Source organism: Malus sylvestris, chromosome 13 (genome assembly GCF_916048215.2).
Source record: "Malus sylvestris chromosome 13, drMalSylv7.2, whole genome shotgun sequence".
Taxonomy (NCBI): Eukaryota; Viridiplantae; Streptophyta; class Magnoliopsida; order Rosales; family Rosaceae; genus Malus; species Malus sylvestris.
In genome coordinates this window covers 15,314,653-15,375,652 of record NC_062272.1, presented here as the reverse complement: position 1 = coordinate 15,375,652, position 61,000 = coordinate 15,314,653, and the positions used below count along the sequence as shown (strand labels likewise).

At 37.6% G+C, this 61,000-nt stretch overlaps 5 protein-coding genes across 11 annotated transcripts; 2 read left to right on the top strand and 3 right to left on the bottom strand.

Annotated features, from left to right (window-relative positions):
• Positions 1-11,985: 11,985 nt before the first annotated feature.
• On the top strand, positions 11,986-17,659 carry LOC126597139 (sugar transport protein 13-like). The gene is made up of 5 exons (XM_050263907.1): positions 11,986-12,221; positions 12,673-12,995; positions 15,052-15,176; positions 16,387-16,678; positions 16,772-17,659. The coding sequence occupies exons 1-5, from the start codon at positions 12,089-12,091 to the stop codon at positions 17,483-17,485; spliced, it is 1,587 nt and encodes a 528-aa protein (XP_050119864.1). The 5' UTR covers positions 11,986-12,088; the 3' UTR covers positions 17,486-17,659.
• A 12,008-nt stretch (positions 17,660-29,667) lies between these two features.
• On the top strand, positions 29,668-31,629 carry LOC126597144 (mavicyanin-like). The gene is made up of 2 exons (XM_050263915.1): positions 29,668-30,328; positions 31,069-31,629. The coding sequence occupies exons 1-2, from the start codon at positions 30,157-30,159 to the stop codon at positions 31,431-31,433; spliced, it is 537 nt and encodes a 178-aa protein (XP_050119872.1). The 5' UTR covers positions 29,668-30,156; the 3' UTR covers positions 31,434-31,629.
• A 602-nt stretch (positions 31,630-32,231) lies between these two features.
• On the bottom strand, positions 32,232-40,252 carry LOC126597137 (chloride channel protein CLC-d-like). Of its 2 annotated transcripts, XM_050263903.1 has the most exons (23): positions 39,786-40,250; positions 39,622-39,694; positions 39,277-39,498; positions 39,146-39,192; positions 38,963-39,061; positions 38,587-38,661; positions 37,998-38,086; positions 37,596-37,736; positions 37,407-37,477; positions 37,234-37,313; positions 36,972-37,121; positions 36,324-36,383; positions 36,148-36,222; positions 35,581-35,732; positions 35,333-35,468; positions 35,134-35,262; positions 34,433-34,510; positions 34,287-34,342; positions 34,100-34,183; positions 33,861-34,017; positions 33,670-33,771; positions 33,546-33,592; positions 32,232-32,699 (listed from the first exon to the last, which is right to left on the bottom strand). In XM_050263903.1, exons 1-23 carry the CDS (start codon positions 39,963-39,965, stop codon positions 32,621-32,623), a joined length of 2,382 nt encoding a protein of 793 aa, XP_050119860.1. In that variant the 5' UTR covers positions 39,966-40,250; the 3' UTR covers positions 32,232-32,620. The 2 variants fall into 2 exon arrangements, with proteins under 2 accessions (XP_050119860.1, XP_050119861.1); XM_050263904.1 differs by lacking the exons at positions 36,148-36,222; positions 36,324-36,383 and having other exon boundaries at positions 39,786-40,252.
• Positions 40,253-41,332: 1,080 nt separating this feature from the next.
• On the bottom strand, positions 41,333-50,611 carry LOC126597138 (long chain acyl-CoA synthetase 6, peroxisomal-like). 2 transcript variants are annotated; one of them, XM_050263905.1, is made up of 23 exons: positions 50,103-50,611; positions 48,521-48,581; positions 48,340-48,417; positions 48,117-48,188; positions 47,926-48,007; positions 47,666-47,771; positions 47,510-47,586; positions 46,851-46,895; positions 46,638-46,724; positions 46,118-46,207; positions 45,752-45,831; positions 45,582-45,675; positions 44,952-45,040; positions 44,772-44,860; positions 44,199-44,328; positions 43,949-44,067; positions 43,315-43,438; positions 43,141-43,227; positions 42,508-42,611; positions 42,332-42,417; positions 42,021-42,107; positions 41,829-41,915; positions 41,333-41,739 (listed from the first exon to the last, which is right to left on the bottom strand). In XM_050263905.1, exons 1-23 carry the CDS (start codon positions 50,221-50,223, stop codon positions 41,644-41,646), a joined length of 2,091 nt encoding a protein of 696 aa, XP_050119862.1. In that variant the 5' UTR covers positions 50,224-50,611; the 3' UTR covers positions 41,333-41,643. The 2 variants fall into 2 exon arrangements, with proteins under 2 accessions (XP_050119862.1, XP_050119863.1); XM_050263906.1 differs by lacking the exon at positions 50,103-50,611 and adding an exon at positions 48,680-50,054.
• Positions 50,612-53,217: 2,606 nt separating this feature from the next.
• Positions 53,218-59,355, bottom strand: LOC126597141 (cyclin-T1-3-like). Of its 5 annotated transcripts, none has more exons than XM_050263910.1 (7): positions 59,142-59,355; positions 57,950-58,545; positions 57,670-57,751; positions 57,231-57,365; positions 56,700-56,875; positions 53,616-53,761; positions 53,218-53,529 (listed from the first exon to the last, which is right to left on the bottom strand). In XM_050263910.1, exons 2-7 carry the CDS (start codon positions 58,534-58,536, stop codon positions 53,498-53,500), a joined length of 1,158 nt encoding a protein of 385 aa, XP_050119867.1. In that variant the 5' UTR covers positions 58,537-58,545; positions 59,142-59,355; the 3' UTR covers positions 53,218-53,497. The 5 variants fall into 5 exon arrangements, with proteins under 5 accessions (XP_050119867.1, XP_050119869.1, XP_050119868.1 ...); XM_050263912.1 differs by having other exon boundaries at positions 57,950-58,541; XM_050263911.1 differs by having other exon boundaries at positions 59,147-59,355.
• Positions 59,356-61,000: the final 1,645 nt, after the last annotated feature.

Here is a 61,000-nt window from a genome sequence, read left to right as displayed (position 1 = left end):
CATACTTCTCAGGCTCAATAATATTGACATTACATCTAGCATAGACGTTATTGAGTGATCTCAATTTCACATGAGTGCTACTTGGAATTCTTGTTTCTCCAAATTCAGTCTGAGAATCAACAAACACTTGTGGATGAACTTTACCCCCTTCTAGCTGAAATTCAAATTCACAGTCTCTTGGATAATTTCAGTCATTTTGTTCTTTTCATTCAAGTTCAAGTTCACTGGAAAAGACAGTGAGGCATTATTCTCAGTTTTCCAATTCCAAATGTCATCTTCATCAATTATGACACTTCTAGATAGGAAGGTCTTCTTGGCAGCAAAATTATAAATCTTTTACCCTTTCTCAACCTTTCATATCCTATAAAAATTCCCTTCACCGAAGCTTTATCCAATTTTTGTCTTAAATGTCCAGGAATATGACTGTAACATATATAACCAAACATTTTAAGATGCTTTATTCCTAGATTATTCCCACTAAATGCTTAATGGTGTCTTGTCTTGTAAGGCTTTTGTTGGACATTTGTTTAGAAGAATATTGCAATGTTAATTGGTTCTCTCCAAAAAGTATAAGGCAACTTCTTGTCATGTAACATGTTTTTGGCCATTTCAATAATGGCCCAATCCTTCCTCTTTGCAGCACCATTTTGTTGAGGAAACTGGTAACATCCTACATTAACCAACGAAGAGAGGGTGATGTGCCTTATATATACATGCCCACCTCTATATAGCACGAGGCCTTTTGGGAACTTACTGGCTTCGTATTCCATCAGAACTTTGAAGTTAAGCGAGTTTAGGCGAAAGCATTCCTAGGATGGGTGACCCACTAGGAAGTTCTTGTGTCGAGTTCCCAAGAACAAAATCGTGAAGGAATGGTAAGCCCAAAGCAGACAATATCGTGCTACGGCAGAGCCGGTCTGGGATGTGACAGAATGGTATTAGAGCCACTCTGCTGTTCGGTGCAAATGTGTCGGCGTAGACACCGGGTTCCCCTTAAGTGGGGTGGATTGTAACATCCCACATCGACCAACGGAAAAGGGGTAATGTGCCTTATATGTGCATACTCTCATCCCTATATTATGAGGCATTTTGGGGACTCACTAGCTTCGGATTCCATCAGAACTCTGAAGTTAAGTGAGTTTGAGCGAGAGCAATCCTAGGATGGGTGACCTACTAGGAAGTTCTCGTCTGAGTTCCCAGAAACAAAACTGTGAGAGCGTGGCCGAGGCCCAAAGCAGACAATATCATGCTACGGCGGAGTCGAGACTGGATGTGACAGAATGGTATCAGAGCCACTATGCCATATGGTGCGAGTGTGCCGACGAGGACGTCGGGCCCCTAAGGGTGGTGGATTGTAACATCCCACATTGACCAACGGAGAGGGGGTGATCTGCCTTATATGTACATGCCCACCTCCATATAGCACGAGGCATTTTGGGAACTCAATGGTTTCGGATTCCAACAGAACTCCGAAGTTAAGCAAGTTGGGCGAAAGCATTCCTAGGATGGGTGACCCACTGGGAAGTTCTCGTGCCGAGTCCCAAAAAAGAAAGCCGTGAGGGAATGGTAAGTCCAAAACGGACAATATCGTGCTACGGTAGAGCCAGTCTAGGATGTGACAAAACTAGGCCACTAAGAGTTGTCTTTCAAGGCCCAAATCTTCACATAAGCTTTGAAACTCTTGAGAAGTATATTTTTCACCTCTGTCACTTCTTGATTTCATAACCACTTTGAAGCTCAACGATAATTTTGAATCTCTTAACACATTAAACACCTCTGACTTGTGCTTCAAGAAATATAACCAATACATTCTTGTGCAGTTATCAATGAATGCTAGAAATATCTGTTTCCACCAAGTGTAGTAACTTGAATAGGATCACACACATCTGAGTGTATCAACTCTAGTGGTTGACTTGCTCTCCAAGTCACTTCTCTACAAAATGTTTCTATGTGTTATTTTCCTACTACACATCCTTTACAAACTGCATTTGATTTCTTCAGTTTATGCAAACCATACACCATTTCTTTTTAGCCAACAATTGCAAACTTTGAAAATTCAAATGGCCAAATATTTTGTAGCATTCCCAAGCATCTTCTTCAAATGTTGCCTTTAATGCTGATAGATTAATATCCTTTATAATAAGAGGGAAGCATCTATTTCTTGTCGTTTGAATTGTAACAATATGACTTTCAATTTTTCTATCTTAAAATACTTCAATCTTATTATCTCCAAATAGTAGAAAATACCCATGTTGTAGCATTTTACCAACACTCAACAGGTTTTCATCCAAACCTGGAACTAGCATATGACTTCCTTAATATGTCTAGTGTCATTTTCGGTTTCAATCACGTTTGCAATAACTTGTACTATCTGTCCATTTGTCATTTTGATCTTGTATTCACATTTCTATTTACATTGATCAATTTTGACTGATGTGAAGCATGTGATTACTACACCACTATCAATGTACTAAACATGTTCACTTTTAACAACTGCCGTAGAATTGCAAGCAGAGAACATTGTAGCATCTTCCTTAACTTCTTTGGCATAATGAATTTGCTACATCATTTTACTCCTGCACTCATTGGCAATGTGACAAAAATTGTCACATTTGTGGCATTTTGGCTTTTCTTTGAACCAACATTTACCAAAATGAAGACTTCCACAAGTTATGTAGCCTTCTTTACTGTCAAATGATTTCTTTTCCTTATTCCTCCAAGGCTTCTTGCGTTTGTAACCACTAGCCTGTAAACTACCATTTGATTGAATACTAAGGCTATGAAATGCCTTCTCATTTGCCTCTCCATCTTCAGCATGTCTTAAAAGCTTTTGCTTAACACCCTTGAGAGTTGCTACAACCTTAGTTGGATTAATCTCACTAATTTTCTTTGTACCCTCAATAACAGACATTATATTATAGTTGGAGTAAGGCTAATCAACAGTTTCTCTATAATCCTCTTGTTTGACAGTTTTTCACCACATATTTTCATTTGGTTAATCAATCCAAACAATCTAGTCAAATAATCAACAATTGTTCGCCATTTTTTATTCTAGCATATTCAAAATCACGACGAATACCTTGAAGTTTCACAGCCATGACTTGAAAATTGGCTTTGTACTCTTGCTTCAATACATCCCAAGCATCTTTAGCCATCTCTTGGTTTGTAATTCTCAAAAAAATCTCATTACTCACTGCACCTTGAATCAAACCCAGAGCTCTAACATCTCGAGCAATGATATCCTGAACAATATCATGTTGCTTTTCATCTGTTTACTTTTCATCTTAGGGAAGTTCATAGTCTTCCTCCAAAACTTCCATAGATTGTGGGATCTGAAAGTAATTTTCATTTTAATGCACCAGAATTCATAGTTGATAGCATTGAAAAATGGAGCTTGAAGCTCAACTCCAAGTTTAGCCATCTTGATCTTTGATTCATCTGCTCTATTGAAAACTTAGAGAACAAACCACAGATTCACGCCCCTTGATTCAATTTGAACCAAGCTCAAAGGCCATGTTAGTGTGTGTAGAACTTTGGATGATTCTTAGCTACTGGAAATCCAAGAGATTGTGGTCACCAAGTTGCAGAGGGTAGGTTAAAGAAGAAAGGGTGAGAGCAAAATCGAAGATGGCTCTATGAATCTACGTTGGATTCTTTCATTTAGTTTTTTTTAACCTCATGCAAAGAGTGTGTGAGCAAATATAGATGTTGCTAGCTCAACCCTCAGCTAGAGGCTAGTCACATGAGGTGCACATGGACAACTTAAACACATGGTCCAAATTGGACAATTGGCATGATATACACACCATCTAAATGTTTTAATCGTGACCATCCATTACAAACAAGAACAAATTCAAACTTAAGAACATTTCTAAAAGTGTAAACCAGAAACAAATTTTTTCCACACTTTAATTCTTCAATTACCTCAACATAATCAAGTTACAATCCATAGTTGGCCAGAATAAAAAGAAGAAGGGCGCAATCGATAAAGTTATAATTCCAAATTAAGAACACAAGTAGCAGTTGTAACACCACAAAACTGCCTAATATTTGTTCTACCTAAAGCTCCTAATAAGTCTATCCACTTTTTGTTCAACTTGCAAAGCTTTTAGCTTTAGGGCAATAGTTTGGGATTTTATGTAGACCCAAAATATCCCAGTCACCGGTCCCCTGCTTTGGCTGGGGGCTAGCAGCAGCCTCTTTTACCTCATTCTAGCACCCTTCTTCCTAACCTAACCTCTCCACTCCCTCGCTTCCCACCCCATATCCCCTCCTCTTAACCTAACATTTCCATTCGTAACCAGTTTTTGCCTTTCTCCCCTTTCTCTTTGCGACTTACCCTATGCTTTCTCTCATTCTCTTTGTTCCTTGATACTTACCTGCACCCTCTCTCCCCCACTATTTTGTGGGCAATCAATTTTCTTGGATCTAATGCAAGACCCCAACCAATTTTCCGAGATCTACTGCAATGTTTAGGCTAGTTTCAAGGATTTTGTTGGGGTTTTTTGGTTGTCAGTGGGTTGAATCTTCTTGATTTGGTTTGCTTTCTCGGATTATGGGGCTCTACTCGACTGTTTTGAGGCAACACCGCCTTCATTGGTTGCGAATTCGTTACCATTGGTGTTGGGTCATTCAAGGGAGTCAAGCCTATCGGAGGATTTTGTTTTCACGATTTTTCTTTGTTTGTGTCCTGGGTACAGTTTTTTGACTTGGTGGTTTTGGCTTCTTGGGTTTTCCTTTTAGGCATCGACTTTCCTGGGCACCTATAGTGATTGGTGTACCTGTTGTCATTGTTTCCTTCGGTGGTTTAGACTTTCTGAGGGCTTTGCGCTTGGAACCATCGTTCAGTCCTCTTTGGGTTCGTCATGGTGGTGAGGTACGATGGTGCAATGATGTGGGTGGTTTTGGCTTGGCAACCCTTCTACCATCCATGTTGTTGCCGCTACTATTGCCATAATTATGACCCACGCCAGTGTTAACATGTCTTCTGCAGGTTTTGGGTTGTGGTGGTGATTCGACGACGATGGTGATTCTGGCTGGTCCCCTCTCTGTGTGTTATCATGGCTACTCACATACTTGTTGCCAATTTTGCACGGGCTCTACTTTCATCGCCTCTTGCCAATTCTGGACCTGCATCTCCACTAATGACATGTCATCAACTTTTTTGTTTTTCTAGTGTAGTTTTATGTTTTGTTTGTATTGCTTCGACAAGATGTTTGTGTTGCTATTGCGATTATGTAGCCTCCTGTTTGCGATGGTTTTTGTGAGGGTTTGGTGCTTGGTATGTCATTCTGGGGGCATATCGGTTTTGGGTCTCTTCGTTTTAGTGGTGTGGTTTGTGTGGTAGCCGTTTAGGGGTTTAAAATCAATTGTGTTTCAAGCTAATTACCTCTAGATCAAGAAATTGGTCACTGGAGCATATGAACCCATTGGCACCCTTGTAATTGGTTGTTCGTGGTAATGAAACTCTATCGCTTCTACCCAAAAAACAAAAAAATCAAAAACACAAAAACAAAAAGCTTTGCGAAACAATTGTACAAAGCCTTCTTAACTTTGACAATTTTTCTCTCGAATAATGTAATGTTTTATGTTTGTTTTTATCCTTATCCAAAACGAAAACTACAAAATTTTTGACTCCCAATCCTTATCCAAAACAAAAATATGCCACACGGCCGCACATTCTGGTTTCAAAAAGTCTTACATTAAAAAAAAGTAGACTATTGCGACGAAGCCACGAGCTAGTTCTCTTTTAGAAAAAGACAATTTGGAACTCAAATGCTTGATATTTGCATGGTTTTTAGTATCTAATTAATTAAAGACGGTCCATTTTGGTGTCTCAAAAGTATACATAAGCTCTCACGCATTTTCCCATCTCACTACACCTCTTATTTCTTGAAGTCATTGTTACGTCATTTTCTGTCGACATTTCTTTTGCAACTTTGATGAGTGATTTTTGTTTTAGAGAAAAAAAAATTACCATGACAATTAGAAGTTCTATATAAAATTAAGGATTTCAAGAGCTCAAAAAACAAAAAAACAAAAAAAACCATAATTTATTAACTTGTCATGTTAATTTTAGTTGTGAAATCTTACCTTATTATTGTGACAACCCGTCCTTTAAAAGAGTGATTTTAAGAAAATGCCCTTAAAGGTGAGGATGTTGACTTTCGTTAGTCGTCTTTCGTGATGTGTACAAGCTGCTCTTTTTGCGAATTCTCGAAGTACTAAACAATATGAACGTGTGGGCAAAATAGTCATTTTGCTATGAATCTGGAAGGCTTCAGATTTGTGGGAGCCTTATCTTGGTGAAAGGAAGCCACATAAGAGGATGGGGAGAAAAGAAAAGAAAAAAAGAGAGGGTGGAGAAGGGTTTGCCCAATCAGAAAAAGGGAAAGGATAGAGAATAAGGGAAGATGGACGAAGGAAAAGAGATAACATGAGGGAAAAAAGAGAGAGGTTAGGCAAATGGGGAGATAAGAGAATGAGAAATGACGAATCAAGAAGGAAAACAGGGAAGGAAAGGAGGGAGTGGAGAGGCACACAACCAAGACCCTTTTCCCTTGACCCATTTCCAAAATGTGATCCAACCTTTAACCCGGACCTCCCCGAGCCTTTTTCCGATGATCTCTATTTTTTTCTGACGAATCAGGACTCTCCAACACCTACAAACATCACCACGCCATGCCTCCTTCATTGATCACCAAAGATTAGGCTCATTTCGTGGTGTACGGCGGCGACGGCACCATGAGGTTCTTAGTGGCAATCCGCCAATTTTGAATGAAATTGCCTCGATCTCCACCACCATTAGACCCTCCTTGAGCCCAGGAACAAACCCCTAACAACCTTGAAGGTGGCAGAGCACCGGAGAAGTCGAATCAAAGCTACCCATCTTCATTTATGTGAAATTTGGTAATTTTTGGAAATATTGATTTTTTGGGCAAGTCGAGGAGGTTGGTCGCCGCATGCGGCAGCACGTGGGCCGAGAGCTCACCTAACCATCCTAGGCTAATTTGATGCCCTTATTCCATAATTGACATTTGTTTAGTGAAATCCTGATGTTTTAATATAGTTTTGTAGTGGACCACCTAGTTGGCCGCCATTTGGTTATTATATGAATGGACGATCCGACCGTTGGATCAGCACCAAATTTAATACATGATAGTACGTAATATTTGTGGACATTAGGAACTTACGGATTGGGAATCTGACGTACGGATCTTGCCGAATTGAATTTCTAAAGTTTGTAAAATCCAACTTTGACCCTCACTTGAATTTGCAATTGGCGGAGATCCAACCGTTGGATCGTAAAGAAGTTTTAGTATGTTGTTCTAGAAGCATAGTGTGGACTTTGGGAAGTTACGAATTGGAAATCCAAGGGTGAATGTTTCAGATTGACTTGTGTAGGGTTGTAGACCCTCCTTAGCGTATTTCGACTCACTAATTTTGAATCCGCCTCCATTTTCTGAAATTTGAACGTTGTAGGATAGTTTCTTTATTAGCCATACTTTGTACAAAGACATGTAATTTCATTAGCACGTTATGTTTACCTAAAGGGTTTCGTTTCTAGGCGAAATGGATCGCAAGGACTCTCGATGCTACGAGACGGGTTCGACTCGGCGACATGATCTGTGAGTGGGTCTTTTCTTTATATATATATATATATATATATATATTAGTTTCCATATATACAATCATTAATAAATTCTTTATGTGATTGCCATGATTAAATCAATGTTTATAAGAAATACCTTATTGTTGGGAAATGATGAAATAATCCTACAAGATGCACAGGTAAGCTTACTATAAGGAGATGCCTTGATTATATTTATGATCATGAATAGTACGATATTGATTAGAATTGTTGAATGGTTGTGGCATGACTATATTGATGTTATATGCTCATCGTTTGCTGCACTGTTGTTAGTACTCGCCTGGCCAAGGCCAGTCTTTGATGTATATGTGCACATTGCACCGTACATTCACTTTGGATCCATAGTAGGTGCCAGTCTTGTTGTACAGGTTGTCATAGGCAACTCCAACTAGTATATGTTGCGCATAGCACCAGTCTTCACATGATTGTGGTACTAGAGCGTATATCATTATTACACCCAGTCCTGTTCATGTCAGAATACCTCTGCATGAACTCGTGTGTCAGCATGTGTCAATGAGCATCCGATATGATATGTTGCTTATGTCAGATTTTGTGATTATGGATGTCATGCCCTTATTTATGAGATATTGTGCCGTAATAAATTCTTGGGATTTTGCAAACTACGGTAAGTATTTTCTTACTATACGTAGTATGTATATCTTGGAAATTATACTTGTTTTACAACGAAGGGTTATTATGTTTTCGAAAAGGTTTTTACAAAGATTTGTTTCTAGGCCCACTCACCCTTGTTTTTTGCCCCTCCAGGTTTTATTGCTGAACTTACATGTCGACGAGGATTCTTGGCAAATCTTGGTGTAGACAATTACCTTCGATGGTATAATTCTCACCATATCTTACTATACTGTACTTATGCTCTGACATCATGTGTGAAATAGGTCATTCCCGCTCACAGCGCACTCTTATATTTAGGCGCTTTCAAGTTTAAATTTATTCACATTTTCCACTACACTACACTTTATGGCTTCGTCACCTTCCAGATGTCGGCCAGCATAGCTCGATACAGAGTCCAAGTGGACATTCCGGGTCGGGATATGTCAATTATTAACTCAATTGATTTTTCTTTCTAAACTATTGAGTTTAAAGTATTTTTCTTTAAAATATAATGTTATCAAGAACAAGCATTATTCATATGAAAAGTCTGAGAAAAAAATTAGCGCATGGGTTAAGGTTGCAAAGGTTTTTATTTGACTTTAATATATTAGCTAATTAAACTTTAAGTTTTTATTTGTTTTTTGTTTTTTTTTCTTACAAATGATAGTATTAGTGGGTTAAATTGTTAGTTATTAATGAAAAAAAAATTGTTAGTTGTTAGATGAGAAGGAAAATTGTGTAGATCAAACTTGCACCAAGGTACATAAACATGATTGATTTCCGCTGAGTATTATTTGATTGACTTTAACCAAATTTGTAAACCTAGAGAAAGTATTAGCTATCTTCTCTTCCTATTGGGAGAAATCTACAATGTCTAACTGGATTAAAGGTGTTGGGATAAGTTTTCCCGCGCGCAATGGGTAAATAATTAACAAACAAAAATAAGATGGAAAATATTTGATATTTAGTTTGCAGAAATGATCATTTCCAATAATGACAGCATATTGATCATATATTAACAACAATAACAATGACAAAACAGCACAACAATAATATAATGATAATATAATAAATACCGATAATTTATGAATGTCAATATATACTTATTGTCGCTAATTGCCCAAACCAAAATATTGACTTCTGTCCAAAAATAAAGGTGACTGATCGGAGTCACCAGCAGGTTAAATTTTTCCTTTTTTTTTCTTGGTCAGAGACTTTCTTCCGTTGTATACTCTATTTTTCCCAAACTACACTATCACATGTTTTAGGTGACATGTGAATGTCATCACAGAAGTATAGGAAACAACAGCTGCACATAACCTAATTGTTTTATCTATTTTTTTTTTCGGCCATATTATTATTTAATTTTCCATGTGAGAGAGATAAATAGAAAAATATTCCAAACACGCCAGTGAGATTTGGATGCTGGGGCTTACCAATTTCTTTTTGTAGTCCTTTTTTATGTACTTTATTTTAAGAAATTGAGGAAGTGGATAATACAAGTCTTCTATTAGGCATTAAAGAAGAAAAGTGCTGCACATTTGTTCTATATATATGAGTTGTGCATGGTTGCACATGTTAGTCATGGGATATCTATGCAGCGTCATCGCAAGAACAGCGTGATTTGCTTTCTTCCTACCGTTCTATTCAGGTTGCTGGAACTATTAATAGAAAATTATATGAAATTTAAAGATGATGACTAGATTACCTATTAAAGTTATTTTTTATTTGGTTCTAATGGAGTTAAATCATGGTTCTTTTGGGGTCCTATGTACAGTACTAAAGCTTTCAGTGGGAATACACTATGGATTAATGAGCAAAAGAGTCGTATTTTGGATGATTAGTTGCTTGCTAGTCTAGGTTATTGGTTTGTTTAAGTGCGCTATTGTTGCTTAAGTTCAATCTTTCTTCTTCAAATGATTTTGGTGCAATTCTCATCATTGCTTTATAATTTGTGTACTTAGCGTACTTCTGTGTTAAAAAGCTTTGATTAAGGTATACTTTGAAGATAAGATAGTGATTTTTGTTCTCACAAAATTTGTTATGTATATCAATAATGCGCCAAAGAGGCATGTTGCATGATGACACGAACTCTCTCAAACAATAACACATGTGTACGATCATTAATATCTGAATTTTGAAACCTAAGTCTAGCATACCCAACGTGAATACAAAATTAATGACTAATCTTGTGATATTTTATTAAGTTGATTTGTAATCTGGGTATGAGGAATAACACGTATGTAGTGCAAAGTCTGTGATAGAATAAGGTTCAACAATGGGAAAAAGAAACCCATCAATCTGTTGGACCACAGATCGTCCGGTATATTTGATGAAAATAAACTGTCCATTACGTAAAGGTTCATGTGCCACTTCCAACTTGTGTTCTAACTTCAATAGCACAATGACAAGAGATATATATTCCCTTAGTTTTTGAACGCATGTGGTATCGACAACATATTGGTGTGGACCAACTGATCATGGTTCCATGAACGATATATTTGAGCTGAGCATAAAGGCTTGCACATGTGGATTAATGATGGAATTCCGACCTCTTGATTTTTTATTTATGGTAATGTTCCTTCATATATAACCTATATTAATGACAATTTTCTTGAATTAATTAACTAATTTTGTGATAGTTGACCAAAAGAATCATTTGAAAGCAGAAAAGAAGTAACATTAGAACTTTGCTTCGAGAGCCAACTTCTTTTCAAACTTCAATTCAATCCTTTTATTTGTCAAGAATACAAAATTTGAAACGTATATATAGGAAAGAAAAATTTTAGCAAAAAAAAAAGATTTTTATACTATTTTTTCTTTAATTTATTAGGGAAAAATAAATTCGAGTAGATAAATTAAAGGTAGATTACAGTTAGTAACTTTGTTGTTTAGGACAAAAATAAACGCAACCCTAAAAATTACAAATAGTAATATCATTATCTGCTTGTCGGATTATCAAATTAACAACTTTTTTTTAAGGGGCATTGAGTGATCCAATTTCTTTTTTCTTACAGACGTAGAAGCCAAATTGATGCCAGTAGTGCTCCCTCCCTCTGGTCCCTCCCTCTGTCCGTCTTCATATTTAAATGGTTGAAATGGATCTTCCTAAAAGTTCTTTTTTTTTTCCCATGCACTATCTACTAACAAAAAAAAAAACTTAAAAATCATTGCAACCAAACGACAATCTACAAAAAAAAATATCCCAAAAAAATTAACTTGAACGAAAAATGATATTCCAACACAGTCTCTTTTATACGATGCCTATGCAAAATACCAAGTCTCACCACATAAAGCAACTATTTATTTGCCAAACTATGGGACTTTCATAAACCAAGCCGATAAAAGGTGGGCGATACGTAGAATCTTTCTCTAATCAACCAAACTAGTTATTACAAAATATTGTCTGTGTTGATCACGGACTAGCCATCAAGCAAAGCCAGCCGTCAGTGAGAAAACAGCAAACGCCACCCGTCCATATCAAAACTGGAAAACACGTGGACAAAACTCAACGGTGGTTGGGATGTGATATCTACACACTCCATTTTACTTCTCACACACCTTTTTAATTTTCGGCCATCGAATCGGATGAATTGAAAAAGAACAACGGACAAAAATTATCAAGGAATGTGTGAGAAGTAAAATGGAGTGTGTGGATAGCACACCCCCATTCGTATCTCATGCTACTTCCATGCCCTCTCCCTCTTTATAAACACCCTTTCGCTACTGCAAAACTCATTTCTCATTACCACCAAGCGTCTTTCTTCTTCTTGATGGTTTGAGAAATTGTGAGGTACTAGAATCAAGTATTCTTCAATATTGGTCATGGCCGGCGGAGGGTTCTCAGCGGGTCCTGGAGGGCGTGAGTTCGAGGCAAAGATCACGCCCATCGTCATCATCTCGTGTATAATGGCTGCTACTGGTGGACTCATGTTTGGTTACGATGTTGGCGTTTCAGGTAATCGTCTCTCATAGACGTACAATATTTGAGCTTCGTACTGTTAGAGCTTTAGATATGTTGTTGGTTCAGCTACTCCGGTAGATGAACTTTGTGGACATTGTTTGGTTAGGGTTCTGGAAAACCTCTCAGATGCTTCAATGAAAGATTCTATATTTTGAAGCTTTCATCCGTTAAATCTTGATCATTTGACCATGATCTAACTGTTAAAACGCAAGAGTAAAAGATACTTTAGAGCCTGCTAGAAAACCCTTCAATCAATTTCAATGTTGATATTCTACTTCATTTATTTATAGATTCCAAATACTAAATTAAATTTATTTAATTATCCATGTTAATTTGTACTTTCTTTTAGTAAGTAAATGTCCTACCCTAGTTCCCGAAATTTTATTGTATTGAAGCCAAAACAGAAATTAAAATTAAATGTTGATCTTAATTTAAATTGATGCAGGTGGTGTAACATCTATGTCCCCATTCTTGAAAAAGTTCTTCCCGGTTGTATACAGAAGGACACAGGAACAGGGGATCAACAGCAATTACTGCAAATACGACAACCAGGGGCTGCAGTTATTCACGTCGTCGCTGTACCTGGCCGGCTTAACCGCCACATTCGCCGCTTCCTACACCACCAGGAAGTTCGGGCGGAAGCCGTCTATGCTGATTGCTGGGATTTTCTTCATTGTCGGCACAATTCTCAATGCTGCAGCTCAAGACCTCGCCATGCTCATCATTGGCAGGATCTCACTTGGTTGTGGAGTTGGGTTCGCCAATCAGGTCAGTTCAATTCTAATTTCTTCGTTTTTATTTCATGTTCTTTTACATAATTACTTATTAGTTGTTGCAAACCCAAGCTAAGCCAGTTTAATTAGGGTAGTGTGCATGCATTATATACCGTAAATTAGACTATTATAGAAGAGTGTGCGTTAAAAATATAAGATTATATGCTGTTTTTTCGTTCAAGCGATTATTTACACTAAATTTATCTAATCTACTTAGAGGGGAAAAAAAGAGCAACATAATCATATATCTTATTTAGTTAATTCCAAATCTGCACAATCCACGATTATGCGTCTAAATGTTTCCCAATATGCCAAAAATATAATTTTAATTTTTGAAGGATTTATAATTTCTGAGCGAGATGGAGCGTGGTGTTAAGCTAAAAACGGGTTCTTTATCCTTGTCTCTTGCAATACCGACACCAAAGCGTATGTGGGTCCATCACAATTACTATCATAATCTAATTTACTTTATTTTGAAGTATGATCATAACAATTTTTGTAGGTGTACTGACTAGTGACTTGGACACCTCATCTTTTTATAATTAAGAATCACAACCGACGACTTGTTCAATTCATTTTTTTTTTTATCAAAATATATTTCATCAAAATATTATTTTTTTGCCTTATAAGAAATGTCATCCACCAACGTCCTGTGGGGCACTTTTGGTCCTTAAGGGTGCGTTTGGTACGCAGACGGGACGGGACGGGACGGGACGGGACGGGACGGAACGGGACGGGACGGGATGGAACGAAGGTGTAATTTATGAAAAAGACATGGGGTATATTTGTCTTAAAATGGTAAAACATTGTGTTCCACAGACGTGGAACAAACCCGTTCCAGGGGGGAAGGTGGAACGCAAAAACACCTAAAATCTGTCCCGTGGAACAGCCCGTTCCACCCATTTTTGGCACACCAAACGCGGGACGGAACGTCTCGTCCCGTTCCGTCCCGTCCCGTCCCACGTACCAAACGCACCCTAAACGCTTTAGATTGGAAGAGAGGTTATGCCCATGATCAAATTAGATCCATGAGTTCTTGTTCTACTTTTTCTTTTTTTCTTTTTTAAATAAAGTGAAAATATTTTGGGTACAAATAATAATATTTTTTGGATACATAAATTATTAAAAGTGCATTTATTTTGTGCGTCTCTTGAAGCTTCTTTTATTTGTTTTAAGTCATTTTCTTGTGGACTCACACATTTTTTTTTTCCAACTCTTTTGTGCTTTAAATATACTATAGTGTTTTGAGTCTTGACGTTTCTACTGTCTACGTAATATGTGGTGTGGTGAGACCTCTTAGTGGAGTTATCCAAAGTGGCCTCCTTCACCCCCAATTTCTTTGCATCTTCTTCTAGTTCGCTTTTTGTATCGTTTGCTTTCCAAAAAGTTGGTTGGTGAAATAACGTGAAGCCGTGGAACTCCATTGTTTTTATAACTTGTCCATGATTATTATGTGATGTGCACGTCCGTATTGTTTATCTTATCCTTTTTGTTGTCAATAGGACCTTAATTTCAACCAGTTGAGTAAAGGTTGGTCCAAAAGGATTTCAAAAAGGTACCCTTTTAAGGCACAAGACATGTAATCATAAAGTTCATGTTTAAACTTGATTTAAGATTTTACTAGAATTATAGTAACATTTATTTTCACTTATAAGTTTGAGGCTTTAAATTTAAATTTAAATTTATAAGATAATGAGTTTGATTAAAAATTAATACTAATCTGTTTCGTGACTTTATCCAAATCCTCAGCCACAATGTTGTTGTATATATATCTTAAAACTTGATTTAAGATTCTAATACTTTTTGATGATTATATACTACATATCATTTCTTTCCTACTCTGTGCAAAAAGACTCATTCATCCCTCTAGTTTGTTTCAACTCTTATGTCAAGACGACTAAATAACTTTAACATTGATTGACAAAATAGAGAAAAACTATGTTCGCACATGGTCGAATTGCAAATAAGTTTTTCTCTAAATAAACTATTGAAAATATACATCTGTTTTTCTTGTTCGACAATCTCTAAATTAACCTTGATGTTACTTGCAGGCTGTACCATTGTTTCTTTCGGAGATTGCACCGACAAGAATCCGCGGAGGGCTAAACATACTGTTCCAGCTTAATGTCACCCTTGGCATTCTATTTGCAAACCTCGTTAATTATGGCACCAACAAGTAAGTCAGCTGCTCCCAATTTGTTCGTGTTTTTTAATCCAACCAAAACATTATACGTGCCCTTAAGTTACAATGCATGCATGATGTTTATGGTTCTGTCGCATTTTAGGGTTAGTATGAATTCTGTTCTGTGGCATATTTCCAAATCAAGTTGGACTGTTTGACAATTTCGTATTCAGTATTGAGTACTCAATGTCAACAATTTGGGCCACCATTTGTGACTGGTATATTTGTGGACTGGTAAAACAATGCATTTGAATAATAGACGTGTAGGATATTCTTATAAGATCTTGATCTCCTTTTTTTATTCATATTCACATAGCTCAGTTTCAAACTTATAATTAATGTCTCTTGAGTCGACATAGGAACATCCATAAGGTAGAAATCAAAAACTAATTAAGTTCTATAGGGTAAAGATTTTCACATATTTATTTTTTCTTTATACACTCATGTTTAAAATTAAATTTGAATTAAATATGTTAGAAGAGAATCACGAAACTAAAATAAAGAGGAGAGTGCCAAACAAGAAAATGAGGATAGAAATTATTTCATAATAAATGAATGTTTATTTCACAACACATGAATTCCACCAATCTCTTCCTCTTTTTTTTTTTTTTTTTTTTTTGGGGTTACAAATTCATATCAATCTCATAGGATGCACATTGATGTTAAAAGAATCTAATAATGTTGGCTAGAAGTGTCTAGCTGATGGTCTGCTTTGTCTAAACAATTTTCAAGGAAAAAAAAAGTCAAATAATGTTTTGTGAGTATCTTCAAAGGAGATATCAAAATGTCCAAATCAGTAATAACGGTAACAACATACAGTATTAATGTTTTCCAACCGAGAAGCCAAATCTGATGTGGCATGACATGGAATGACATATCTCCCCCTTGCTGCCAAGTTTGACAGCACCTTCAGATTTTTAATTAATTATTAATTGCTTTTTATTAATTTTTTATTGGTTTAAAGCATTATCCTTTTGTTTCTTTTCATTCCCAATGCAACGAAAATACATATGAATTTTTATTTTATGTTTAAAATTTGGCATATCGGTTGGAGTGCAAAACTTAAAAAATGTCAAAGTGCCACTGAAACCTTCAAATTTAAATTTTAGTTTAAAATTTGACATCTCCTTTGGAGATGGCCTTAGCCTCTTAACACTTTTCTGGCTGTTTTGCTGACCGTTGATGAATAATTCCTTTATAACAGGATCACAGGAGGATGGGGTTGGAGGGTGTCATTGGGGCTGGCTGGTTTTCCGGCCGGTCTCCTAACCTTGGGAGCTCTCTTCGTGGTCGAAACTCCTAACAGTCTCGTAGAGCGTGGTCTCTTAGAACAAGGAAAATCTGTACTTAAGAGGATCCGCGGCACTGAAAATGTTGAACCTGAGTTCTTAGAACTTGTCGAGGCTAGTCGCATAGCTAAAGAAGTGAAGCACCCCTTTAGAAATCTCTTAAAGCGCAAGAATCGTCCCCAACTAATCATTGCAGTAGCGCTGCAGGTTAATAATTAACAGCATGCCTTTCCGTATTACACCAAAATAGAAATACTAGTAGTACTCATATGCTGATTATTTATTTGTATTTTTCTGCAGATCTTTCAACAATTTACTGGGATCAATGCCATAATGTTTTACGCGCCAGTCCTGTTCAACACATTAGGGTTTGGAAATGATGCTGCCCTCTACTCAGCAGTTATCACAGGAGCCGTCAATGTTCTCTCCACCGTTGTATCCATCTACTCAGTTGACAAAGTAGGCCGCCGATTGCTCTTACTGCAAGCCGGTGTTCAAATGTTCATCTCTCAAGTGGCTATAGCCATAATACTAGGGATCAAGGTTAAGGACCACTCCGATGACCTCCACAAAGGCTTCGCAATCTTCGTGGTGGTTCTGATTTGCACTTATGTTGCTGCATTCGCTTGGTCTTGGGGGCCTTTAGGTTGGTTGATACCTAGTGAGACGTTCCCACTAGAGACCCGCTCAGCCGGGCAAAGTCTGACTGTCTGCACCAACTTGCTTTTCACTTTCGTTATAGCGCAGGGCTTCCTCTCGATGCTTTGCCACTTCAAGTACGGAATCTTCCTCTTCTTCTCCGGGTGGGTTTTGGTCATGTCGTTCTTCGTGTTGTTCCTGCTCCCGGAGACGAAGAACATCCCCATTGAAGAGATGACAGAGAGGGTGTGGAAGCAGCATTGGTTGTGGAAGAGGTTTATGGATGACGATGACTACCACATTGAAGGAAATCATGGAGATGGCTTAAAGAAAAATGGGCATGCTAATGGATTTGATGGTGTTTCTCAGTTGTAAACCTGGGGAAGTTTAAGGGTTTTTATCCCCGCTAAATAGTAAATACATATAGATATCTAAGGGCATTTAATAGATTTTTCCAATGCCATAAATTAACCTCTCTGGTTCATTGGAAATCAAGGACATGTATTGCAAAACTTATTTGGGTAGTATACAAGATTAATTTACTTGAAACTTGCAAATCCACATTCCGATTCATTTTAGTTCTTCGGTTTTCTTTCAAGGTGACTGTTATAAGTAACCACCCAAGACATTTTTTCTGTCTAGTTCCCATTGCCCAAAAGGGTTTCGAGGAAACACCTCCAGCCCATCTTGAGTGCCTGTGAAGCCATCTCTCTTATTATAAGCATTATGTTTGTTTATTGTCATATTATTTGAGGGGTATTTGTAAGAACAAGTTTATAAGTTTCCATTCAAGAAAAATAGGTTCATCCAATTGAATCACAACTTATACAAGACTATAGATAAGCAAACACAAGAACGAAGCATCTTTAAAACTTACCTACATAATTCGATCATGATGATGAAGCCATTGCAGCTTTTTGTGTTCAAAACCTTCTCCTCTTTTACAAAATACAATAACCCTTCCAATCAATAGGTCTTGGAACAAAATAATGAGCAGTCATTTGCAAGAGCAGTGGCTTGAACTATATATAGTATTCCTCTGACTATTCCCTATCAGAATCAACCTAGGATTCAAACTATACAAACCATAAAGAACTTTGAGTCTAATTATAGTTTCAACACTAAATTCTAATCCCAAAAGAATTGAACTAAACTCAATTTTGTTATCCCAAAACAATTAGGATAACTAATAGCTTTTAACCAAGACTTTTCCATATCAATCTCAAACACTATGACCGGTTCTATCATATGTTTCATAATCATAATCTTACATTCTCCCACTTGAGTATAAAACATAAATAACCAGCCTTTTAAGATTTATAGAAGTGATCACCAAGTCTCAATTAAACAAAACTCACATTCACATACTTCATATCCATGCATTTCAAAATAAGGGACTCAAGAATCTAATATGTACATTACAGAAACAATTCATCAATCACTACATATCTAATCTGCATTCAACACTTATGTGAACCAAAAACATAGAAGCATGGAGTGTATTACTCCCACTCACATAAACCAGTTCTTAACTCAATAACGTTAAGACCTCAATTAATAACCATTCTTATCAACCAAGATAATACACTAATAACTTTAACAAGTATGCTAACCACAAAAATCGATTCACTAGCAAACTTCACTATTATTGAACAAAACTTGTTTTCTAGAACAATTGATCACGTAACTAGAAAAATTGAACATTATTGAAAACCAAAATAAGCTGGTAAAACTAGCTAAACAAATACTACCAACTTTAACAAGAATAAAATAAAACTACCTAATTGTGAAGACATGTTGCCTTAATGCCCCTGCTTACTGATGAAACATCACATCAGTCTTCCAATTTCGAAGTAATTCACTCATACTTGTCAAAAGATTCTAAAACCCCCATCTGCATAACATGTTCTTTGAATACATTATTTGGCAAGGCTTTAGTAAGAGGATCCGCAATCATTGCACCAGTAAATATATACTGAATATCAATCTCCCTTTTCTTGACCATTTGTCTAACATTAAGGAACTTCACATCCATTAACCTTGAAGTTGATGTCTTCTTGTTATTCTTTGAGAAAAATACAACAACATTATTGTCACGGAACATCTTTATAAGCGTTTTAACTGAATCTACAAGCCTCATATCAGCAACCAAATTTCTAAGCGAAACAGCTTGCTTCATTTCCTCAAAACATGCTACAAACTCAGCTTCCATAGTTGATGTTGACACTATAGTCTTCTTAGCACTCTTCCATGACACAACACCTCTACTTAGCTTAAAAATATATCCACCAGTTGACTTCCTTTCATCCACATCCCCAGCAAGATCTGAGTCAGTGAATCTAATCAACTCCAATAAATCAATCTGCCCATAAACTAACATAAACCCTTTAGGCCTCTACAAATATCTCAACACTTTCTTGGCTGCCACCTAATGAACTTCTCCAGGATTTGATTGAAATCTTCCCAAAAGTCCAACAATGAAAGCTAAGTCAGGTCTTCTGTAGATATTAGCATACATAAGACTATCAACTAATGAAGCATATGGTTTCATCTTCATTAATTTAGTCTCAAGTTCATTCTTGGGTCATTGATCTCGAGAGAACTTAATCACCTTTGTTTACTAGAACATCAGCCTTGTTACAACTCTCAATGTTGAAGTGCTCTTTCTATATTGCCTTTCTGAGATAAACCAAGAAGCTTTTGTCTTCTACCCTTAGCATCTCTCTTGGTCTTAAACACCCATTTGCATCCAATTGGCTTAATGTTAGTTGATGGCTTCACTAGAGACTAGACACTGTTTTTACATTGAATCAAGTTCTTCTGTCATTGCTTACTGTCATAGAACTACTTAAGGACTCTTCATAGCTTGTTAATAAGTCAGAGGGTCATCAATATCACCATGATCAAATTCTGTCTCTTGGAGATACATATAGTCTTCTGAAACGACATCGTTTTTTAGTTTATATATTTCCAAGAGACTTAAAGCTCAGTTCGAAACCCATGCAATGTAGTTTTATGCAATCTTTCTTAATCATGAGCCGAATTCAATTGTTGAAACCTTATGGCTCTAATACGACTTGTAAGAACAAGTTTATAAGTTTCCATTCAAGAAAAATAGGTTCATCCAATTGAATCACAACTTATACAAGACTATAGATAAACAAACACAAGAATGAAGAACCTTTAAAACTTACCTACTAATTTGATCCTGACGATGAAGCCATTGCAACTTCTTGTATTCAAAACCTTCTCCTCTTTTTCAAAATACAATAGCCCTTCCAATCAATAGGTCTTGGAACAAAATAATGAGTAGTCATTTGCAAGAGCAGTGGCTTGAACTATATATAGTATTCCTCTGACTATTCCCTATCAGAATCAGCCTAGGATTCAAACTATACAACCATAAAGAACTATAAGTCTAATTATAGTTCCAGCACTAAATTCTAATCCCAAAAGAATTGAACTATACTCAATTATGTTATCACAAAACAATTAGGATAACTAATAGCTTTTAACCAAGACTTTTCCATATCAATCTCAAACAATATGACCAATTTTATCATATGTTTCATACTCATAATCTTACAGTATTGAGATGGGCTCAACTTGTTCTCAAAGGAGTCTCAAGCAAAAGGAACAAGGTAAAAAGTTTGAATGCAATTAAAACTATATGGTTAGTTAATTAAGTCATTTCTCACATAAAAAGGGGAAAAGCTCTAAGGCCTTGTGTTAGAGTAAAATTGGCAATTCCGAATAAAACATCGATTGTAATATCTTGGACTAGCTTGTGTTTTTTTTTTGTAATTATTTTAATCTCGGTTAGTCCCAAGGCCAGATAAAGGAGGAAGGGAGGGAGTCAGGTAGTGAACAGCCGGCATTCGGTTTTCACGTCGAATCCTTATGATAATGAAACCTAAACAATAATTGCGTTAAAGCTAGGTCGTTACCCGGAAGTGACGCATTGTGTGGCCTAGACACATTGATAAATGAGTAAGCATCGTTATATCTCCATTAATGCTTGGATGCAGAGTTAAACAAGTAAGGTTGTTGTAAAAACTTCTTTTTGAATGACTCCACTCAAAGTTGTTTGGAAGTATCTGCTGACATCAACTTTACCCAGGACATGTAAAAGAAGACAAGTAACTACAAAGATTTCCATGGTGGTCATGGTCTTAGGGAGAGAAACGAGGAGGGGGAAGCCATTTTGGATTTTGCAATGGCATACGCTCTATTTCTAGCTAATGCCTTCGTTAAGAAGATAAAAGAGCATGTGATAACCTACAAGATTGGATTATCAAAAACACAAATAGATTTTTTTTAGTGTAGAAGGGTGATCATATAACTTGTAAGGATTCCAAAGTTATATTGGGAGAGAGAATGGCTAACCAATATCGCCCATTAGTGATGAATGTACATATCAAAAGAGATGGAAGAAAAAACAAGACCTTAAAGTGTCCAAGAACTAGATGGTGGAATCTAAAAGGAGAAAATCAAGTCAAGAGAAAGTACTCGCGCCAATATGTTGAGAATATAGAGAGAAACACTAATCAAATGTGGGATTCCATGACTAGTTGTATCCAAAAAGTTGCAAAAACGGGTATAATGAGGGTCTAAGGGTTTTGCTCCACATCAAAACAAATCTTGGTGGTGAAAGGAGGAGGTATGGGAAAAGGTTAAGGCTAAGAATGAATATTGTAAAGCCTTATGCAAGGATAGAACCGATGAAAACTAAGAGGTACAAAGTAGCAAAGAAGGAGGTGAAGAAAGTCATGAGAGAAGCGAAGCTAGCAGCTATTGACAATATGTATAAGTGATTAGATACCAAAGAAGGAGAATTTGATATCTATAAATTGGCTGGATCAAGGGAAAAGAAGACAAGAAACTTGAACCAAGTAAGGTGCATCAATGATGAGAAAGGAAATGTTCTAACTATGGAAAATGCTGTTAAAGACAGATAGAGAGTTTATTTTCATAATCTTTTCAATGAAGGACATGAAATAAGTACTTCTTTGGGTAGTTGAGTGTAGAAATTACTCATTTTACCATTGAATCAGGAAAGAGGAAGTGATTGTAACTTTGAACAAGATGAAGCACTGAAAAACAGTGTGGAAGGTCTTGGAGAAGACAGGCATACCATGGCTCACAAACATTTTCAATAAAATGTTGAAAACAAAGAAGATGGCAATAAGTGTCAAAAAAGTAATTTGGTGCCTATCTACATGAATAACGGCGACATACAAAATTGCATGAACTATATGAATATTAAGTTAAAAAGTCGTATAATGAAGATTTGGGAGAGATTAATTGAGCATAGATGGAGGCAAAAGACACAGGTTTTAGACAATCAATTTGGTTTCATGCTTGGGCGGTGGACTATGGAAACAATTCATCTATTACGTAGATTGATGGAACGGTATAGAGTTATGCAAAAGGATTTGCACATGATCTTTATAGATCTAGAAAAAGCGTATGATATGAGGTCTGTTTATACCATACTTAGAGCCTCCGTATTTAGACCTCGTATAAATACTCGGGAGACTCAAATGTAATTATGTAATAAAGGAAGGGGCAAATATGTAAAAAGGGGAGGAGCCCTTATTCTATAAAAGGGCATCATCACCTTCACAAACCCTAAGCCTCCTCACATCCCCTAAGCTCTAAGCTCTCTCTCCCTCTTCAACAGAGAAATATAATACAATCAGTGTGGACGTAGCCCAAACCTTGGGGTGAACCACGATAACTCTTGTGTCATTTACATTTTATACAGATTCATGATCGGATTTACGTTGTTCCAAGACCTCCGGTTTTGTGCATCAACATTTGGCGCCGTCTGTGGGAATCGATACGAAAAGTTATATCGGTTCTTTTTCATTTTTTCACCTCTGCCGTGAATCTGCAGAAACCCAAGAACCCAAAAACCTCACTCTTTTGGGCTTTTCCAGAAAACTTTCGCAGACTTCTAACCACCTCGCTCTCTCTCTCTCATAGATTTCTATCTCAAAGGTTTATGGTAATGAGACAAAAAGCAGAGAGCAAAACTACAGTCTCACACTTTGCTCAGACACTGCAAAGTAGGCAAAAGCTTCAATTAGCAGTCATGATCCGAACCGATTCGATTGCGCTCCAGTCACCGGTCGTTTTTGGCTCGCCCAGAGTGTCCCTAGCCTGGAACAACTCGCTCTCGAGCATTTTCTCCGGCGAGAGGAACACCGTCGAATCTCCTATGATCTACCTGCATTTCGACGTCAATCGCCGCTGAGATAAGACGATACAGAGAGCTTCCTAATTCAGCCCCTCTCTGTCTGTCTCTCTCTGTGCAACAAAAAGCTCTAGGACGAGGCTTTCAATGCTCACTTGTTCTTGACTTTTCTATCCGGGTTACTTCGGGTGAACAAGATGAGACTCTCTGCCACTCAAGCAACTAACAATGAGTTGAAACAGTTGAGTTGGCGAGGTTTTACTATTTCCAGGAACACAGTCGTAGTACTACGAAGGCTGAAGCAACTCTGTAGAGAGCGAAGGCATAAGGCAAACGCAGAGATCAGTAGAAAATGGAGAGCAGCGAAAACGACGACGACTTCCCATTGATCGAGAGCATCACTTCCCAGTCTAAAGTCGACTCTCTTTACCAATCCCACACTGAAAAGGGAATTAGAAAGCTATGCTCGGAGCTGTTAGATTTAAAAGATGCAGTGGAGAACTTATGTGGGAATATGCGAACAAAGTATTTGGCTTTTCTAAGGCAGCCATGGCCTCATCCGCCGCCGTGAAGAAAATAGTAGGTGACCTTGCTGAATCCCGTACGCACCACGATCAACACACAGTGAGTGACCTTCACAAACCTCAGAAAATGGTGAACAAACCATGGAAGATCATCCTCACCACCAATAATGGTATGCACGTGTCATCCTCACCGCCAACAATGGTATTGCTTCGTACAGCCGGTTTGCCAATGCTATGGGTTTCATGAGGACCGAAGCCTTGTCAGGCTGCACCCAGATTCTCAATAAATGGCAGGAGCTCGACAAGTAGATTCAAATCCATGGTTACCCAAGGTCAAGTCGTCACCGACAAAGCAGCGATGGCCTGGGAACCCGATAAGTCGTTGGTGATCGAAGACGTACAGGTGGCTCCGCCGTAGGCTGGAGAGGTCCGGGTCAAGTTTCTGTGCAATTTTTCGATGGATTATATATTGCGAGAGCAGTACAGGGATCCTTGGAATGAGGTCAGAATTGGGAAACTGCTTGAAGACCTTGATGCTTTAGCTAGAGCCATTACTATAAAGCACTGCTGTGACGATGATGGCACAACAAGGCCACGATGATGCTTTGTCACTCCCATTGAGAAGATGCCCACTACATAACACTTTCAGATCCCCAGCAGCAGATGACAGTACAAAAAGCAAAAGAGAAAAGTAGTGGGAAACAAAGTGAAAGGAAAAAGCAAAAGGAAAATATGCTTTTACAAACGGTATATTCTTGCTTTTACAAACAGGAGCTGTCTACTTTCCAAAGTGGAAAGGAACAGCGTCACCAAGTGGAAGCCAGATCTCTGGCAACGCAAAGACAGAGATAGAGAGGTGTGGTGGAAAAGAAAAAGCAGAAAGCAAAAGCAAGGAATAAACACCCCACCAGAATGATGTGATTTATTTTCCTTACTTTAAAGTGATGTAATTTATTTTTCTTATCTCTCGGAGACATCTGTATAAACCCCATCAGAGGGTAAAAAAAAAAAAACGACAAAGCCCAAAGTAAATGGGCTGGAATGTTGTGTAGAGGGCGAAGGCCCATAAGCCCAAAATAGCACCAACCAGGTCATCAAAAGTACGCCCTGTACTCCACAATTATTCGGCAACCCGCCGCTATTACCACCAACCAGGTGACCAAAAGTACGCCCAGTACTCCAAAATTATTCGGCAACCCACCGCTATTACCATCAACCAGGTGATGAAATGTACAACCCGTACTCTAATTTGGCAACTAGCCATTCATGCCACCAACCAAATGATGAGATGTACAACCCGTGCTCTATTTGGCAACTAGCCATTCATGCCACCAACCAGGTGATGAGATGTACAACCCGTACTCTAATTTGACAACTAGCCATTCATGCCACTAACCAGGTGATGAAATGTACAACCCGTACTCTCCTTCATGCCACCAACTAGGTGATCAAAAGTACGCCTAGTACTCCAAATTATACATGAGCATTACTCATGTCATTCATACATAAACATTCATGAGCATCACTCATATCAATCATACATAAACATTCATGAGCATCACTCATGTCAACATTCATGAGCATTACTCATGACAACATCCATGAGCATCACTCATGACAACATCCATGAGCATCACTCATGTCAATCAGCTTCAAAAGCTTCATTTACAAAAGCTCTAGCTTCAAAAGCTTCATTTACAGAGTTCCAGCTTCAAAGCTTCACTTGCAAAGCTTGACCTATAAAGCTTCAGTGCAGGGTATATAAATACCACCTCCGAACAACCGCCACTTCGGCCCATACATGGATTCAATTTGAAGTCTCCAGCCAACAGACTCTATTGACCGAAGACTTGGGGGACTACATTATGTACCATATATTGGGCCTCAACTAGGCCTCATGAAAAATACTTGGGGGACTTAGCCCATTATTTATGTATTAAGGAGCGAGCCTTTATTCTATAAAAGGGACTCCTTCACTTTCATTAGAGAGCACCCATTATTCATGTACTGAGGAGTGAGCCCTTATTCTATAAAAGGACTCCCTCACCTTCATTAGAGAGCAACACCGCCAGCTGAGCAACCGCTTCGCCGCAAGCATCACTCCTAACCCATCACTTATGTATTGAGGAGCGAGCTCTTATTCTATAAAAGGGACTCCCTCACCACCATTAGAGAGCATCGCCGCCTACTGAGCAACCACCTCGCCGCGAGCATCACTCCTAACCCATCATTTATGTATTGATGAGCGAGCCCTTAGTTTATAAAATGGACTCCCTCACCATCATTAGAGAGCATCGCCGCCTGCTGAGCAACCGCCTCGCCGTGAGCATCAACTCTAGCCCATCATTTATGTATTGAGGAGCGAGCCCTTATTCTATAAAAAGGGCTCCCTCACCTTCAACGCCACAAGCCGAGCCAACCAAGGCAACATAAGCCACTAGCCAAGCAGCCTCGCATCATGTGCTACTTCTAGTTGAGCATCATTTCAGATTGAGCACCGCCTCATATCGAGCATCAGTTCAAGACAATATCTAGTTACTTCGGCCCACACATGGACTAAATTTCAAGTCTCCAGCCAAAAGACTCTCTTGACTAAAGACTTGGGGGACTACTGTTTATACCATACTTAAGGCCTCCGTATTTAGACCTCGTATAAATACTCGGGAGACTCAAATGTAATTATGTAATAAAGGAAGGGGAAAATATGTAAAAAGGGGAGGAGCCCTTATTCTATAAAAGGGCCTCCTCACCTTCACAAACCCTAAGCCTCCTCACATCCCCTAAGCTCTAAGCTCTCTCTCCCTCTTCAACAGAGAAATATAATACAATCAGTGTGGACGTAGCCCAAACCTTGGGGTGAACCACGATAACTCTTTTGTCATTTACATTTTATACAGATTCACGATTGGATTTACGTTGTTCCAAGACCTCCGGTTTTGTGCATCAACAAGGTCTCAAGAGAAATTCTTTGGAGGATTCTAAAGAAGAAAGGTGTTCAAGTAGTATATATCCAAGCAATAAAGGATATGTATGATGGATAAAGACTACAGTAAGAACTCATGAAGGTCAAGCTGAAAGTTTTCCCATGACCATAGGGTTACACCAAGGCTCAGCTTTAAGTCCTTACCTTTTTGCATTAGTAATGGATGAGTTAACGAGACATATTATGTTTCTCGCAGATTATAAATTGTTGATAGATGAAATGCAGGAGGGAGTAAATGTGAAGCTTAACCTTTACCGGGAAGTGTTGAAATCTCAAAGTCTTCACCTAAGTAGGTCCAAGACGGAGTTTATAGAGCGCATGTTCAGTAGGAATGAAGGTCCAAATGAGATAAGGGTGACTATTAAAAATCAGGAAGTACCAAATAGTGAGCACTTTTGTTATCTTGGATCTCTTACAAAAGACTGGAAAATTAAATGGAGCTCTCAACCATAAAATACAAGCTGGATAGATGAAGTGGAAGAGTGCATCAGGTGTGTTGTGCGACTGATGTATGCCACTAAAACTCAAGGAAAAATTGTATAGGACAACAATAAGGCTAGCAATGCTTTATGGCACATAATGTATATAGGATGGCAATAAGGCCATCAATGCTTTATGGTACAAAATGTTGGGTGGTCAAGCATCAACATGAGCAAAAAATGAGTCTAACAGAGATGAAGATGCTTCGTTAGATGTGTGAGCACACATGAAAGACGAGATTAAGGACGAGGATATCCGATGTAAAGTAGAAGTGGCTGCAATTGAAGATAAGATGAGAGAAAATCAATTAAGAGGGTTTGGACATGTGAACCGAAGTCCTATAGATGTTTCGGTTACAAAATGGAATTATGTGACAAAGGCTCAAGGTAAAAAGGGCAGAGAAAGACATAGGAAGGCTTGGAAATAGACACTAAGAAAAGACATGCAGTATTTGGAGAAGCTGACGGATGCCTTGGTGCAAAATCAAGCGCAAAGGCATTGTAGGATTCAAACAATCAACCCGACTTAATAGGATAAGCTTTTGTTGTTGTTGTTGCTGCTGCTCTTGGTCACAAGAATGTCAAGTGTTTTAGAGACATTTATATGCACTCATATAGATAATTTGAGGCATGTCAAAATATCTATTTTGAGTAATATCATATTTTGGATTTGAATCGGTTATGGTCTCAACTTTATAAATAAACCATATTGTTTTTATTATGAATAATGCTAGGAAGACCAAATTTAAGTTAAATTTACAAACTAAATGAGGTATAACCAATAGAAAATAAACACGTTAATCAACATTTGAATAATAATTTAATCATAAACCACCGCATCATTTGATTTACAAATTTGTTTAAAAATTTGGTCACCTTACCTTATCATTCCTTTTTGGGATTATGGTTGCCGTGGGCTGCTGTGCTTATTAAGATTAAATTTGCTTTTACATGATAATTGATTCTCACGCATTATAACTTCTTTGCGGTGCATTTAAAACGTGGTTATAATGTCAAATGGTTTTTTGTTCTTAACCCGTTTCATGCATCACTTCACTTGCTGATTAAGTTTGTTAAAGATCAAGAAAAGAGAGTCATGTTTCTATTGAGATAGGAGTCTTAGTGAAGCCTATATATATGCATTAGATTATGGTTTTTGGCTGCTGCCGCTTATGCACGAGTGAGGTTTTAGTGAGGGGTGATGTTAGAGAGACATTTTGTAGTCCATATTGTATACCATATTTGTCGACCATATAATGTGGCGGTTGGTGGTTGAATTTTTTCTTTAAATCATTAAAAATGAATTGCAACTATCAACATATTTTAATTTAATTACAAATTTTGATTTAAAAATATGACATCTTTGTCATTTTCCTTTACTGAGAGACGGATGCTTTAAATTACACATGCATCGAGAGGAGCATAGAGGGAAAGATTGCACGGCTGCCGCTGTGAGTACTTCATAGATACTGTAGTCATTTCGTGGTGCATGAATATATGTATGTATTTCATATTTGGTTCTTGTCACATAGGCTAATAGGCACAGAGAGCAATACAGTTTGATCTTACTTCAGTGTGCTAGTGTGAGAAAGACAGTTTTCAGCCGTGGAGTTCTAAAAGACAAAATTCAATTTTTTTTCTTCATTGGTTTTTATTTTGTTTTATATCAAAATTGATTATGAAAATGTGGCTTGTGATTTTTATTATTGTTTGATTTTTAAAGATTATTTAATCATACATACATTCTACATAATTGCGTTAGTATCTTACAAAGTTCGAGAATAAGGTGATTGATCACCGCGTTAGTGTCATGCTACTTCTACTCGAAGGCTGAAGAGAGATGGAGTAACAAAGCGCGGAGACAAAATTGTCAACTAGTATATGTATGTTTAGTTGATGAGTTTTGTAAGTCTTTCTATACTCATTTCTCTTAGTGTGTTTGTTCTGGCTTGGGAGCCCAGTGGTAGGTTTTGCCTCGTTAAATCCTACCTCGGTTTGCACATTTTTATTTTTGTTTATTATTCTTATATATGTGTGATGTGGATGTGGAATTAATATTAGAGCTAAAATTAACATTGAGTTTTTTAAGTTGGAATCGATTCACCTTCGCTATAGGTTAAACTAGTACCCATCCTAGAACTTTCACCTTGTTTTGTATAAAGGATTAGATTTGAATGCATAAAATACTAGTTTAGGTATGTTTCAACGAAGACATGAAAAGTTTGTGATCAACTTGAAGGTAGGTGATGGATACTCAAGAAGAAAATTTCAACTCTCCCAAAATGATAGGATTAGAATAAGAATAATAAGGACTAACAGGAGAATGCAAATAATAGGTCCTTTAAGCCAAATCCAGGCATAGCTAGGTAGCTACTCTCTAGCTTCCAGCTATTTCTCCTGTGCCAAAGGACAATCCAATCTTATCTGTCAACTAACAATTTAATTTTAATTTTCGTGTCAACATGTGCTATCTGCTTGTGAGATTCAAAATACAAGACAGCATACGCAATCGTGAAGCTAGTCAGGCCAAAGTTTATTTAAACCCTACCAATCAAAATTGCATTCTCAAACAACCCAACTCAACGACCGGACCAACGCTACTATATTGAGCCACAATCGTTTACTTCCCCACTGACTGCAATTAAACCCCAAAGAACCTTGACAAATTAATTCTCCTGCTTAAGGTTTCCAACAGCCAACCTGCCATCCCCATCCAAAAGCTTCACAAATACCAACAACAGGAGGTCCCCCTTGAGAGTCCCTCACTGCATTCCATAATTCCATTCTACACAATCCAAAATCTACAAGCTTATTAGGATCTCAGAGTCTCCAAGAGTTGAAATTTTCTAGGTAGCAGAGCCATGGCTTTGGTGGTCAGAGTCTTGGCTCTAGCGGCGGCGGTGACGGCTGTTTTGGAGATGTCCAGTGCAGCTGTGTACAAGGTCGGAGACTCCGCCGGGTGGACCACCTTCGGAAATGTCAACTACAAACAATGGGCTGCTTCTAAAACTTTCCAACTTGGTGATGTTATCAGTGAGTTATTATCTCCCAGTTTATAGTTTCTCTTTTTCAGCATGATTTTGAACGTCATTTAATTTTGGAAAATAATTTTCGCACTCATTTTTCTATTGTATAGTATACTTATTTTTGTTCCTTAGTGCTTTTTTAATTTATTAATTTAAAAACTAAAAACAAATAAAAAAAGAACATGCATATGCGAAACAATTTCTCCTGATTTTCATTCATCTCTCGGTAATGAATGTTTTTAAGTGTTACCGATTGCGTATGATAGTTTTCAAATTTTTCACGATCTTAGGAAAACAATTATATGCAACATTTTGATCATGTAAATAATTTAGTGATTAATTTCAAAAGGGTCTCTAAGTGAATGATGATGATCATGGAGGCCATTATTGGTTATTAGAAAAAGTGAAAAAAGGGAAGGGTGATGGATCTCTTTCTAACGCACGCGTGCTCTCTGCAATCCCATTGGAAATTAAATTATTGTCCACTATGGATGTTTGGCATTAGAATATCCATCTCTTGATCCGATCTGTCATGATGCTTTTCCAGAAGATGAAGGATTTGAGGGGTAATGCTACGGAAACTAACTACATAGATTAAATTTTGTAAATCATATGATGTGATTTTTATGATTGAATTATTACTTAAGTGTTGATTAACGTATTTATTTTATATTGATGACACATCACATGTTTTGCAAACTTTTAAAACCTTGTTTTGAATGTCTTATGTTATGTGGGATCAATCAGGATTCGAATACAACCCCCAACTCCACAACGTGATCCGTGTTACGCACGCCATGTATCGGTCATGCAACGCCTCACTCCCCCTCGACTCCTACACCACCGGAAATGACACAATCACCATCACCACCAGAGGCCATTACTTCTACATGTGCGGGGTCCCCGGTCACTGCCAGGCCGGCCAGAAGGTCGACATCAACGCCATGCGCCATCCTTCGTCGGCAGCTCCAACTCCTTCGGCATTGGCCCCCCCAACAGTTCCTGCTCCTCACGCACCGACGCCAGGTCCAAGCATCGCTGCTCCATTACAATCTCTGAAGGGAAATTTTGGTCTGCTGGGATTAACACTAGTTGTTTCTGGTCTCGCTTAGTCACTCAAGATTATTGGTTTTATACATATCGGGCAGTAATTTGAGTCTTTTTACTGCTCTTTTGAGATGGGTTAGTAGTGATTTTCGTACTTGATATACAGACATTACATATATAACTTACACAACCTTGGAATAAATTTCGGATATTACCAAAATGTTGGAAGATTGGCATAAATAATCATCAATTTTTGGCTCAGATCAATCATACAACTGAGGTAAACATTTTCACCGTGTTATATGAACTCTTTTCGGACGGTATATTAGTTCACACTTAATTTTAACAATAAGAAGCTGTTAACAATACCACATCGGTCGGTAACTAATAAGAAGCAATACATTAAAGTAAGGTTACAAATCCGGAAAAAGAAAGGTTTTCCACGACTAGCAAACATATTAAAAGGAGAAGCTAAAGGAAGGGATGAATTATAACAGATGTATAACGTATTGCTTGCGGTCAAGATCGATTTCAATTTGATCCATCACACTAGAACCCCGAATCCGGGAGTTTAAGTTTTGGTTCTGGGTCCTGAACCTAGGGTTCCAAGTCCTAAGCCAGGGGTACGAATTCCCGAATATCAACTCTCTTGGAATGGAAGACAAATAAATGCAAGAATTGTAATGGTAAATTAAAACGTGTTCCGTTGCACTCTATTTGTGTCAACTGGAACATCATTCAAAAGTAGCAGATGCTGATATGCTGATATGCTGATATGCTGATATGCTGATATGCTATTGCTTCTGCAAGAATGCGTCAAAACTGTAAGAGCTCAGAAATTCCTTTTAAGTAAACATCATCTGTAAGACTATCAAAACTAATGTTGATTAATTTCTCACTAAATCATTTTCTCGGCAACACTAAAATCAGTACAAGTACATTGGGTCACATCCTTCCCATTCTTGCAAATTCCTGTGTAACCCGTCATTTATTCAGCGTCCCAGACTTAACCTCTATGTCTGCATTAATCTGCCGTATATTATCATCCAGATATACATGCTACAAAATTCAGGTGGGTGTGATCCGTTTACCCTCGGTGCGAGGGGAAGCATATTGATGCATTCTAAAGTCCTAGATCCTAAGGTAAACTTACAGAGAAAGAATAAGATTTTAGGTTCAAAGAATGGAGGAAGCTCTAAAGAATTAAGTCCTCATGGATGATCAGACCTTATTATCAGCCGGACACATGATGTTAGACCAGAAGACTAGTGAGAAGTGGGCGCTCCATATCTCCATTCCTTCCAACCTTTCTTCTATCTCTATGCCGAGTTCTGCCATCAGAGAATTATGAAGAAGATTAAAAATTTGTCAATAGAAAAGGTAAAATGTATGTTCGGGCAAGAGATTTGTTTTCACATCACAGGTGCTATATTTGGCAAGTAAAGCAACAAAGTTGTTTACAACGAAAGCAAGTGCTAATTGGCTTACTTTCTATCCACTCTATGCAAAAGCAAGTGCCGTACGGTCAAAACCTCTCGCAAAAGAGGCACAGTGAAGTGGGAAAAAGGAGAAAATTGAATCATCTCACTGACATAAGCCTTTAAAGAAATGATAAATATCAATTGAACTGGAAGAAAATAATTCATGAATAATCCATGGACTAAAATCCACATCGAAAGAGACCATTGTAACCCCAGTATATTCGGTTCAAACATATTCAATGTGCCATGTAGTCTCCTCCCAAGTTGACATATATAAAAGAACGAAAACTTCTTTATTTATCTGGTCTGCAGAACACATATTTCTCAGGCATATACATCTATGCATCACTGTATTCTAGGTGCCAAAAACAAACCCAGGACTTGAAAAAGTGTTCACTTTCTGGATGGGCATGCTATATATTTGAGAAACTTGAGTCTCACAACCTTGTCACTCGTATAAATCTTCTCTCTTGGATGCACATTGGCATCTTTCTAATAAATTTTGCAGGCTACCCACACATCAAAAAAGATGAAAAAGAAAGGCGACGTTGTGACATGATCACTTTATACAACGGAACCAAATTTGTATTTGAAGACCATATAAAATGCCACAAGCTTGCCATCATAATGAGGATTAACTAATGCACACATCTAACTATTTTGATAGATTTGGCATAAGCAAAGCATCATAGAGACCTTACACTAGTCGATTGGAGCTCCACCGAAGCTGGATCCTCATTCTCCTGCAAGAAAAACTAACATAAGTCAATATTTGCGGTCTAGTACTGGTAGAATGCATTAAGAGGATGGATGGCAATACCTCAAGCAATAAATCCTTCCTGGTAATCAAGCCAAGCACACGAGATGGACGGGGAACAACAAATATATGCCTCAGACCTAGTTGTCGGAAAAGATTATATACCTGCACCATCATAAAGAACAATATAAATTTCAGTTAGAACTACATGCCATGCAAGAAAAGCCTTAAATGAATGGCAGCGAAATTATCACCTTTGTCAAAGACATATCCTCAGGGACAATGTAAGGAGATGGGTTCAAAAATGGGGCAAGATCTATGTACATTTCTAGGTCATCTGAACTCAGATGTACATCATTCATCGATAAGCCTTTACTGGAAGCAGGTTTCACAAATTCACTGATGGTGTGCGTGGAATATAAAGGGAACTGTCAAACATCTTCTAGTAAAAGGTGGGGGCCAGAATACAAAAAAATTTCAAGCCTCGACTTGCCTGATGGACCTGGATCCTCTTGGATCACAAGGTAAAGGACTATGTTGGAAATCCACCTTCGACTGCAGAAGTACCAACAAGTGACTGCATCACAATTCATATACTCACGTTAATGTTTTAAAACATTTGCATTGTCTGCTTCAAAAAACGAAATCAGACTTAAATGGAGAAATTAGAAATACCATACCTACGAAGCATTAGTCCAATTACAAGTGTTTCCCCATTTCTTGCATGATCAATCACCTGGAGGGGATACAAAATGAAACACACACTTATATATCAAGCAAAAAGAATGAGAGAGGTTAAGCGAGGAAAAAACAAAGTAAAGCATACAGGGAAGCCATTATGATTGTTGCTCCGCAAAATAGAAACCACATCTGCAACCTTAACAACACGAGGGAAGGAAATCACCTACAGAGACAGAAAATTGAGCACAGTAAGCTTACTATTGAAATAAAAGTAAAAGAACAAATAAGTCCATGCATTGTGAAATCATTGAAGCACAAGGCACTCACACCATGTACAATTAAAATGGAAAATGCAACCACAGGCAAAAAAAGGTGTTTGATACCAGAAATAGTGCCTGCTGATGTTATTTGGGGGAATAGGCATCCCCTTTTAAGTAATAAGAGAAGGTAGTCTTTCAACTTTTTTTCTTTTCTGCCTTCATTTGGATGTTTCCATATTTGGGTGAGAACTGAACAAAAGGCTCCCTAACGTCCAATTCAGTCATCTATAGTGCTATGAAGCATAACCCTTTTACCAAAGGATCCAGACAAATCAATTTGGGCATAACCTTTACAGTTTAAGGAGGCTCCTCGTACTTGAGATAGGCATCAGAAGTGAGATGGATCAGGTATGCAAGTTCTAGACAAGTGAACATCTCTAGGCACATTTGAACATATGACTCTGTACTGATGTTTACATGTAAGGGGTCAGCCACGAAAAGTTATCTATTGTCCATGTCAGCACCAAACACATGCCCTTGTCTACAATCTTAATAAAGAGATTTGAAATTTAATAATGGCACTCACCCTTTTTCCAGATGCCTCTTTTGCAGTCATCTTCCTCATTTGGTACTTGGGTCTTGATTCCAGTAATGGAATGCCTTTTAATCGCGCCTGTTCTTCGTACAGGCCTTCATTGAAAGCATCACCAACAGCCTGCAAATGTAAAAGGTGTAAGTATTTCTCCAAAGCATCTACTAATATAATAAAAGTTTCAGAAGTGTACCTTTGAAATAAGAAGAACAAGCATGATAAGAGGCAATAATTTCAAATTATTTGTGATTTCAACCATAATGACGCACAGAGACACTGTCATCCGCATTGAACCTCCAAGAAAAGAAGCTGCTCCCAGTAGAGCATATCTGCAGAACCAGTAAGCATGAGAGGAAAGTTCATGAATACATTACATGCATTGAAAAAAAAAAAAACACATTTAGTTTTAAATCTCTGTTAATAAATATTCACAAGACTCACGTTCCCTCTTCAATGTTGAGCTTCTTGTAAAAGCTAACCACAAACTTGCCCACAAGACGCCCATATGTAGATCCTATCATGATCCCAGGAACAAATTGACCAGCTGGAACGGCAGTACCAAATGTCACAACTGCTAATGAATAAAACATCACCTGGAATGCATTGGGAAAAAAAAGTTACACAAATAATCCTTAAGGGAGTAATGACAAAAGAAAAACTAACTTCCTTCTGGGAATATTCATAGTCAAATTACATTTTTATTGAAAATATTCAATGTTCTCCAAGCCCCTATACTTATTTTAGAGATTAGATTCATTTTCCAAGAGCATATATACTTTCTTATGTATGTTATCTTTTGTCCTTTAGAATATTTCTTTGGGGAAGGCAAGCTCTGTCGACAAGACCTTACAATATTCTAAATATATTTTCATACTGCCAGTGGGAGTATCTGTGCATGAGCTAAAATGACATACAAAATAGAGGAGCCTTGTCATTAACTTCTAAAAACTGAATACAACGCTTTAAGAGGAAAAAGCAAGCGTTGAGTGAAGTAAACAAATGCAATACCAAGAAGGTCAACAAACTTTGGGCACTATACTCATGAACTGTTTTTGCACTAAACAAATTCCTAATTGCATCATCCTGCAACCAAAAGAAAAAATAAATCTGTAATGAGACCCGTGAGGCAACCTGAAAACCAATATGTAAAGGATGAAGTAAATGATTCCAGAAATTCTAAAAACCTGAGTATTGAAGAAAATAGTTGCGAGATCATTGTATTCCTTGTTCTTACTGCAATAAAACTGGAAATACGATAAATTAGAAATGAATATTCTGACGTTGCTTCAGAATTCTCAGAATTCAGTATTTAGACCCAAAGTATATTCTCAACACCCAAATGAAGCTGAATCTTAGTAACGAAACAAAATGATTCTTTAATCAGTAAGAGTAACTTAGGGCTTAGGGTCAATGAGAGACTTGAACTTGGGAGTTTAAAATGAGCTTTCCCAAGAAAATTAACAATAATGATAACTATCTCCTCTAATTTTTAAAACCATAAAACCCAAGTGGCTTCCACATGTATTGAGAACTCCAGACATTTTCCAGTTAAACCTACAAGTTTCATAGAGATGTTCTTGGTATATTAATACTAGTTACTCTTTTTTTTTTTATTAAGAGTAGACATATTCACCTTCAGTTATAAGTTGACCATTCAATTTCCATATCATGATATGACTACAAGGGAAAATAAAAGTGCTGTTTATTCAATTCATGCTAAATACAAAAGAAAGATATCACATACAAAACTGAAGCTAAATGGCAAGAAGAAAGAGAAAACCTATAGACGATTTCAAAATAACTGAGCAGGTAATTATAAGTTGACATCTTACATTTACATAATTCCCATACATTCCTGGAGGCCTTGGGCATTCAATACCAGAATCCAGATCTGCTTCAGGGCATGGACTGCATTTTCGTAAAAGTGGTAGACCAAAGGAAATAATTGATGTTATCAGCGAGATGAGGCACGCTTCAATTATCTGCATTTTGGTGTTTGGTGTGAAGGTAAAAAAAAGGAGTTGAAGTCAATTTTAGAATCACATGGCGCTATTGAAAGAATATAAACGTTACCAACTACAGTTAAAAACCCACCTTGACTCGATTCCCATTCTTGTGCAAATAATTTCGACGCCAGTATGCAATATAAAACGTAAGCTGGTTAAATAAGGCTCCTGAAAAAAGAAAAGAAAATGAAAATAAAGTGAAATATTATGAGGAAAGAAAAAGCATGTAGACACACACAGCTCAGACAATGAACACCATACCCAGTAATCCTCCAATGACCCCAATAACTGCCATCGGCAAGAACTCCTCAAAAGAGTAGTCCTCTTGACCACTGAATGACATCAGTTAGGAAGTTAGAAAAGGCTCAAAACTGAGGAAAAATACAAAACTAAAGAGGTTTTTAGATATTTTTCTTGAAAATGAAAAATAAAACAAGATTAGATCTTAACTCTGATAAGTCCCATATTATGAAGCCACCTGAGCCAAAATGTCCACACTTTCCACTCTTACACCATCCCATTGCAGTACGCACCACAACAGCCACAATAGCAGAAGTAAAAAATACACGCCACATAAGTTGACTCTTCCACCTTATGAACAAAAAAATAAATAAAGGTTATAAAATCCCTAAAAGAAGGTTGAGGAAATGAGTTTTAATACTTAAAAGAGCTTTAACTCCACAAGGACTGACATATATAATTGTAATTCTATGTCTCAATCGAAAAGAGAAGTGCACATAAAACTGAAAGGATGAAGAACTAACCATCATAAAATGGTTTTAACCAATAAAAAATATAATCAAAATGCATATTGAGACAATAACTGCATGAGCAAGAATGAAATTGCATTACCAAGATGTAACTTCTTCCAGTGCAAATAGAACACCACCAACGGGAGCTCGAAAAGCAGCAGACACTCCAGCTGCACACCCACAGGTTACCTTTTCAAAAAATCACACAGATGTAAAATGAGTAAATTTTGAGGTTCATCATAGCTATTTTTAAATAGAAGAAATACCAGAGTTGGACACTTCAAAGAGCAAAGGAAGATGATAAGAACAGTACTTGGATAATTTTTTTTGGTAATTACTTATACAATCTTAACAAAAGTTACATACAGACATCCAATGAATACATAGTGTACATACTGCATTTTCTTTCAATAAAACAGAACGTCACATATGAACTAGATACGTGATATCAGTAGGGATAAACAAGAACAGCAGTACAACTACAAAAGCTCGTGAACTTGATGACTAGCATATGTTAGTCGTGAACAGAGAAATACTTGAAGAAGATAACTATGCCTGTGACTAAAATTGCAAGAGAAACTACGATTTATAGATTACATAAGAGAACCAACATAAGGTACAAAGTCCAGTTTCACATTGGTCAAACCTTTAAAGTTCAGACAAAAACACAAAAGACATGAATCACTCACCAGATCCCTACGATCCCGATCGCTATTAAATATCTGTAGCCACCTAGAGCTTAGATGGTATTTCGTAGATCCACCCTGTAATAAGATATGACCAAAATAATCTTTCAAAAAACATAATAGCAAGCAACTCAGATAGTAGAAAGATATTACGATATGGACATAAAAATATGGTTTTTAAGCACTTATGCTTGATCATTAGGATTGTATATTAAAAAAGGATACGAAAAATAATAATTACAAGAATGTGCAAACAATTGCCTACACACTCCAGAAGCTGAAAGAACTCTCCTGAAAACAAAAACTTTTAGGAATAATATGTGGTTCTGTGGCCTAGATTACATAATTAGGGGCTTCAAAAAGATCAGTATGTGCTTACTTGTCCAAGCAAAGACGCAATACAAGCACCAGTATGAACAAGAGGGCCCTCTTTGCCTAAAGCTAGACCACCTCCCACGGAGCCAATGCTCCCAAAGATCTGTGCAATTGGCAGAAAAAATACTATAATGCAAAGAACATAGTTTAAATCCCAACAAACGAACACCAAACCAGATCACTATACCTTTCCAATCAAGGTTCTGAAAAGAAGTACACCGTGTATATCAACCCCTGCACATTTGAATAACAATCAGCGGACATTTCGTTGATAAAAGTAGCAACACTCAACAGAAATACATGATCAGTCCACCTTACCATTCAAATACCCCTTGATTTCGGGAATACCGGACCCAGCTGCTGCGGGTGCAAATTGTGTAACGATATATACAGACGAAAAAACCAAAACTAAGTTGATTAATATGTATACTACAAAACCAGCCACATATGATTTTTGGATTATTGCAAATGTCAATGCAAACTTCCAGCCTGCAAAGTTCTCGACTGCAATATTGATGAAAACCGCAGCTAATCCAGTGCCTGAAAGCAATCAAATGGATTGAATGAAATGAAATTGTTAATGCTGAATTCTACTAAAAATTGATTCTTTTGGAGTGAGCAGAAAAGCTACACATTCAGTGCCGGAAGCCGACAAGTGCTTACCGATACCGATGAGCAAAGCAAAGAACCACTTCACCATCACATGATACCCAACATAGAGCTTCCCTCTCTGCGCCTGTAGATTGCCAAACACAAAATTAACCCCCCAAAAAAGGAACATTTCTAAAAAAAAAAAACTCCCTCTCAATTAAGCTTAAAATCGCAACCTGCTCCTCCCAATATGCGTAATTTTCAATAACTTCGTAGTCAAGGCTCTCGACGCCGACATCGTCGCTCTTCTTCATGAGACCGACGGCGTCGGGCTCGGCGGCTTCCTCCGAGTGCGGGAGGCGGGACCAGGCGAGCTTCGGCGCCCCGATCCCGTTCTGCAAATGATTCGACAGCATGATTGATTTCTCCAAATTCGGTATTCCGATCAAACCCTAGAAATTCGGAAATCGAAATCCAAGTCCACGCACCGCATAACCGATCGGAGATTGGATTGAGAAGCGAATTGAATTCCGGAAAAGCAGATATGTGTAATCGGAATCGGAAAAGTGTTTTTGGGAAGTGATTCGAAGAGAGAGATGAGTATGGCGTAAAAAAGTTGAGAACCGGGAGTGCCTCTCTCTCTCTCCCTCTCTGGCTTTTTTTCTGTCGTTTTACGTTTTTTATTTGTTGACTGAAGAACTATCGCTTTGCAACGAAGCAGGTGCTTGCGCGCGAGGGAGTTGGATCCTCTGCGGCGGCGGTTGGGTGGAATTTTCGGATGTAGTGAATGGGCGGTCAGATCGTAGCGTTCGAGAAATGCAATGATCGTTGTTTTTAAGGTGACGTGGGATGAAGTGTTCGGTAAGAATGGGATTAGAATGTAGCGGATTATTGCTTGGGGGAGGGAATTTAGGTCTTGCAGTTGAGGAATATAAAATGATTAATAAATTAGATGGGATGGTGGTGGGGGGACGTGTCAGTGTCCAACCGAGGTGAGCAAAGGTGCATGGTCTTAGTGACAGGAACTAGTTCCGTTCCTTACATTAAAGATCAACACATCTGGATCGTGAATTGGTGTGTAAAAAAATCAAAGATGTTGCTTTGTGTGTCGATTTATACGGTCTAGATATGTTGATCATTTTAACTCAGGTTTTGATTTTTCTATATATATATTTTTTCTAAGAATACCGAATCGAGTTCTTCTTGCATAGAATAAAACATAAACATTAAAGTCCGAAGAGAATCCAATTCTTTAGTGACAGTCATTGTTTGGTGGAGGGAGACAGACCGCAATATCGACGTCCTTTGTAGTCCAAAACCTAGGACTCATAAGTGTAGAATCCCAAGTGCGTCTCATCCATAGACCATGCCTAAGTTTTAATGGACACCGCTGAATTCCACTATGTCTACTTGGTAGTGAGCAAAAGTCAACCCATCGACGATTGGCCAGTTGGCGGTAACGCATTTCCAAGTATGAAGCCATGACTAATAGTGATTTGTTTTGCTTGTATTCTCTTTTCAGTTTTTGTTTCATACATTATCCTTCATTTTTTTTCCCCCCTCGATCGCTTCCACTATATCCCAGTATACCTTTTTTGAAGATGAAAACTAAAACAAAATGATGTTTTTGGACTAGGAATGTCCATATACCAAAGGTTTTAAGCTAAAGTAACAAGAAAAGTACTATACAACATTTGATAGAGCGATTAAAAATGCACCACATAAGAGTTACCAAACGACCACAAAGTTTTAGTTTTCCCTTGGTCATCACCAATCAAAATCATGCTCTGAAAGTTCTAATTTATATTTATTAAATTATCTAATTTTTGGTACATTCTAATCAATAAATTGGATATTTCTATTTTATTTCACTTTTAGAAACAAATAAAAAAACATAAGCAAAGTATATGAGGCGCTTTGAAATCCATGTCTTTCATTGTGTCGCCTCCACAAAGAACGGAATCTACTTACAAGAATGCTTGGCATCCATTCTCAGCTTTTAGCTGCTTCTCTTATTTCTTTTTTTTTTTCTTTTTTTTCGGTTTTTTCGTGGTTGGATGAGAGCATCAATTTGGCTGCTCCTCATTGTGTCACTTAAAGCTTCGAGGGGGCGGATTCGGAAACAGCGAGCTCCGAATACATGGTCGATATAGCGTTTGCATAGTAATCCTTTGCTTGAGATCTCTTGATCTGAAGAGGTCAAGTATGGAATGAGAGAACGTCAGTCATGTTAATTCGTCCATGCATTTGCTATCAATTGTTTGAAACTGAATACTTGCCTTAAACGTCGGAGTGAGCAGTCCATTCTCCATTGTGAATTGTTCAAGCACCAGTGTCACGGCTTTTACAAATTCGAAACCTCTCAACTGAAGAGAAATAGTATTGAATTTATTATTAGAACATCCAACGCTTAATTTCAACAACGTGCAAGACACGGATAGCGTTTGAGTAATTTTACTAAAGTAACTTGCCTGAGCTTCCCTGCCAATAGCATCCATATCAGCCAATACAGCTGCTCTTGCTCTTGGGTCATTGCACAGTTTCCCTAAATCTTCAAACTGCACCCAAACATCACCAGACAAGTTATTCAGAAGTTAAACTGTTTCCAGTTGTTCCACTTTTGAGAAGTTACTGAATGAAGATTATCAACTGTTTGTAGGAAAGATTGAAAGGCAAACACTTTTTTATGTGCATCCACAAAAGGGTCAATCAAACTTTTGTAAGCCTTCAAACATGGAAGTTAATATATTAATTTTTTGTGATTAAAATGTGATATTTTCACCTTAATGCCTTCAGAATCAGCCCATGCTTTCAACACATCCGGGTCAACTGCGACAATCGCTACCAACGAAGAATTAAAGCTGTCACCTATGGATAGCAGCAAATAAGCAGTCAGCAACCCATCAGATGTGTGTGAGAGAGGGAGAGAGAGAGAGTTTGCAGATTCTAAATTCTTACCATGGACAAAGCACTGGGCAACAAACTTGCACTTGGCATAGACATTCTCGATTTTCTCTGGAGCTATATACTCTCCCTGTGCCAACTTGAAAATGTTCTTCTTCCTACAGGGGTATACAAAACCTCTAGTTATAAGCCGTCCACATGCTAAAAGAGGACTAATATGCTAATAAGCATGATAAATCCTGTCATTTCAATAGATTCTCTCCATATGAGGTGTTGGTCAAATGAACTTTCTGAAGAAAAATGGGCAGGATTTGGGGTGGGGGGATGGGAAGAGTAGAACCGTCACAGTTCGTTTAACCCTTAGCATCCAACCTGTAGGCATTTTAATTGCAATGCCCAGTGAATATCTTTCGCAAGACCATGCATTATAAACCCATGCTAGGGCATGTCTGATTCTAATCATCCAAAAATATGCTGTGCGTCTTTTGCTTTATATGAATGTCAGCAATTGCCTGGGAAATCTTATGAGCCTTAACATGTGTGTGTGTGTGTGTGTGTGTGTGTGTGTGTGTGTGTATTGAACTTGACACTATTACCACTTTGAACTTTACAAGGTTACCATATGCGTATCACAATTAGAAAATATAAAGCTTGATACTGAACAGAATGAGGATGCTATTATCTCACCTATCAATAATTTTCAGACGACCTCCAGGTGACCACAAGCCAATGTCTCCAGTATGAAGCCATCCATCTTCGTCAACCACTTCCCTCCTATCCAGTACAATTATATTATCAGACTGATTTTATCTGACTGAATGAATACCATTTAAAATAAGCAATAACAGGTAAGTTAACTACGTCTGCACTTCATCCTTGTAATAGCCTTGGAATATAATAGGACCCCTGACACAGATTTCACCACGAGGATAGGGTTGATCGTCAGATGTATAGTTCATTTCTGGTACATCAACAAGCTTTATTTCTGGAATCAAAAATATGAAAACAAAACTTTACGGTATTAATAATCTGACACAGATTTCACCACAAATTCAAGCACCATTGTCAGATGTATACTTCATTTATTGCATGCATTCGTATTTAAATAAAAAAATACGGATAGGAAAGCATGCAATCCAAGGTACATGTTCAAAACACCAATAATGATGACCAGGTAAAACTCATTTGTGTGACAATTGCAATTGAACAAGTTCAGGCATAATCCTTCCATCTGTGAAGATATACTATCAAGAAGTATGAGATCATACAAGTGCTTAAAAAATCATCGGAGGAGAAGGAATTGACACTTGAATGGCACCATGCAAGAAGTTTTCACAATTACATTTTTGCCAGCTAACTAAGTCTGACCCTCGGAACAGTAGAAGGGTTAAAGAATAAAAAGCTCAAATTTTTGGTCCGCATTAATCGAAATGAACCTAAATAGTGCCATTAATTAGCTGCATTAAACTCACAGAGCCAGTGGATAATAACTCACCACAAGCTGGATTAGGAGAGCCGACGTGCCCAGATATGTTGTCAGCCCCATCCATAGCACTAATAACACAAGAGGTCTCAGTCATTCCATACCCTTCATTTACTTCACCACCAAAGCATCTGGGAATAAATCACCACTAATTAGTAATTATAAGCCAGTAGATACAAAAGAATAAAAACAATAAAATAAAAATCAACCACATGTGACTCCTCCTAGGAATTCAATATGCCTAGAAATGTAAAAGACTTACATCTTTAGAAATTCCATCACATCAGGAGACAAGGGTGAAGCACCTGATGCCATAAAACGAACTCGTCCTCCTAGCTTAGCCTTTATCTTGTTGAATACCAATCTGTCCCACATGGGGGATGCAGTTTTTCCTATAAAATAACATCATGTTACAATAAGAAATAGTGAAAAGTACATAACACAAGGAAGTAACTGGCATCAAAACAGTTTAGACTCATCCCCTGTTAGCTATGGCTAACAGAAAGTTCAAGGAACCACGAGGCAGGGTCAAGCAAACATTTCTGTCCATCTCATTTTCAAGCTGCTACATTTCTACCTTAAATATAGACTACACCTGATTCATTTGTAGTTTTGGTTCTAATTTTCCACAATTCTAGTTTTCTATTATTTCAAGGTTAAACTTGATACATTTTCTACTTGGACGTTGGCACCTAGATTTCACACATTAAACCATTTCCATAAGATCATACTTAGTGTTAAGTACGCAAAAAGAAGCTTAAAGCATAAGTAATTGTGTGAGTCGTAGACTCTCATGTTATAATGCAAAAAGAATTTATGTGGCAAAATGCTTTACCACTTAATAGTGCCTGCTTCTTGGCATTGTATGCAGCATTAAATAGCCTCTCCCTCAGCGCACCGGATGTCTTTACCGCATTTGTAATACTGAATAGCCAGTACATCCGAGTTAATGACTGTTTAAGGATATTAGTTTCTTTTAGGTGAACAATCACATAAGCAATTAAAAAAAATTTACCCCGCATATATTCTGTTATACAGCCTAGGAACACTGCAGAAGATGGTAGGTCTTAGTGCTGCCATATCGTCCATTAATTTTAGATTATCCTGCATAGAACAGTTAAATAAACCCTGTAAGGCTTGTCTCTAAACATATGTAGTTAAACCCAAAAACAAAGATATAAACTTATAAATAAACCAGCTAGTCTAACGACTATAACATATATTACAACATACAGGCAAAGGTCAGCAGTTTTAAAGTTATTAATAAATTCCAATAGGCTTAGAGCCTTAGACCAATGTTAATGTTTATGAATCAACATTACAAATGCATCAGTTTACATTAGGAGATTCATCACTTCTAGTAAAGTCTTACTCTTACATGCTTGAAACCAGTATAATTGAGAACAGTTTAATACGTCAACATGAATCTACCCTTCAGTAAACTGCAGACTAATTTTGACCAGGTAGATTGATTCTGGCGCAGTGTATATTGCATTCCAAGAAAAAAGATGCAAAAAAAGCATTTACAAAGAAGTAAACCTTTTTAACAAATGGACAGGTTTTTGTTTCGGTGGGGGGACAATACTACAGATTCAAGATATGGCAAGAACTATTGAAAAGGAAATGGTGAAAACAAGTTTCATACCCCTTGGTAGAATCCAACAGCAACTCCAAAATATGCTGTCATGACCTGGTTAACCCGTTCATAAATGTGTGCCAAGGGAAGATATGATATGTAGCTGGAAAATACAAGGTAAAATAGTCAGAGACGAAGCAGTGTGTGTGGAATCGAAAATCAAAACTACTGATACTCACACGTCAGACGGGTAGAATTTGACAGCAATAGTGGACCCAGCAACATTTGCAATAAAGTTTCCATGAGTCAATACAGCTCCCTAGCCAAATGTTATTATCAGTTATAGTGCAAGTGTTACAATACATGGGGTTACATAGAAGATACGGAGAGTATTTAACATAATTGTATTGGAGGAGAAGCCAGCCCTTGAATTTTTGTTTCTCACACAATATCTTAACAGTTCTAAAAGGAGAACTCAAAATAATATATGCAAATATAAAAGTTGAATCATTTAATGCGGAAACCCAACTTCATCAGAAAGCTAAAAGTTGTTACATATATTTTGGTTGAAAAATATGAAAGTTCATAACGCTTTAAGTTGGTACCTTTGGGGTGCCAGTTGTACCACTTGTGTAGCATATTGTAGCAACATCCTCTGGTTTTGGTGGGCAAAAAGGCTGAATACTACTAGAGCCCTAAAAAAACACAATGGATAAGAAGCACATCACTCAAAGTTTTTAAAAATATATCATCACATACTAAGGAATCTAAGTATGATAAGAATCGTAATATCCAAGTAGCAACGTTAGCAGAAAACACCTCATGTTCATTATGTGTGTGAACAGACTATGCATTAAAATCTGCAAGAAGAAGACAAGGAGTGGTCTAGGACAGAGAAAATATCCAATATGCAGCTATGATGAAATGGGTATTTCTGGAGTGTTTATGCTTGTGAGTTTCTTTTAGCATTGCTCAAAGCATTATCTTTATGCTAATATTTTACACATAAAAACTTATCATATAATACTTGGATGTCTATCATTTATGCATCCATAAGAAGATCTTTGGCAGATCTCCTATGACCTTTCAAGGATTCAGTGGATTCATAGGGAAGAATGGAATTACCTGAGATAGCAATTTTGAATATGTTACAACCTTCACTCCGGTCGATGATGGAAGGGATGGAATTTGATCATCCACTCCCCCAACAACCTGCATAATATCGAAGGGAAACGAAAACATTATTTTAAATGATATATAAACTGTGCAAAGTCAACATCACAATCACCTTTCAGTAGTACAAAGATTTATTTAATACTATGAGGTGTATTCTCATACCACAATCAGGCGTACAGTTGGAATATCCGCCAAGAAGCTCAACAACTGCAATTCCAAATGACAAGAATCAATTGAGGAATTCAGAGCCGTGTAATATAACAATATGGAATAACCAAACATGAACAATTTCAGTCTACAAGTTATACAGATTATATACACTGCAAGGAAAAAAAGCGCCTTAAGGGATATAACTTTGACAGTAATTGTGGCCAAACATGAGTCCAATGTCAAGGTGAAAGAACTCGACACCACATAGATCAGAAGAAACAGTTTCCCAGTTAGGTGGATGTTGTTACTGTTAAAGGATCTTCACTTTTTTTATTTTTATGTTGAGTTTTTTCTGCATGTAGACCACGTTTTCTTCGTCTTTATTTTAATAATTTGATATCTAAATTAGCATCTGGTCTATATTCCATACAACAATTCAACCTGATGAACACTTGCTCAAAACATTTTGCGATAGCATTTACCCAAATATGTATGGGTTATAGCTGATCATATGCGCATCTCCAAGAATATAAAACAAATTTTTAGTTGTCATTTAATACCTAACATATATAAAACCGAGGAAGAAAGAAATTTACAAGATTAAGTTTTTACAACTCAAGAGAATATTGTTAAGTTATATAGCACGCTGAAGTGATATAAGTTAAACTCACACTATTCAATGTTTGAGGCACACAAAAGATAACTTGTACAACAGCATGATTTACAATGTACTTGACAGCATCTGGACCTGCAAAGAATACCATATTCAATTATAACATCTGACGCCTAGACCAAGATTGGCAAAATACGGGAAAAGTAGCACAAACCTAGAGTGTCATATAAAGGAACTGATATGTACGAATATGCAGAGCAGGCATGATCAACGATGAGCCACTCAGGTCTATTGATAAAATACAATCCAATGGAAGATCCCTGTAGTTATAGAAATAAAAGTTCAAAGAGGATTTGATGTCAAGTAACATCAGGGAAATCCACTCAGTATTTTCAAGGAACTAATTACAGAGATGAAGTTCAATGACCAATAAACGACAGTATAGGAACCATAGAACAATTAGTGAAATTACACCTTTGGTATTCCATGATAAATTAGGCCAGAACCTATTCCTGACCGAGCAGTACCTGCTTCTCCGTACGTCATCCATTTGTAACTTGAAGGCAGAAAAACAAATGAAACTGGGTGAGGCTTCCACTGGATGTGAGCCAAATAATTGTAATTCACAGGAACTGAGAATTTAAATTACATAAAAAGACACTCACTCTCCAACTGTTCCATCAACGCGAATTCGTGTGCCCAAATATTTATAATCTCGGAAAGTTTCAACAGAATGCCTAATATTGACAAAAGTTAGATGAAGTCTTTTAGCAAATTCCAAGGGAACTAAATACAAGTGGATAGAAATATAAATTTAGGACAGATATTTGTAGGGAATTATTGAGCTTAAATGTCCTTGTGTAGTTTGGCGAAAAGTAAGTGACTCACACAAAATTATCATGCAGTGTACCAATTTCAGGATGATCAGGGAATCTACTAACAAGCTTCAATGGGGAGTGTGCAGATCTGTCACCACAAGAAAACAAAAATATTTTTCTCACATGAATAGAGAGAATAGCCATGGACCTTGTTGGGGCAGCACAAACGAAAAAAAAAGGAATATGCCCACCTGTATACATTCCACTTTCCTGTGTCTAATTTCTCTGGAAGCACCACACTGTACCCATGCTCTGTCACGAATTTAATGATATTAATATATGTATTTGAGTCAATAAGTTAAACATCCTAGAAACGTATCTAGAACAGGTTGCTAACCACCTTTACCAACCTGTTCCCGCTTATTCTATAGTCCCCTGTCCACCGCAAAACAAAGAAACCAAACCTTTCAAAGAATCTGACTTCCATTTCATATCCCACTTGAAAGCCCTCGATTCCCCCAGAAGTTTATCTTTTGAGCAACAGACTCATCCACTATCACTTTCACAATATCCCACAAAGCAGGATTCACGCAGTGACATATCCCATACAACATGTTAATGAAAACGGCCAAAGTTTTCATTATGAAACACATAATGCAAAAGAAACTAAACAAGAGAACCAAACGAAGGAAAAGAGAGATACAAAACAAAACAAAACCAAAACAAACCAACGACAGACAAAAAGCAGACAATATTTTAATCAATTGAAGAGAAAACAATGAAACCAATTGCAGAAAGGATTAGCCCTGTAAATACTATAGTTCTTCTTTTTTCATGTAGTCCACCTTCTTTGTCATCGTAGTCCACTTCATTCTACTGATCCGAGTTTTTATATAAATTTATATCCAAAAACTTCAAGTACTCTTCATCAGCTAGATCAGTCCATATTTCCCATTAGAGAGAGGGAGAGAGAGAGCAAAGATAATTGTCAAATGCTTATATGTGCTTGGCCGTGGGAGATAGAAAGTAAAGTTTCACAGAATTCAGACCAATGGAAGGACAAAACGATGAATTCCCAAGTATATTTTCCTAATTGTCATACAACGGTCTTTCCATCAACGATACTAATTGATTCATTGGTTTTTATACCCCGCTACATATGCATAGTTCCCATAAAGCGTTGCCATACCTCCCCCGAATCAAAAGTCCACTCAAAATGGTCTCTTGTGTCCCCATTGACCAAAATCCCCACAAAAGATCTGATTTTATTTGCTAACGGAAAACAACCCAAAGCACCATCAGGAACAAATTCCGCAAAAAAGATAAACATAAGTGTCCATCAAAGAAGGCCATTAACCAAAAGTAAGTCCTTTATCAAAACAAAAACATATAAGTAAGCAAATCCAAATCTCTTAGAAATCGAAACGCAACATTATCTGTCCCACGGGTTCTCAAATCAAATGAATTGGAAGTGCTTTCCACATCAGAAAAAGCAGCGTATGAAATCAAAGGAAGCAGCACCCACCAATGGAAAACAATTAAAAATCGAACGATCCTCAACCGAAGTCAAAACGGAAGATAAAAAAATCGAAAAAAAGCAATGAATCATAAATGTATCGAGCTCTCGGAAGCTCGAAAGTATCTCACAATTAGGACACCATAAAACATAGGGGCATTAATGCCACCTTAAATAAGCCCTAGCTTTTTCTCCTTTGAAATAACTTCCTTCACAAAAAAGCTTTGAGCTTCGCGTGCATACTATCCGATCATAATTCAAAACCAAAACCAAAATTGAGCTGGAAAAAATCAAACAGAGAGAGACAGAGGGAGCACCGGAAAAAAACTCGCCGGCGGTGGGGTTGAGACGGAGAAGGGACTCGGAGTCGGCGGCGGAGGCGGAGGCGAGGTGGCCATTGATTGCTCTAAGGCGACGCTGAGCTGGCGCTGAATCCATCGGAAGGAGCGTTGGGACGTTGGTCTTGGTTTCCAAACAGCAGAGAGGAAGAGGAGAAGCGCGATTGGTAATTTGGCGTCGTGAGTCGTTAATGTTTTCGTTGTTCGTTGTGATATTATCCAGTGAGGTCAGGGTTTCGTGAGCTCTTAACTTTCTGTTTGTTTCTCAGGAACCTGATCCGGGATTGAATGTTATAAGGGCACGCGTTCCAACGATCGCGATCAGGAAGAGATGGAGGTAGGTGACAATGACACGGATGCGGACAGAAATCAGATTATGCAAAGAGAAAGATAAACAATAAATATGTGTAATAATATTATTATTATTTGCTTAATTTTGGCATGGAAAACAAAATATGTTGAATTTGAAATCTAATGGCTTTTTCTGTGCCGGCCGTCGTCTGTTCTGGTTTTTATTGCCTTCTACGTTGGCGGATGGCTTTCGTGGCAGTGGTCAAATATTTGGACCTCAAATTTGGAGACTCAAGTAAGTCTGAAGATGGGTTCCTCCTTGAATATTAATTTAACTAAAGTGCAGATTTGTTTTCGGATGAGGATCCTCTTCTGACCCTCTTTATCTTTATGAGGATCTTAAGGCCTCAAATCGTGTTAATTCATTGTATATCGTACGATCAATTTTCATTAATTACTATTCATATTTAATTTTAGGGTTAATCTCAATTTACTACTCTCGAGTTTCGTGGTTTTCAACATTTAGTATATGAAGTTTTTTCTATCCCAGAGACATACATAAAGTGTCAATTTTAGAATAGTCTCATACATCTGTTAAGTTTTTCGTTAAAACTTCTGTTAACTGATGATGTGGCGCGCGTGGACAATTACTAGACAACACGTGTCTATATAGGCCCACTTCAATATTAAAAAATTAAAAAATATCTGTACCCACCTTCTCCCCCGCACCCTCTCCACCCTCTTCTTTCTTTTGCAAACCCGCACCCTTTCCCTCCATTTTCTCTTCTACACCTGCACCGCCCTCCCTTCTCTCATCTACAACCCGACCAACAACTTAGTTTCTTCTTTGCCTTCCAGGTAATGATCAACCAGCACGTGTTTTGGCACCGAGATCTTCGATTAGAACTTGTCGCCTGACTAACGCGGCTTCAATTCAAGGGCAGCGAAAACGTCGAGCATGGAGACCCAATTTTGGAGGCGCTCGATAGACTATGGGGGTCAATAATGAGCGTTTATGGATACTAGGACGAGTATTCCTTGAGGTGTTGGTTCCATTGGGGGCCATAGATTTTGTGGATGATGCAATCAAAAGAGCGTTGCTCGATTAGGGTCTTGGCGGTGGTGGTGGAATCAGGGATTGAAATGGGGACGAAGTCGATGTCGTATAGGGAGGCATGGTGGAGGAGAGAGGGCTGGATGAAGGTCTGCTCTTTTTTGGGTGCGAAGGCGTACCCCGATGCGGTAGCACCCATACCCACCCTCCTCGCAAATGAGAGGTGGGTGTGGTTTGTATAGGAGATGAGGGAGGGTGGGTGGTGCGAGTTGCAGAGGAGAGAAAGGAGGGTGTTGCAGGTGCAGAAGAGAGAAGGGAGGGAAGGGGTGAAGGTTGCAGAAGAGAGAAGGGAGGGAGAAGGTGGGTACGGATTTTATTTTATTTTATTTTTTTGTCTTGTATTTTTTTTAATTTTTAATATTGAAGTGGGCCCATATTGACATGTGGTGTCCAGTAATTGTCCACGTGGGCAACACGTCATCAGTTAATAGAAGTTCTAACAGAAAACTTAACATATGTATGAAACTGTTCCAAAATTAAAACTTTAGGTATAACTCTAGAGCGAAAAAAACTTCATATACTAGATGTTGAAAACTACGAAACTTGAGGGTAGTATACTGAGATTAACCCTTAATTTTAAATAAAAGTATTTAAAATGATTTCTTACCGCACAATGTACAATGAACGAACACGATTTGAGCATCCTCGGGATCCTCACAAAGAGAATTCGGAGGGGATCCTCATTCTTTGTTTTCAATGTTGTTGAATGCTTCAACTATACTACATGAATTCTTTTGTAGCATTTGTTTTGAAGACCTATACAAAGTGATATACCCTTGACAGCTTTCTAGTATGCATCAGTGTATAGTATTGTTGGATTCTTCGTTGCACATTTAATGTTTTCTTTATTCAGTGCATGTCATACGTTGGAGCATAATAAAATTTTCGACAAATCCAGTTGCAAAATGAGATATGACTCTACTTCAGTCAGTTTGGTACGAGCATCTAGGGTAGAATTTTTCGATAAAAATTGTTGAAAAAAGAATGAGCGTTCAGGAATAATGAGCTAGAGAAATGCTAATGGGATTGTTTCAAGGTAGAACTTTTCATAGATTCTCTACCACTTCAAAATTAACGTTAATTTCAATGCAAGATTAGAAAACACTGTGCCAGAAACATAAGATAATAGAGAATTCATGGCGAATCCCACTTTTGAGCACGTCTCCTAGCATCTCTCTAATGGGCTATGGATTGAGGATTGCTTCTTTTAGGCTTCCAATAACATAATCGCCTCCAACAAGAAAAATCATAATCTCCAACTCCTCAATATGGAGAGTGCTTGAAAGCACCATCCTACTATCGTCTAACCTACAACATTCACGTTTCCACCACATGCAGTGGGTAAAATGGCACTGCCACATCCAGCAGCCTCTCATAATAAACATTTACCACGTGATGAATTCGTGACGAGAAAGTATCTCTCCCTTATGAGAGGATAACGGATTCGGAGTCCCTACCCGAGTTCAGAGTCGTTCTTGTCACGCGTCAGCGTTAGCTAATAGAATAGCCAATGTGAAAAAATAATCAAGTTTCACTTTAACTTAGGTAAATAAAAACAGTACCAAATGCAGCACTGTCTATTGCATTCCCACTACTATGATCTTTCTACTACCCAGATATCAATATGTTGTCTAAAACCTCGTTCGACAATTGACAAAGATAAAATACGAACATGAAGCACAAGAAATAAAAAAACGTTGCAGCGAATTTGTCATTATATGTAGGTTACCACTCCGAAAAGCGTACTACTGGTAGATGTTACAAAACCTTAAAAACTACACTTTTTAAGCCTTCAATAGGTTCAAGAGGAGAGCAGTTGTGAGAAAAGATGGGTATCATATCTTGGCGTCTCTCGTCGTCTCCTCACACCATACCTCTGCAAAAGTCATGTATATGCTTTCCCATCCGACCATGATATGCATATCCTAATTTTATACACAAACTAGTGTAACAACCATGCTCCATCCTTCTAGAAGAGTTCCGTCAACTGCTGAGCAACAGCTGCATCAACAATTAACACAAATTAAAGTCTATATGTAAATGAAAAAGCGGCTCGCTAGGCCTCAGCTGTGAGCATGTATGCATACCTTGAAGAATATCTGGTGTAGCTTGGAATTCTTGCCATATATTTTTATAAGAATCAAGATCCAAATTCAGAAACTTTGCGGCAAGGTAGGCAGCTCCTGCCGCAATATGATGCGGTTTGAACTGCAGCCACAGAGAACTCCGAAGCCTGAAAAATAAAATGAGAAACCAAATTAGTTCCAGCGAGTTATGAGACAAAACACCAACAGAGCCACCACCATGGGCTCGGAGAGGCAGAAAGGCACATAATCAAACCAAACCATCTGGGGCAACAGTAGAAAGACCAGGCAATTCCCGGTGCAACTTAGCATATTTTTCACATTGATAGAACGTACACCAGAAGCATGTAGCATAAAAAAAAAAAATTAGTAGCAAAACGTCATCAAATCAGGCATGAAATAACAAGTCAATTTCTTACCAACTACAAAAGCAGCAAGTCAGGTAGAATATTTTCCAGAATGTCTGCAGGATGGCTGATAAGAGTACCAAAACTATAGCAAAACATGATATACCCCATCTAGGGTCACCAAAATTCCCAGGCCCCAATCTGCTGCACGGCTATTTTACTCGTATACACGGTTCATATGAGAAAGCAAAAGCAGGACATTGCAAACAATAACAACTTCTGAAAACAAATCCACAAGCTTCTGCACAATGGCTGGATCTTACATGCATAATACCCAACTACTAAGTTCCCGGCGAGAATCATCGACTACACCCATGTTGCAGGCATGGGATGAAGCTGAATTGCCATCCATAGTCTGTTCAAGATAGTGTGTGTGTGTATATATATATATGTATCCTTTTCTTATATCATCAGCTCCTCTATAAACATATAAAGAACACTCACAGAAGCAAGACTTGATGAGAACTTCTTGGAATACGAAAAATGGTGAATGCCCCCTAGAACAACCCAGATTCTAAAATGGTAGGAATTTTCAGGTGACTACCAGGATGGATGCCATCAATTCTTCTGGAAACTACAAGGATGGATGCCATCAACTCCCTGGATGCAACCAAGAAGGACACAAAAAGTATATGCCTCTATCTTCACAAATAAATTATTTTTCTTTTCATTTTTTCTGACGATATATGCCACTAATGAGAACACGTAAATCATTTTCAAAAGTAATCTTCGACAAAAGAATGTGGAACTTTAAAAAATGTTTCTTTTCATTTTTTTCTGACGATATATGCCACTAATGAGAACACGTAAATCATTTTCAAAAGTAATCTTCGACAAAAGAATGTGGAACTAAAAAAAATGTTTCTTTTCATTTTTTTCTGACGATATACGCCACTAATGAGAACACGTAAATCATTTTCAAAAGTAATCTTCAACAAAAGAATGCAGAACTTTAAAAAATGTACATACGTATATATATTCCACTGTGTACTTCTGTGTAAAACAATAAGTTGTCTAACAGGAGGATATAGTGTTTCAAGAAAACTTTTTTTCTGTTTTAAAACACAACTATAACAATATCCATCACTTAAACAAATGTTAAGATAACGTTTAAATATGAGAAAACTCAAGAAGATATGATAACATTTTCAAAGCAAAAATAATGCATCCCATCTGTGAAGTGACCTCAAATTTATTCAAAACTGTAAAAAACCACTTACACGGGAGTTGGGGCTAGGAAATTGACATTATCTGATACCAAGTACATGGAAACAAATAGTTCACGGTCAAGGTTTTGACATAAATATTTGGGCAGGTTCTAGATCTGGAGATCATTACCTGAGAAACATATGAACCAAATAGATATGATATGAAAATCATGCAAAAAGATATGGGAATTCAGATGACTTTCAAATTTTTTTTATATTCCTGGCCTCCTATTTCCCCATCATGGGAAAACAAGTTGCATCTCAAAGCCGATTAATGGGGAAAACTGTCAGCACATTTTGCCAATTTCTCTCATGTTCATTTCACAGTGTTGCATTAAAAATATCTCTTTTTTCTTTCCTTTGGGAGACAGGACAGATGAATGGCAGGTACCATACAAAATTTTAATGTCTCCCATTCCATTCTGTAATCGAAAAAGAATACAACACCAAAAACTTTCAAGACATCTAGGTCAGGAAAAAACCTAAGCAAGCTCCTGAGACTCATGCACCAGTGGCAACAGTTCTACGAAAATTTGCAAATTCTTGGGCCAAAGTGTAAACTTCCATCAGAAAGAGTTTGGTCAAAACTGAAATCAGACTGCAAGCCCTGATACTCAAAACTGAGTATCATACTGTTAAACCTAAAGCAGCCCCTAGATATCTGGCAACCCCTCGTTGTTAGCAGGACTTAGGAGAAGTCATTCGAGGGTTCATAAAACGGCATTGGCATTGGGGACAGGAAGGGCTACCAATCACAAAGATGAAATCCTTCCCTAGACAATGGTTTTCCTCCAAAACCAAGCCCACAAAAAGCCATGTCTTACAAACTGTATGTTTGGTAGCAGGACTTCAGAGGACTTTTTCTTAATAAGCTCCATCAGTAAGTTAAAAGAAGATACTGAAAATGGCCATGGAGACTAAGTAGCTATATTCAATAGCAAATGACTAAGTTGGTGGGGGCATATTATGGTAAATTCATCCAAAAAATATCGGCAGTTCAACTTCAGAAGTAAAACAAAAGTTCCATGAACAGCAAATCAATCCGCCAGCTAAGAATATCATACAGGCGATCAACTCTAATCTTGTGTAGATCCTGCAATTATATGCATGCCAAAAGAATTAATATTTCAAAATACTACTAAAGTAGATGCTCCAAACAAGGAAATTATTGAGACAGACATCAAGCATCAGAGTTTTAAGGAACAGGAAGAAAACCATTGTTTATCCGCTTCCATAGCCATACCCAAACATCAGTAAAATCTGAAACTCTGATGATAACCCCCACCCCCCCCCCCCCCCCTCTTTTTCTCTATCTTCTTCCTTTTAACAACCACAGTGCCATTAACCATTTTCAGGAAGGCAGGCAAGGTAAGCTAAATATAAAAAACCAACACAAATATGTCGAATAATGATCAAGTAATCATTCAACGAAAAGTAAGCAGAATTCTGTAACCTCGAATTGATGAACTTACCCTTCACTGACCAAGCTTAAGGACAGATTCACCAGAATTGTTTGTGAAAGACCTAATTTGTTAAGAGTAGATGTAAGTGGTGCATATGGATGCTGCACACCAAGTTCGAAATTTAGAGTGGTCAGTATCATTTGCTCAGCCTCAGTCACCCGTTCCCGATGCTGCTCAAACCAGTCCTGTTTAACAAACAACAAATGTCAGAATGCTAGAAAGTGCAATTCTAATCTTAGCTTTCAATATAAGTCAGGGAATGGAGAAAAATCTTCAAAAGTTTAAGTTGCTTCATGCTCTTTATGACACACTGAACAGCGTGAATAGGAAATATGATTCAATGCAGGAATACTCATCTGAATTTAAAAAGAAAGGCTATGCAATGGTTTTTTTTATGTCAATGCAAAGAAAAACATTATGGCATTCAATAATGGGTTTTTATATTGACAGTTAAACTGTAAAAAGATTGTCTTCATTCTGAATGCTTTCAAGAGGACAGATCATATCATAAAGGCTCAGAAGAGCAGTAAAGATACTCACAATAGGGAGCATATGGGACAAGAAACTGATATCCTGCTTATGGAGAATCTCAGAAGATGTTCTCAACACAGTATTCAAAGGGCGTGGTGTCTCCTCAGACTTTGCTGCTAGGAACAGAGCGGCAGTAGCAATCAACTGGAAAAGAAATGAAATAGTCATAAAATATAATTACCAAATGGAGTGACAGAGTAAACCAACAACGTACATAATCCATTACCCAGTAGAAAATTAAAAAACAGCACAGAGTGGAGAACAGAAACATAGAGTTATATTCAGAAAAATAAAAAGGGAAACCACTTTGAACACAACGAATGATTGATTATCTGAATTGCTATAATGTTGATCATATGAGGACATAAAATCTATGCTTATCTAAGATAAAGGAAACCTTAATAACATCAGAAGATGCTATGAATTTCAAAATACATTGAACACTCACAAATCTATCATGGCAAGCATGTGACCGCCGGGCGAAAAACCGATGACAGAGAACCATTGCAGTAGCGATAGTAGTCTGGGGCCTGGAAGAGATATGATTAGTTTGTAAATTACATACGTCTTGGAAAGAGAAAAGAAAACCTTGAAACTTAGAGTCAACTAGCAAAATGTTCAAAATACCATAAACACTAGTTCTGGACAAAACCCTGTTAAATAAATGATAAGAACTCTATTCAAAATGAAAGCATAACAAAGATACAGGTTAAGGAGAAGAAGCTTACAAGTCAAGCCGCAATCCAAGATTCTGAAGGTAAGAACAGTATGAGTAGCGCAAGTGTGCTTCACGTACTGAATCTATACCATCTTTTCTAGATGGGGAGCATCTCTCTATCTCATCCCTTGACATAAAGGGCAGTTCATCTTCATCTAACTTTGTGCAGTCACGTTTACCAGTAGTAGATGCAGAGGCATCACCATTGGATCTTGGATGAGGAACATAATTATTGCACGAAGAAGAGATAAATTCATATGTGTTGGGTGGCAGATAATCTCTCCCACCATCACCCCAAGTAGAATCTGAAAATTTTCTCCTCTTAAACGATGATGCACTGTCAGGCTTGATATAATTAGAATTATCAGCATGCTCCTTATAACCACCCACGTACTTCTGGTAATTGTTATAATTGTACTTCTGATAATTGTTATAATTCTTAACGAAGTTATTAGTCCTGCTCCTGTTCCAGTTGTTGTTGTTGTGGTTGAAGTGGTTGAAGTTGTTGAAGCTTTTGACGTCATTTCTACCGAGAGACGGCCAGTACTCATCACCAGCAGTGCCCCCTTGTGAGCGATTGTTACGTACAAAAGACATTATTCCTGCCTAGTTAAAAACAACAAATAAGAAACGGAACAAACCAACAGAGAAAAAGTGCTGAGAAACTCCGCAACTAAATATAACAAAAACCAAACAAGGCATAGGAGATTATGATATACACTGGTGAAAGATTTCTATAACAAAATCACAAGAAAAATTAGGTTATAGTAATGCAATTACAACGATTCTACTCGAACAAAGCCTATATAAACTCAACCTCATCTAATCAACGACAAATCAATAGCATAAGAACCTCTAATTTGTCACTAAAACCAACCTGCTTCCAATTTCAACAATTTTCAATTTTGATTCCTCAATTAATCCACGACCCAATTTCTATTATCCAGCAAACAGAATTCCCAATTCTCCTGCTTCCAAAATTATCTATGGATCCATAGATATGAATAAGCATAAATAATAACCTATAAATTTGAGATCCTCCTACGGCTCCTTCTCTTAAAATTAAACAAATTCAATACAAAAAAAGATAAATAATAGCAGATCATTGGAAAAAAGTAAACTAATTTGAATCTAAAACCGAAGAATTAACCAACTATGGATATCTGATTGCCCAGAAATTGGGAGACTGAAACGATGAAAACCTTACAGCTGAAAAACGACGACGTTAAGAAGAATCGCAATCGGGAAATATAAGAGCGATTAGCCGATCGGCAGCAATGGAGATCTGAAACCGCGGTGGGATACGATCGTACGCAAGATGGTTAGGGTTTGGGAGGAAGAACGCGTAAAGGAGCAGAGAAAGAGAGGAGAGAGCGGAAGAAGGATGCGAAGTTTCACCGCAAACCGAAAGGGAGGAGAGTTTTATATTTGTGATCTGATGAGGGTAAAACCGTAAAAGCAAGGTCAGCAACAAACTACCCAATCCGCGCTGAGTTCAGATCGGCTGTGCCCAAGTTTCCTCAGCCCACCCTCCTCCCGCTTCCTCCTTTTGACTAGTGTCCTATGAACTAACACCAAGTTAACAGAGTTAAACTTGACATAGAATAAAAAACAAAAAATAAAAATATACCTCCCTACTCTCTCTCACAGAAGAAGGGAAGGTTTTTTCTATTTTTTTTTTATTCTTTTATTGAGTTTCTTGGTAACAGAGTTAATTTGGTGTTAGTTCATAGGACACTTGTTAGAGGGAGGATGCGGGAACAGGATGGATAGAGGGAATACGGGCACAACAAATCTAACTCATCTGTGCTTTAACCCACTCTGGAATCTTGTATTTATCCATATTATTAAGAGAACACATCTTCTCAACCTTTTTGCTCACTTTTTTTCAATTTTACCCTTCACTTTTGAATACACAATGTTGAGATGATGAGGGCAAAATAGTAATTTTGTACCTTTTGATAAAATAATAATCATATCCCTTTTTTTTTCTATTTTGCCCTCACTTTTGATACACAATCCATATTATTAAGAGAACACACCTTGTCAACCTTTTTGTCCACTTTTTTTCAATTTTGCCCCTCACTTTTGAATACACAATGTTGAGATGAGGAGGGCAAAATAGTAATTTTATACATTTTGACAAAATGATAATCATATCCCCTTATTTCCTATTTTGCCATCACTTTTTATACATAATATTTTCATAAGGAGGATAAAATAGTAATTTTGTATCAAAATATTTACATAAGATAAAAATATGCATTTATTAAGAGAAATTGTCCCACCATCATTTTTTCATACAGGTAAGTGAAATCATGATGTTTTTTAGATAGTTTGAATGAACTGAAGTGATTGCACTTAAGGAGTACATGGGAGGAGGTGGACGGTTGTTCACACACACACAAAGTGTGTGCTCTTTGCTAGTATTTAGTAAAAAATCCCTAATCCGATTTAATTTTAATTAACTTTATTTTATTACGAGTTTTTTTAACAACTTTCGTCTTATTCCAACATTTAATGTGACAACCCATCCCAAATTTTACGTTTTATTAATTTTAAAAGCGTGAATTTACGAAAATGCCCTAAAGGTAAGGACTTTGACTTCTGTTGACCATCGCCTAGAGAGACGTATGACTTATTCTTTTAGCATATCATCGTAGTACTCATTGGTACGAACGTATAGGCGAAAACCTTTTGCGAGTCAGGATTATGATGGTATAGTTACAGACGTTTGAAATTAGTTATTCAAAGTTTAGTTTTAATTAAATTGAATTCCCATCTTGTGGGAAAGAAGCCCAATCAGCTTTCAGCAACGAAATAAGGAAACAATCATATTATTTCTTTTAGGTACCGTTTGGTACATGGGACGGGACGGAATGAAGTGGGACGAGGCATTTCGTCCCACGTTTGGTGAGCCTAAAACGGGTGGAACATGCTATTCCAAGGGACAAATTTTGGATGAATTTCATTCGCCTCACCCCCTGTAACAACTCATTCCACATCCGTGGAACACAAAATTATAACTTCTTCGCCTCCTTCTTCCTCCTCCTTGTTTCCA

Coding starts and splice junctions, on each gene's coding strand:
- LOC126597139 (XM_050263907.1), top strand. CDS start 12,089: ATGGCCGGCGGAGGGTTCTCAGCGGGTCCTGGAGGGCGTGAGTTCGAG. Junction 12,222..12,672: donor TTACGATGTTGGCGTTTCAG/GTAATCGTCTCT, acceptor AAATTGATGCAG/GTGGTGTAACATCTATGTCC. Junction 15,177..16,386: donor GTTAATTATGGCACCAACAA/GTAAGTCAGCTG, acceptor CCTTTATAACAG/GATCACAGGAGGATGGGGTT.
- LOC126597144 (XM_050263915.1), top strand. CDS start 30,157: ATGGCTTTGGTGGTCAGAGTCTTGGCTCTAGCGGCGGCGGTGACGGCT. Junction 30,329..31,068: donor CCAACTTGGTGATGTTATCA/GTGAGTTATTAT, acceptor GGGATCAATCAG/GATTCGAATACAACCCCCAA.
- LOC126597137 (XM_050263903.1), bottom strand. CDS start 39,965: ATGCTGTCGAATCATTTGCAGAACGGGATCGGGGCGCCGAAGCTCGCC. Junction 39,695..39,785: donor ACGCATATTGGGAGGAGCAG/GTTGCGATTTTA, acceptor GGCAATCTACAG/GCGCAGAGAGGGAAGCTCTA. Junction 36,384..36,971: donor TGTATGGGAATTATGTAAAT/GTAAGATGTCAA, acceptor TCGTATTTCCAG/TTTTATTGCAGTAAGAACAA.
- LOC126597138 (XM_050263905.1), bottom strand. CDS start 50,223: ATGGATTCAGCGCCAGCTCAGCGTCGCCTTAGAGCAATCAATGGCCAC. Junction 45,041..45,581: donor CTGTTGGATTCTACCAAGGG/GTATGAAACTTG, acceptor TGTTCTATGCAG/GATAATCTAAAATTAATGGA. Junction 44,329..44,771: donor GAAGCAGGCACTATTAAGTG/GTAAAGCATTTT, acceptor GTTATTTTATAG/GAAAAACTGCATCCCCCATG.
- LOC126597141 (XM_050263910.1), bottom strand. CDS start 58,536: ATGTCTTTTGTACGTAACAATCGCTCACAAGGGGGCACTGCTGGTGAT. Junction 53,762..56,699: donor TTAAGCTTGGTCAGTGAAGG/GTAAGTTCATCA, acceptor TTTATTTTTCAG/GCTTCGGAGTTCTCTGTGGC. Junction 53,530..53,615: donor TACACCAGATATTCTTCAAG/GTATGCATACAT, acceptor TTGTTGATGCAG/CTGTTGCTCAGCAGTTGACG.